The sequence below is a fragment of the Acanthopagrus latus genome, chromosome 4 (genome assembly GCF_904848185.1).
Source record: "Acanthopagrus latus isolate v.2019 chromosome 4, fAcaLat1.1, whole genome shotgun sequence".
Lineage (NCBI taxonomy): Eukaryota > Metazoa > Chordata > Actinopteri > Spariformes > Sparidae > Acanthopagrus > Acanthopagrus latus.
In genome coordinates, this window is record NC_051042.1 from 7831812 (window position 1) to 7903900 (window position 72089).

The 72089-nt window shown below is 41.8% G+C and overlaps 2 protein-coding genes and 2 long non-coding RNA genes across 6 annotated transcripts in view; all 4 read right to left on the reverse strand.

Moving 5' to 3' along the window:
- Positions 1-10235: 10235 nt before the first annotated feature.
- Positions 10236-22893, reverse strand: LOC119018766. 2 transcript variants are annotated; one of them, XM_037096721.1, is made up of 9 exons: positions 22588-22893; positions 22351-22444; positions 22107-22174; positions 21784-22002; positions 21613-21672; positions 21376-21516; positions 21124-21225; positions 11419-11579; positions 10236-11335 (listed from the first exon to the last, which is right to left on the reverse strand). In XM_037096721.1, the coding sequence occupies exons 1-8, from the start codon at positions 22801-22803 to the stop codon at positions 11502-11504; spliced, it is 978 nt and encodes a 325-aa protein (XP_036952616.1). In that variant the 5' UTR covers positions 22804-22893; the 3' UTR covers positions 10236-11335; positions 11419-11501. The 2 variants fall into 2 exon arrangements, with proteins under 2 accessions (XP_036952616.1, XP_036952617.1); XM_037096722.1 differs by lacking the exon at positions 10236-11335 and having other exon boundaries at positions 11444-11815.
- A 38-nt stretch (positions 22894-22931) lies between these two features.
- On the reverse strand, positions 22932-26180 carry LOC119018776. 2 transcript variants are annotated; one of them, XR_005074862.1, is made up of 3 exons: positions 26019-26180; positions 23216-23324; positions 22932-23069 (listed from the first exon to the last, which is right to left on the reverse strand). It is a non-coding gene; the product is annotated as an uncharacterized LOC119018776 (long non-coding RNA). The 2 variants fall into 2 exon arrangements; XR_005074863.1 differs by lacking the exon at positions 26019-26180 and adding an exon at positions 23664-23760.
- Positions 26181-28173: 1993 nt separating this feature from the next.
- On the reverse strand, positions 28174-31729 carry LOC119018775. Its single transcript, XR_005074861.1, has 3 exons — positions 31665-31729; positions 31257-31349; positions 28174-30769 (listed from the first exon to the last, which is right to left on the reverse strand). It is a non-coding gene; the product is annotated as an uncharacterized LOC119018775 (long non-coding RNA).
- A 35815-nt stretch (positions 31730-67544) lies between these two features.
- dok4 (docking protein 4) overlaps positions 67545-72089 on the reverse strand; it is a 117191-nt gene continuing 112646 nt past the window's right edge. Inside the window, exons 12-13 of the mRNA XM_037096724.1 lie at positions 71969-72086; positions 67545-71365 (exon numbers count right to left, since the gene is read on the reverse strand). Coding sequence (XP_036952619.1) covers positions 71184-71365; positions 71969-72086 — 300 coding nt within the window. The 3' untranslated portion in view covers positions 67545-71183. The remainder of the gene's footprint in view (positions 71366-71968; positions 72087-72089) is intronic.

Consider the following 72089-nt stretch of genomic DNA (forward strand, 5'->3'; position numbering starts at 1 on the left):
CTTCGTTGTGACTGAATTGTCATGAACTGTAGTAATGTGTGCGCGCGTGCATACGGCATTGCCGCATTGGTAAGTGTTAGATTAATATATTCATTCACATTCATTCATCATTCATCATTCATCATCATATATTTTAATTGTAATCCAACTAATAATCCCATTTTTTTCCCAGATGTATCTGTAATCTGATTACGTCTTTTTTTTTCTGTAACTGTAAAGGAATACAGTTACTGTTTTTTTTGTATCCTAATTATGTAACGCCGTTACATGTAGTCCGTTAATCCCCAAGCCTGATTACCAATTAATCTGTCCATGATTGTTTTAAATCAATTCATTGTAAAATTTATAAACTATCAGATAATTGTGATCAGTGGCCAGCACACATTTCCACACTTCTTCAGTGTTGATTTTATCTAACAGTCCAAAGCCCCTAAAATATTCCATTCTCCATTTCATTCAGTGTTATATAAAACAATGAGAGGCAACAAATCTTCACATTTAAGTTCTTAAACCAAGGCTGTGTTTAAACATTTAGTAATGAATTAACAATTTATCTCTTGAAAAATAATTACACATTTTCTTATTTATCACCCACACTGTAAAAAAAACAAACAAAACAAAACTGTAAAAAAAAAATGGTAAAAAGTCTGGCGGCAAAAGTTGCCAAACACTTACCGTTACTTACAAAAAAACTTTATTTTTTCTACAGAGATTTTTTGTTTTAAATGCAGACATTTACTGTAGACATTTTCTGTGATTTTACAGTGCAACTGTTGTAAAATAAAAATAATAATTCTTATACAAACATTTCTAGAATGTAAAATAACATTCAAATTAAAGCTGCGAGCAGCGTTGGTCGGGCCCTCGCAGTCCACGCACCTCGGTGCATGCTGCCGTCAGGGCTTCCGCACGCAATGCCGTGAAGAAGGTGTTTCTGTATAATTTGGTGGCCTGCTCCCGCTGGTATGAAGTAATGTACGCTGAAGTCAAAAATAGTGTGTGTACTGCTGCATGATTCCCCAGACAAAGACTGAGTTGATGGTCCGCTTCTGGAGCTGGCTGACGAAAATGTCCACATGAGGCATAATGCAAAGAAATAGTTTCGGGAAGAAGCTGAAAGTATCAGCGTCCAGTAGCTGAAGAGAATTTTTTCTCCAGTTCTTCCAGCTGCTCTACACTGTAGCGATGATGTCAGGCACTTTAGCTCACGCAACACACACCCATTATAAAATCACAAGATAGCCTAAAAAATCCTTGTAACTAAAACTGTGATGATTTGAAAACCGTTAAAGATTGTTAGAAACTGAATACATGCCCAATAGTTCAAGGTCTTCTGACTCTTTAAAATGTGGAATAGTATCTGTAGCTCAAAGCAAGAAGCACAACAAGACGTTGAAAGGCGATGAGTTTTGAAGAGGATTTTAAGATTTTCCCATTTACTTTCCATTCAAACTAATTAGACTGCGACCAAATCGCCACCTATTGGCCGATCTGCACCAAATTTTACACAAAGCCTCATCAGTCCATTGCACACAATTTTCAATATTTACATGATAATCAGAAAGTATTTTGTTAAGATGTACATGATTGTCTGCTTTCTAGACAATTTGCAGGAATTTGTTGTGTTATATTTTGGCTGTTTTATGGACTGTCAAAATTCTTTTAATAACTTTTTGCCGGGAGGGTCCATAGATGCTTCACGCAAAATTTTGTGCAAATTGGTCAAATTGCCTAGGAGGAGTTCGAAAAAGTAGGTTTTGCATTAGTCCCAATTTTGCGAACAAAAAGTTAGCTCAAAAGTGGGCGTGGCCTACAACAAATAATTCAGCTGAATGCAGGGAATAAGTAGATATAAGGTTTAACAATGTGTGACACATTATGTGTGAGTTATGGGCCAAAAACGCTTTCACATAAAAAATAGCGCCACCTGCTGGTCATTTTTGGTGTGTAAGTTGCAGGGGCCAGTCTATACCACCTCTATGAATTTCATTCCCATAAGTGTTATGGTGTGGTCACAAGGCCAAAAATAAAATTAAACTGGCACCAGAGCGCCACCTAGTGGCCGATTGATAAGTCCTTTCTCAGATATACTCAAGAGGGCAGTGGGAATGACTATACCAAGTTTGGTGTCAATCCGCCAAACCGATGTGGAGATATAAACTATTAGAATTTAAAGAGCGCCACCTTGTGGTCATCGCCTAAACTTTTGGACACATCCTCAGGGACTCGTGTCAAAGTACTATCTTAAGTTTCATGTCATTTGGACACACCATTGTGGAGATATCCAACACTTCCTGTTTGGCAGGAAATCTGCAGGAAGTTGTTATTTAATAACGTGAGTATTGTTTGGCCTATCAAAATTCTTTTAACAACTTTTTGTCAGGAGGGTCCACAGATGCTGTGTGCCAAGTTTCGTGCAAATCGGTGAAATCGCCTGGGAGGAGTTCGAAAAAGTAGGTTTTCGACATTTTGCGACGTAGCGAAAAAAAACGGTAGGCGGAAATGGGCGTGGCCTATACCACGAGACTCAGCCCACTTCACTGAACGCGTGGATATAAGGTTTTTGAATGTGCGACAAAGTATATGGGAGTTATTAGCCAAAACGCGCTGTGCTTAATAACAGCGCCACCTAGTGGTGGAAATTCAGGACGACAATAGATTATAAAATTTTTCGCCGGGTGGGACTTATATTCCAAGTTTGGTGAGTTTTGGGGTATGTTCAGGTAGTCAAAAATGCAATCATTTCGTCCGAAGAAAAAAAAAATAAATAAAAAATAAAGAATCCCTTGAAATACAATAGGGTCCTCGCAGGGGTTCCCTGCTCGGGCCCTAATTAAAGCTGCGAGCAGCGTTGGTCGGGCCCTCGCAGTCCACGCACCTCGGGGCATGCTGCCGTCAGGGCTTCTGCACGCAACGCCTCGAAGAAGCCGTTTCTGAATAATTTGGTGGCCTGCTCCCGCTGGCATTAACCCTCATGTTGTGTTCCGGTCAAATCTGACTGATTTAAAAGTTTTATCTCTGAAAAATGTACTTAATTTGATCAGACTGACCTAAGAGTCCATGACTTTGTCCACAAAGAGGATTTCAACACACAAAATAAATAGTATTTATTTACATACAATTTTGTGTATTTTATTCAACTTTTGTACACTCTTGGTGTTCCCGGTCAAAAATGACCAGTCATTAGAAATGAATCGGGGAGACTACATTTAGTGTAAAAAACTGATCTCAGGTACATCCTCATTTGTCATATGGACACACACACACATGCCAACACACACACACACACACACACACACACACACACACACACACACACACACACACACACACACACACACGCACGCACACACACACACACACCTTGGGTCCCAGGCAACCACCATGGGAACCTTAGCCCAGCAGAGTCTCTCTCCCGCGGGAACATCACCTGTTCTCATAAAGTTGCAGCATTGTTTCAAGAATATTGGACTTTTCTCGCAGCTTTGGCAGCCTATATGAATGCTTTTTTGAGGCCTTGCTCACAGTTCATTGTGTGGCAGCACCATGGCATGTCGATATACCATAAGTGAGGATATTGATTACATATGTGATCACCACACTGGTGAGGAGGAGAGACGCCAGGAAACTGACAGTGAGGACACTCTTGTGTCCTACTGTCCAAAGAAAAGGAAAAATATGCTCCTGATGACGACTTTGCACATGCCGCTGTGATCACCAGGGAGGACAAGAAACCCAATGCCATCCCGGATTACAACAGGAACAAAGGCAGAGTTGACAACCTTGATAAGGTATGTTGATTTTTATTTTTCATGTACATCTTTCTATCATCAGATTGTTTGAACTGCACTATAAAAGTAAGACTTGGTTTTGGTGGAGTACACATTACATTCATGAACAACACTGAGTTAGTTATTTCCATTTCAATATGATAAATGAGGTATCATTTGTATGTATTTATGATTTTATCTACTTTGTGTACTTTTGCAGGTGACTGGCACATACTCTTGTCAGAGGAAGACAGCTCGTTGGCCCATGGTGGTGTTTTTCAACATGTTAGATGTGTCTATATATTCCATGCATTTGTGCTGTGGATGGAGGTGAATCCAAGATGGAAGCAGGGGAAAAACATCTGATAGAGTGATGAATATTGTAATGTTATTGTTCTTGTTAGTTGTTCTTTAATGTATTAAGACACTGATCTTGTAATATTGTGAAACTGTTTTGGGATAATTTCCTCTGTACACAAATAAAATATTCCGGTCACTTTTGACCAGGAACACGACTAGTGTTACTTTATGTGACTATATAAAAAAATGAAATGGTTTCAAAACAAATGTCCTTGGTAAATTTGACCCAAAGTAGTCTGTGATAAACAATATACTATATTTCATCTGATTATATTTTATAGTCAAAATAATCCAGAAATTATGCTTTTTAGAACTCAAATTCAAGATGTATACGGTCAGATCAGTGAGGTATACAGGCCATAAATAACAAATAGAAGTTAAAAACTTGTAATGTTCACAAGAACTGAAGTTGATAAAAAAGATGTAACACAACAAATAGTGATAATTATGTATTTTTACAGTTTTTATGATGAGTTTAAATGGAGCGGTCATTTTCGACCGGGAACACAAAATTGTTTAACATGAAACGAACACAACATGAGGGTTAAGTAATGCACGCTGAAGACAGAAAAAAGAGCGTGTACTGCTGCACAATTCCCCAGACAAAGACTGAGATGATGGTCCGCTTCTGGAGCTGGCTGACGAAAATGTCCACACGAGGTATAATGCAATGAAATAGTTTCAGGAAGAGGCTGAAAGTATCATCGTCCAGTAGCTGAAGAGAATTTTTTCTCCAGTTCTTCCAGCTGCTCTACACTGTAGCAATGATGTCACACACTCTAACTCACGCAATACACACCCGTGATAAAATCAGAAGAAGGCCTAAAAATCCTTAAAACTAAAACTGTGATGGTTTGAAAACCGTAAGAGATTTTTAAAAACTGAATACATGCCCAACAGTTCAAGGTCTTCTGACTCTTTAAAAGGTGGAATGGTATCTGTAACTCAAAGCATGAAGCACAAGAAGAGGTTGAAAGTCGATGAGTTTCGAAGAGGATTTTAAGATTTTCCCATTTACTTTCCATTCAAACTAATCAGACTGCGACCAGATCGCCATCTATTGGCCGATTTGCACCAAATTTTACACAGAGCCTCGACAGTCCATGTAACACACTTATGAACATTTACGTGATAATCAGACAGTATTTTGTCAAGATGTACACGATTGTCTGCGTTCAACACAATATGCAGGAATTTGTTGTTTTATAGTTCGGCCATTTTATGTACTATAACTTATGAGTTTGAAAAAGTAGGTTTTGCATTTGTCGCAATTTTGCAAATGGAAACTTTGCTCGAAAGTGGGCGTGGCCTACACCAAATAATTCAGCTGAATTGACGGAACATGGAGATATAGGTTTAACAATGTGTGACACAATATGTGTGACTTATGGGCCAAAAACTCTTTCACGTGGAAAATAGCGCCACCTGCTGGTCAGTTTTGGTATGTAAGTTGCAGGGGCTAGTCTATACCACCCCTATGAATTTCATTTCCATAAGTGTCATGGTGTGGGCACAGGGCCAAATATAAAATTAAACTGGCACCACAGCGCCACCTAGTGGCCGATTGATAAGTCCTTTGCCACTGCCCTCTTGAGGATATCAGACAATGATTATACCAAGTTTGGTGTCAATCCGCCCAACCGATGTGGAGATATAAACTATTTGAATTTAAAGAGCGCCACCTTGTGGTCATCGCCTGAAATTTTGGACACATCCTCAGGAACTCGTGTCAAAGTATTATCTTAAGTTTCATGTCATTTGGACACACCATTGTAGAGATACCCAACACTTCCTGTTCGGAAGGAAATCTGCAGGAAGTTGTTATTTAATAACGTGAGTATTGTTTGGCCTATCAAAATTCTTTTAAAAACTTTTTGTCAGGAGGGTCCACAGATGCTGTATGCCAAGTTTCGTGCAAATCGGTTAAATTGCCTGGGACGAGTTCGAAAAAGTAGGTTTTGCATTTGTCGCAATTTTGCGAATGGAAAGTTAACTCGAAAGTGGGCGTGGCCTACAACAAATAATTCAGCTGAATTGAGCAAACATGTTGATATAAGGTTTTACAATGTGTGACACAATATGTGTGACTTATGGGTCAAAAATTCTTTCACGTGGAAAATAGCGCCACCTAGTGGTGAAAATTCAGGACGACAATAGATTATACAATTTTTCAAAAACAATAGGGTCCTTGCAGGTTCCCTGCTCGGGCCCTAATTAAAGCTGCGAGCAGCGTTGGACGGGCCCTCGCAGTCCACGCACCTCGGGGCATGCTGCTGTCAGGGCTTCCGCACGCAACGCCTGGAAGAAGCTGTTTCTGTCAAATTTGGTGGCCTGCTCCCGCTGGTATTAAGTAATGTACATGCATGATTCCCCAGACAAAGACTGAGTTGATGGTCCACTTCTGGAGCTGGCTGACGAAAATGTCCACATGAGGCATAATGCAATGAAATTGTTTCAGGAAGAAGCTGAAAGTATCATTGTCCAGTAAGTGTTAAAGGCCACTTTAATTTTATATTTGGCCCTGTGCCCACACCTTAACACTTATGGAAATGAAATTCATAGGGGTGGTATTGACTAGTCCCTGCAACTTACACACCAAAAATGACCAGCAGGTGGTGCTATTTTCCACATGAAAGCGTTTTTGGCCCATAAGTCACACATAATGTGTCACACATTGTTAAACCCTATATCTACATGTTCCCCCAATTCAGCTGAAGTATTTGGTGTAGGCCACGCCCACTTTTGAGTTAACTTTCCATTCACTAAATCGCGCCAAACGCAAAACCTACTTTTTCGAACTCCTCCTAGGCAATTCGACCAATTTGCACTAAATTTTGCGTGAAGCATCTGTGTACCCCCCTGACAAAAAGTTATCAAAAGAATTTTGACAGTCCATTAAACGCCTGAAATTTAAAAAAACAAATTCCTGTATATTGTGTTGAAAGCAGACAATCTTAACAGAATACTGTCTGATTATCACGTAAATGTTCATCATTGTGTTCCATGGACTGATGAGGCTTTGTGTAAAATTTGGTGCAAATCGGCCAAAAAGTGACGATTTGGTCGCAGTCTGATTGGTTTGAATGGAAAGTAAATGGGAACATCTTAAAATCCTCTTCAAAACTCATCAACTTTCAACCTCTTGTTGTGCTTCATGCTTTGAGCTACAGACACAATTCCACCTTTTAAAGAGTCAGAAGACCTTGAATTGTTGGGCATGTATTCAGTTTCTAAAAATCTTTTACGGTTTCCAAATCATCACCGTTATAGTTTTAAGGATTTTTAGGCCTTCTTCTGATTTTGTAATGGGTGTGTATTGCGTGAGCTAGAAGGCGGGACATTATCGCTAGAGTGTAGAGCAGCTGGAAGAACTGGAGAGAAAATACTCTTCAGCTACTGGACGATGATACTTTCAGCTTCTTCCTGAAACTATTTCATTGCATTATGCCTCATGTGGACATTTTCGTCGGCCAGCTCCAGAAGCGGACCATCAACTCAGTCTTTGTCTGGGGAATCGTGCAGCAGTACACGCACTTTTTTCTGACTTCAGCGTACATTACTTAATTCCAGCGGGAGCAGGCCACCAAATTATTAAGAAACAGCTTCTTCAAGGCGTTGCATGCGGAAGCCCTGACGGCAGCATGCCCCGAGGTGCGTGGACTGCGAGGGCCCGTCCAACGCTACTCGCAGCTTTAATTAGGGCCCGAGCAGGGAACCTGCGAGGACCCTATTGTATTTGAAGTAATTCTTTATTAGGGCCCGAGCAGGGAATCCCTGCGAGGGATTCTTTATTTTTTTTCTTCGGACGAAATGATTGCATTTTTCACTGCCTGGACATATCCCAAAACTCAACCCAAAAGTCACACCTTGCGAAAAATTTTATAATCTATTGTCATCCTGAATTTCCGCCAGTAGGTGGCGGTGTTATTAAGGAAAGCGCGTTTTGGCTAATAACTCCCATATACTTTGTCGCACATTCAAAAACCTTATATCCACACGTTCAGTGAATTGGGCTGAGTCTTGTGATATAGGCCACGCCCATTTCCGCCTACCGCTTTTTTTCGCTACGTCGCAAAATGTTGAAAACATACTTTTTCGAACTCGTCCCAGGCAACTTAACTGATTTGACCGAAACTTGGCACACAGCATCTGTCGACCCTCCTGACAAAAAGTTATTACAAGAATTTTGATAGGCCAAACAATACTCAAGTTATTAAATAACAACTTCCTGCAGATTTCCTTCCAAACAGGAAGTGTTGGATATCTCCACAATGGTGTGTCCAAATGACATGAAACTTCAGACAATACTTTGACATGCGCTCCTGAGGATGTCTCCAAAAATGTAGGCGATCACCACAAGGTGGCGCTATTTAAATTCAAATAGTTCATATCTCCACATCGGTAGGGCGGATTGACACGAAACTTGGTAAAATCATTGCCACTGCCCTCTTGAGGACATCTGACCAAGTACCTATCAATCGGCCACTAGGTGGCGCTCTGGTGCCAGTTTAAAATTATATTTGGCCCTGTGCCGACACCATAACACTTATGGAAATGAAATTCATAGGGGTGGTATAGACTAGCCCCTGCAACTTAGAAACCTAAAATGACCAGCAGGTGGCGCTATTTTCCATGTGAAAGCGTTTTTGGCCCATAAGTCACACATAATGTGTCACACATTGTTAAATCCTATATCTACATGTTCCCTCCATTCAGCTGAATTATTTGGTGTAAGCCACGCCCACTTTCGAGTTAACTTTCTGTTCGCTAAATCGCGCCAAACGCAAAACCTACTTTTTCGAAGTCCTCCTAGGCAATTTGACCGATTTGCATGAAACTTGGCAAACAGCATCTGTGGACCCTCCTGACCAAAAGTTATTAAAAGAATTTTGATAGGCCAAACAATCCTCAAGTTATTACATTACAAATTCCAGAAGATTTCCTTCCAAACAAGAAGTGTTGGATATCTCCACAATGGTGTGTTCAAATGACATGAAACTTAAGATAATACTTTGACATGAGTTCCTGAGCATCTGTCCAAAAGTTTAGGCGATGACCACAAGGTGGCGCTCTTTAAATTCAAATAGTTTATATCTCCACATCGGTTGGGCAGATTGACACGAAACTTGGTATAATCATTGCCACTGCCCTCTTGAGGATATCTGACAAAGGACTTATCAATAGGCCACTAGGTGGCGCTCTGGTGCCAGTTTAATTTTAGATTTGGCCCTGTGCCCACACCATAATACTTATGGAAATGAAAATCATAGGCGTGGTATAGATTAGCCCCTGCAACTTACATACCAAAAATGACCAGCGGGTGGCGCTATTTTCTACTTGAAAGTGTTTTTGGCCCATAACTCACACATATTGTGTCACACATTGGTAAACCTTATATCTACATGTTCCTTGCATTCAGCTGAATTATTTGGTGTAGGCCACGCCCACTTTCGAGCTAGGTTTCCATTCGCAAAATTGCGACAAATGCAAAACCTACTTTTACGAACTCCTCCTAGGCAATTTGACCAATTTGCACTAAATTTTGCGTGAAGCATCTATGGACCCTCCCGACAAAAAGTTATTAAAAGAACTTTGATAGTCCATGAAACTGCCGAAATTTAAAACAACAAATTCCTGCATGTTGTGTTGAAAGCGGACAATCTTGCACATCTAAACAAAATACGGTCTGATTATCACGTAAATGTTCATAATTGTGTTCCATGGACTGTCGAGGCTCTGTATAAAATTTGGTGCAAATCGGCCAATAGGTGGCGATCTGGTCGCAGTCTAATTAGTTTGAACGGAAAGTAAATGGGAAAATCTTAAAATCCTCTTCAAAACTCATCGGCTTTCAACCTCTTCTTGTGCTTCATGCTTTGAGCTACGGATACCATTCCACCTTTTAAAGAGTCAAAAGACCTTGAGCTGTTGGGGTGTGTATTGCATGAGCTAGAGGGTGTGACATCATCGCTTGAGTGTAGAGCAGCTGGACGAATTGGATCTTGATTTGGAAATGTAGGACATTTTGTTGGCTTTCAGCTGATGGTCCTATTTCAGATGTAGGACTTACACTTTTGGCTGTAGAAGAAAAAATGAAAACACCCGAACAATTTCCTTACAGGTTTAATATGTTACTACTAATTGTCAACATTGTTCTGCTCCTAAGGCAGCGGAGCAAAACAGCCCACCTTTTCTCCTACATGTTTGGTGCATTCAACAGTAGCATACACATTTCTCACATCCATATATCACATTCACGACTGATGCAGTTACTTTTCACACCGCATGCTTTTTGTAAATAGTTATTGTTTCAAATTAAACATTCTGGTTACACTTTAACCTGACTTGTCTCATCTTTATGGCATGAATTGAACCAGTTTGTGACTATAACGTTATATAATGTGGGGTGAAAGCTGTCCATAGTGCTGTCTCTATTTTCTTAGTTTATCAGGTGTTGCTGTTCATCAGCTGAACTGACAGTGAGTCAATATGCACCATCATGGCTGATCAAAGGCCCTATATATAAAGATTTACACAGTTCAAACCACTAAATTGTCATTCTTCCTCCAGGACAGAGGAGGCACAGCAAGAGTGGAAAACATTGTAAGGGTGATGCCAGTTCTAACACTACAACCAATATCTTGTGTGGATGACATGAAGTCCAGCTTCCAACTCTTTTTACCAGAGTTTATGGATGTGACAAACCTGGAGGGGAAGCATGTGTTTAGGGAAATACGGTGAGCATTCGACCAGGTCCGTAGCCAAGCTGACATGTGTCTGTTGATTCTGGTTGGAGCTCATCACCCCCTGCTAGTCTGGTTAGGAGTTTGCAAGCCCCAGCTGTTGCCCCAGGCTAAGCCCCCCAATGACGGCAATAACACTGACATGCTACTAATGTGATGCCTTTGTTTGCAAGGCACACTCCAACCTGATTGTGTAATGCCACTCCTGTGTGTCGAAAACACACGCGCGCACACACACATACATAGATGTGTTACACTTGGTAGAATCTGGTTGTTAAAAGTCAAAAGCAGACACAAGGCTGCAGCAGTATCACACAACTGAATTCACAGCTGATGATGGTTTGAGGTTGAGGCTGCTGGAGAGCTATGTGGTGTCTAGATGCTTGGAGCAGCCCATGGCAGGTGGAGTGTTGCAGCCAGGCTGAGGACATGTGTGGTGTTTGGCCACTTGGAGAAACACAGCTGTAGACAAAGCATGTTGAAATTAGTTGTTATACTGTTTCCAGTATAACACACAGGTGAACTAGAGTAAGTCTAGATCATACCATTGACAGAGCCATATATCGCATGTGGTTGGCAAAATCATCTGGCAGCAGGTAGTGTGTTGATCAAGACTTTTAAGCAGGCATTAATTGTCAACCTGCAGCAGGTGCATGAGTGTGATCCCTCCTGAGACAACAAATCCGCCCAGCCTTCCAGCGCAACTCTGCAAGTAAACAGAACACACAAGCACAAAAAACACAACACAGACACCGCAGCCATAGATCATGACAAGAGGACTATTATCATTTTTAGTGTCTATTCTATGTTCATTGCCATTATGCATGTTCACCACTAGTTAGAAACACTTACTACAATGTATTAAAAGTGTTCAATAAAATGTCCTTTTCATTATGTTTGAATGATGTTTTTTGTGGTAATGTAAGAGCACTTAAACCAGACCTGTCAAATTTGACGAGGAACATGAAAGTAGAAAACAAACATAATACAAGTGTTAATTTGATTTGGATTTTCTTTTATGGAGTTTAGTCACACTTGTTACACATATAATTGAGTAAAATATGGCCTTTCATGTAAATGCAAAAGAATCAGCAGGACACCACAGGGAATCGAACCCCATCCCGGTAAACCAGGAGTACCATTACCAGTGCCTTTTGCTTTTTGAGGCAACACGAAAGGTAAAGCAAAACCTGCATTAGCAACAGCATATGACTGGCAGCAATTCATATTGTGCAATTACTGCAGTATAGTAAGTGCGATATATCAGCCAAATCTTTTCAAGAAAATGTTTTACATATAAAATTACAAATATGTATCAATGAAATTTCTGATAAGAATTGTTAGTACTGTTTATCATACTGTTTGTTTCACTTTAGAATGCTGCTGTAATGCAGGAAACGAAACCCATAAATAAAACACATTTTTTGGGTGGTATTTTTTTTGTTTTTATATATTGAACACACAATATAGAAGTACACCAAACTCCTGAAAAGTAAACATGCATATATAAATGTATCAAATACCTCTACTGTCAGGGAAGGGTTAAAAAGGGAAAACTATGGAAGGGGAGGTGGACCCAAATGCAGTTACCGGAGGCCAGATCAAGAAAACAAATGGCGAGCTTTATTGAAAAGCTGATTGCAAAAACATGAGAAGGCAAAACAGGGCAAAGTAGCAACACAAAATCAACAAGGCAAAGTAACAACAAAACATCCAAACAAAGTAGCAAAATAAAGCAGTTCGACAAAGTGTAAAAGAAAAAGGCAAAGTATAAATCAAACATGAAAATCTTGAAACCAAAAAAATACCAAACGGGACAGGAGCCTGGACAGGAGCACGAACAAGAACATGAACAAGAACATGGACAAGAGACAGAAAACAGCAAACAATGACCAGACAAAGAGTGAGGGGAAACACAGAGACTAAATACACAGACACTAATGACATGACGAGGAACAGGTGAGGAGAGAGGAGGAAGGAAGCCAGGTGTGATAATGAGGGGAGGAGCGCAGAGGAACAGACCAGGAGGGAACAAGACAACAGACAGAGGGAGCCAGAGGGGAGAACACAGGAGAACTTGAAGGACACATGAGGGCATGGAAAAATCTGAACATGAGACACAAGACAAGGAAAAAACAAAACACATAATACAACAAGACATAGAAAAAAAAGACATGAAATCAAAACCCAAAACCAAAAACCAGATACAAGAACAAACAGAAACAAGAGTCATGACATCTACTAAAAATTACTACTACTATCCTCTTCTCCCTAACTACTCTGTGCTGGATGTAAAAGAACACATGATCCCCTCATGGTCACTGAAATAAGTTGGCAACACTAACGATTCAGCAATATAATGTGTTGTTTTCACATATACATGATCAAATCAGTGTGCCGTTTATTGTTGTGGGTTGTTTCACAAATTGAATAAACCCTTTGTTTCTCATAAATTTGGCCATTGACGATGATTTCAAAATATCGTCATTGAAATCTCCTATGACAGCAATTGTGTTACTTAGTGGATTCAGCCAATTGAGTAATTTGCCTAAATGTCCTTTAAACAACGGCATGGGATAAGATGGTGGTCTATAAATTACTGCTATCAAAATGCTGTATGTAGTGCAGTGGTAAACCAAACATTCTAAATTGACATTTGGTACCTGGAGAACATTACATGCCAAATTGTCTGCACCATACTGGCCAACTCCACCATGCTGCTGGCCTTGAATTTATGTCAATATTGGGTCACTGCTATTGTAGGATAAAGTCCTTGGCTGATTATGATAAGCATAACCATCCATCTTTACAGTTTCAAATGAGGTAACTGCAGGCAGCCATGTTTCTGTAACAGCAATGCAGTTGGGCTGCAAATGCTGTATGCAAAGTGCCAAATCAAATACATGTGAGGTCAAATTCTGCACATTCATCAAAAACACAGTAAAGGTCTGTGTATTGAATTTGTGCTTTGAAATATTCTCGACCATGAAGGGAGGCATGTTTTCAACTGCATCTTTGATTGAGTCCTTACAATAGATGGCTTACTCCTTAAAGTCCCTGACCACCAACCCTGACAAATTTCCAACCCGACTTTAAGCTACATACGCCTGTCCAGCTGCAAAAATCCTTTCAAGCGACACGACCGCTTTATCAACTGTAATGCCTTGTACTTTATGTACTGTACAGGCCCAGGCGAGCTTCAGTGGAAATTGCCGACGCATTCCACCCTTTTTAGTCACCCTCTCCTCTTCAGGTTCAATGCCCGTGGAACCCATTTCTACTGCAGAGGCAAATGCACAGCGTTTCCTCTTCTGTATGCCAACCCTATCGTCATCAAATTTAACATACACCGTCTGAGGAAACCGTGTTCCATCATTCTCCGGATAAACTATGTGTGTCACAGTGCCACACGCCCCATTAACTAGACCATCTCCTACATCTAAGTTTTTAAACAGCATTACATGGGCATCTTTCCCCAAAAGCAGTGTCTCATCCAGACATGTGTCAAATGTTCTGGAATGATGTCCGCTTATCAACTCGAGCTTGCCTGTTTTTTTACTATTGACATCATCCTGTGCCTCTATCTCCACATGATCCGGACAACTCGTAAACAACTGCTTTACATTATGCTCATTTACTTGTCGATTTGTCGGAAATATGTGCAAAGCTGAGCTGACTTCGCCGGTTTCACAATGTTTCAATATTTCAATGTCGCCATCCAACATCGGGGTACCTTTTGAACGAGTTCGAACTCTGTTCAACAACTCTGCAAATACAGGATCTTTCTGACGAACAACGGTTTTCAATTCTGCAACCTTAAACAACCGAGACCACAAATCACCACCTTCCAGGTCATCTATATACAGAGGTCTCCCTTTCACTGGAGGCAGTTGATAAAAATCTCCAACTGCAATTACACTAACGTTTCCAAACGGGGAATAGTCAGATTGCTTAATTTGTCTTAATCTTCCATGGATATAAGCCAATACTTTGTGATCAACCATGGAGATTTCATCTATGATCAAAAGTTGCAAGCTACTATATTTAGCACGTAAAGAATTCAGCTTCTCCTCACCCAATGGAGTGTAAGGTAAACGTACATCTTTACCTATGCTAAAAGCATTATGAATGGTAGCTGCATTTAAATTGTGTGCAGCTATCCCCGTGGGAGCTGTTAGTACAACGCAAATGTCGTCCGGATCACGACACCCTCTCGACAACAACCTCATTGCCTCGTACTGTATAGCCCTGATCAAATGGCTCTTACCTGTCCCTGCCCCACCTGTAATAAATACATGTATCGGATCTGGCTTTGCTCCATTTACCCTACCTAAGCACCACTGCCTAATCTGATAAAAAAAAAATACACATCTGTGTCTCATTCAGAGACCTAATTAAAGCCAAACCGTCCTCTCTGTCGAGGACATTCTTCCTCTTTTCCAATTGTGCGATATCTTTACTGTTCACAGCCAAATCTGGAATGCTATCTACATGTTCATCCACTATCTGCTCCATCTCTCTACGTTCCTCTATACTCTCTAAATGCTCCAACTCCTGCTCTGGGCACAGCTTGCACCAGGCATCTTCTACAACACCCTCACTATCAATTGAATTTTGGATATCATCCAACTCGTCTGCATCTCTTTCAAATTTGCATCTATTCAGATCAACAACTTCTTTAATGTAGCAATTTATCATCTAATCTCACATGACCGTGTCTATAAAACTGCTCAAACATCTCAAACCCTGCCGGTTTGAGCTGCCCATCTTTGCGATACGGCAGGAACAACTGCAAAATGCTCTGATAGAACAACTCCGGATTCTTAGTCTCCGAAAAGCGCACATAACGAACAACGGCAGGTTGCGTACATGTTCTTTTCACAACAAAACCACAATCATTATCTAATTTAACCCTATGGCCAGCTGTTTCGTTTTTACTCAAAACACAATACTCTGACGCAAATGTTGCCAAACACGTCATTAAATGTACTATCTTTCGGCCTATTCTTGTACCTGTCCACAGAACTCCTCATCCACATATCTTCATCTGTAAGATCATGTGATGATGCTTTTTGTTTCAACACACTTAAAGGCAAACTCATTCTAACTGTATTCTCCCCTACTGGCACAAACACAACTTTCCTAGAGCACTCCTTAAGATGCATGTTTGTCAATCTATACACCGCCTCTTGAGCACATACATCCCTATTGTGTAAATACACACTTCCTAAATTTTTCAATGCATCTTTAGCACAACTATTACCCTCTTTAGCCGCTTCCCTCTGAGCATTTCTTAACAACAAGCCCATCTCCTTTTCTGCCTTGGAGATGTAAGAAATAATGTAAACTACACAAGCATAGGCATCAACAACATATTGGATGTCAATATTAGCATTCCAGCATTTCAAAAGCGGTTTGCTATATTGATTTATCCAAACTTCGTTTGCCTGTCTCTTAAAAACAACATGCGTCTTCTTAGCTACTCGATTGTAAGCAGCCTCAAAACGACTTTGGTTTAATCCTAAATGTCTAAATAACTCTTCCACACCATCAAAACTGGCATTCTCATCTGAAAGAGCCTCCTTAATTTTAGTCATGATGGCGACTGCAATCTCTTTTCTCATCATCTCATCTTTTTTCTGCCCCTCATTTTTGCACGCACAATGGTCCAATTTATGTGCTTCATCTACTTTACATTTACAAGATTTTTTGTCATCCTCTTCACTGACTTGACGTGAAATAAAAGTTTTTGCGGATGGTGGTTTAGGAAAATTGAAACGACAAATAGTTTTATTCTTTTTGCAAGATTTTGAATGTCGTTTTGAATGTTGTTGCACAGATGTAACAATCTCCAATAATGTTTCATCCTGTGCTGGTAATTCACATGTCACATAGTGATCAATAAACTCAACTACCTCTTCATCTGTGTTCTTATCAATTATTGGGGCATTCTCTATCCAAAAGAGGCAGTGAACATGTGGTGATCCACGCTGCTGGAATTCCACCCTATAAAAATAATCCTTTATTTTGCCAATAGGATTAGATGGAGACATAAGCACCTCTCTCAAGAAACAATGCCAGCGAAAATCAAACATTCTGGCCGCACTGACCGGACTGCCACGCAAAAGTTGACACCTCTCTGCATAATCTAACTGTTCAGCTGTCTCTGTTCTACCTGCCTGCTTCAAAATACTATTGAGGAGACTTTTCCACCGCATATCAGCTGAAGAAAATGAACAAAACCATGTTGGGACACCCAGCTGACGAACACAAGCCAACAAATCACGCTGGGCTCCCTGCCAAAAATATGGGGTACCTCTAATAGGTTTTAGAAAACGAAACCCATCATCAAACTGCAACAATTTTTTCAAAGATTCTTCATCATTCAATACATTTCTTCTAACCTTTTGAGATATAGCACCCCCTTTACCCTTTCGCAATGCTATTGATACATTTGACACAACCTGCTCTACCTCAGATAAGTACTGAGCAAAAAAGATGTATTCAACATTTTGTGCGAATCTACCATCAGCATGTAGAATCCTGTTATTAAAATAACGCGACAAAGTCAAACGATGCGGTCTACTATCATGGTATGTACCATGTCCAGTAGGAAACAACACTGGGAAGCATTTAGCTTCATTTGTATGATCAGACAACAACCTCACAGGAGAGTTCCCTTCTGCTGGAGCCAAATTCAATATATCATCGAAATATTGATCCAGTGTTTCCTGACCAATATCTACAGGCATAAGACAAGTGTCCTGAAACATGCAATGGTTTTGTCTGTCATGCAGAAGCTCATCTTCCCCAACATCTGCACATACTTCACCACCCTCATCACAATCACTATCCGATTTGCTACAAAATGTATTTATCCAAGCTTCATTAAACTCGACATCTTTATAATGGACATTTGTCTGTTTTAAATACTGCAAAGCCTGCCTTACGCGCATACTGTCAAACTCATAGTCGTAATGTCCTTTATAAGTAAGCTTCCGCTTCAACTTTACTGGCAACAAAGATCCTTCCATGCCTGTATGTGGCAGCAAATTGCTCGTCTGCACAATATTTGCAGGAACACGTTACAGGTCCATGCACTCTATTTTGCCCACCTTTAGGCAATGCCAACATCTTCATAAACGGAATATGCAATGCTATCAAATGTTCCTCTAATCTTTTCAAACACGCCAATTCTGGTGGAATGGGACAAAGCGCCAAATTGTTCAATGCACATTCAGGTGGCATTACACCATTACTAATGTGAGAATGACATTTGTTACAAATCCACAGCTGACCTCTAGCTGTATCCAACCATTTACACGGCAATATGCAGTCTTCATTACAATTATGTAAATATGTTTCACTAATACATTTATCAGCAATTACCATTGTTTCTTTGGTTTTAGTATAATTTCTCTTTTACATTTCAAAACCTGATTTTTAAACAACCCTCTGTAGCATATGCAGCACACAAAATCTGGCTCATCTTTAACTTTGTCCCAAAACTGCTCTCTAACATAATCAAACTCCTCTGTCTTTTCTTTATGTTTTTCCCTCTTCAGTTTGTTCCTTGCTATAACACGCTTCTTATGTTCAATACTTCCATGATACTCTCTTCTACTCCTGGATTTTACATGCTGCCTGTGCACTTCACTGTCCCTATATTGCCTTTGACTAAACTTTTTGACTTTAAGCTTATAGCCTACATTTTCCCTATACTTTTTTTTCCCAGTGTTTCAATAAGTTTATGCTCATATCCTACATTTTCCCTATACTTCAGTTTATTCTTTTCAATAAGTATATGCTTATATTCTACATTTTCCATATATTTCTGTTTATTCTTTTCAATAAGTATATGCTTATATTCTAAATTTTCCATATATTTCTGTTCATTCTTTTCAATAAGTTTATGCTTATATTCTACATTTTCCTTATATTTCTGTTTATTCTTTTCAATAAGTTTATGCTTATATTCTACATTTTCCTTATATTTCTGTTTATTCTTTTCAATAAGTTTATGCTTATATCCTACATTTTCCTTATATTTCTGTTTATTCTTTTCAGTGACTTTCTTCCTAAGCAATACATTTGTCTTATATTTCACTTTACCAATGTCCTTGACTTCCTACTTATACAAATCATTTTCCTGGTATTTTCTTTTGCTTTTTAAGTTCTTTTTACTTTTCAAATAAATAGTTAGAAGAATTAACATTACTTGACTTAAATGTAAATGAAGTGTGCTCATGCGTAGACACAGTACTATGCTTCTGTTCTACGACATTATCTTCAATATCGATAACCCCTTCAGCTACATAATCTGAAGCAACAACTGGACTTGAACTCTCAGTACAAACACTATGCTCTCTACTTTGCCATCTAAAATTGTAACCTCCGGAACAAGACGCACTCACTTTGCAGTACCGATAACAAATCTGCATCTGAGGCTGCATAACACAAACAATGTTCTCATAATGGTTACCGTTACAATTCTGTAAATACACTGCCTGATTGGACAACTGCCTATTCTTGCAACTGTATTCAAGCCAGCGATTACCACAATACGTAAAAATATTCACTCCTAAACAATCTGCTGCTGCTTGAATCTCTACCTCAGTGGCCCAAGTACCAATGTATTGCATTCGCGATCTACTCAGATAATCTGCCATTGACAAATACTCACAACACAAAGTATATGCAAGAGGATTGGCCCGTAACTGCTTAAACACAGCTAATCTAATTCTTCTATGATTCTTCGGTGTGCCACACACAGCTTGACTAACCGCTCTAAAGAAACAATTACCATCGCCAACTATTTGCTCGTTCCTACAAGGAGCCCCTAACGCACCAACCTCTGTCGAGACCAGATCAGCTTTCTCCGACTCTACATTCAACTGTTTGCACAAAGCTTGTGCAACATTACTACGCAGCGGATTAAACTCAAGTTTTTTTACTTGTCACATCACTGACAAATAAAACATCTGAATTAACTGCATTAACATCCCTGTTTTTCAACTTTTTGGATGTACGATCACCCACTGAAATCTTGCATTTCACACCTGTCTGACTGTTGCTGCTGTAAAGTGTTACCTGTTCAGCCAACACTTTAAGTGCTGGCTGAAAAGGTAAGCTAGAACCAAACTCAACCTCTCTACTTTCCTCATTTGCACTTTGATGTTTGTGAGTGACACAAACACCAGCAATCTCGAACAGCTTTGGAATGTTCATTGCAGTGGCAAATTTGCAAATGTGATCAAACACACCATACTCAAACTCAAATTCCTGTTCATCAATGATGAACCTTTTGGGCAAATCTGGAACACACAGCGGTTCAGACCTCCCACTGATAGACTTACTTTCCCGCAATGATGTGTAGAGCTTGTCCCCCAACTCTACAACCTTATCCAGATTGCCGGACTGCCACGAAAACACACTATCAATTCTGTGTTTGGCTAAAGCAACCAAACTTACAGCCATAAACTGAAGCTCTCTGTATATGAACCGAGCATCCCCTTGGTGAAAAGTTCCCCGGATGGAACTGACATCGGTCTCTGGCCTGACTGAAATGCTTTCCCCAAACTTTGCTGCAGCACCAACGTCAACAGTCTCACCTGTAGCAGCCTCCCTGTCATAATCTTCTGGATATGCCATGACAGAAACGCCATGGACGGCATACCACTTCGCACCTACAGACTCCCACAACTGACTGATGTGAAGCATCAAGTCAGCAAGGCATGTGGTGAACACAACCACAGATGAACCAATACCAGTTGCCATCCCAGATGCATCACGCATGCCACAATCCACAAGATAGTCACCATGATGAATAATGGTACTAACTGCACCGCCGAGGTCCAACACATGCTCTTGCAGCTTCTCATGCATCACGGTGTCCCCCTCCAGCAACTTAAAGTCACTAGGTGCTGGAGGAGGAATAGCCACCTGCCACTGTCTGCCAAACACAGCCTGCTCTTCACTGGACTCGCACAACCGTTTAGTGTCACCGTTCTGCCTAGCTTCAACTATGTCCCTGGCCAGTTTGCCACCTTCTATGCCTATGCTGTCAATATCTGTCCCTTTCCACGTGCACACTGGAGAAATGACATGTCTCATAACTGCTGCAACACCACATGCTATGGATGTAAGTGTGTCAGAAATGCCCGGTGCAGTTCTGACACACTTACCAGTAACACACCCCTTCGGCAGGGACTCTGCACACCTGCAAGGAATGGGGTTAGCGTCACACTTACCAATGTTGGATCTTGGTGTCGGCCGGACACCAAAATCGACGACAGGCTGAAGCCCCCCCCCGGCGGGGTGGTGGCGGCAGCAGCGATGGCGGTGGTGGCAACCTAGATGAAAAAAAAAAAAATGGGGCAAAAGTGTGGACAATATTGTGCAGTTTTGCATGTTGTTGTGAGTGTATCAGGAAAAAGACTGACGATTTAGAGATACTAAAAACTCTTCAACCAATCAACACATACAACTTGCATGCAGTTTACCTTTGAGCTTCTTGGAACAGCAGTAGAATCAGGGCTAGGAAGATGGGACGGAACAGCAGCATCCATCGCAGCCAACACTGAACTGCTGAACCAAACAGGGTTGGGCTGGATGGAACACTCCAGGAGTGGAGTTGCGTCAACCTGTCAAACACATATACACAACAGCTATTGTGTCAAAATGCCATCATCAAAACAGTCATATCCAAATCAGTCTATGTTTAATCAATCATAACATACCTGCTGCTGAACCACCATCTCTGCACCAGAAGACTGCTCAGGTTCCTCAGGTGCTGTCCTCTATAATGACAAAATAAGATACTTGGTATTAAACAACCCATCAAGCATTACAGATGTCAGCTACTCAAAAAAAAATCATCAACCACACAGTGACAGTATGTGAACAATTACCTTCCTGCCCTTGCCAACGACGGTCCACTCAAAGGGGTTGGATGGACGAGGTACACTGACCTGTCCCCTGACAACCACCTTTGGAATAACCTGCCTACGAGGCGGCAACATTCTGGGAGCAGGTTGTGGCTTTGGCGTTGGAGGATGCAGGTATTGGTATGCAGCACTCCACAGCTGCCCGGCGAAAATGGGCATGCCGTCACTATCGCTGAGGTGAACCTGCAAAAATAATAAAAATAAAACAGATTAAACAATATGTATCTGATATAAACTTGTCATTCAACTACAGACAAAGTGTGGATCAAATTATATACTCTGCTTACACCATCTCTGCTCCAGAGCTCACGACGGTTCATGGGGAAATGATCAGCAAAGGGGAAGAACCTGACACCTAAAAAAAAGACAAATATCACCAATTATAGTAACATCTGTATGCATTAAATTAAAGTTTTAGATAACAACCATGAAGATTATGGAAATTATAACTTTTATTCAAACAGTCTGCCTAATAACACATCATCCATTATACTGTAACTGCAGTTAAACTCTACTCTTTTTAAAACTTACCCATACGTGCTGCCACACGGCGGAACTCTTCACGCAACAATTGTTGCTGATCGACGTCTACAGTCAAACGGGGTGCAAAGTCTGTGACACACACCTGTAGAGTAAATATTGTTACTAACAAAATAAAAATGTTCTGATAATGCCATAGCTAATAAATATACGTTATTCTGCAAACACTTGATACAAATTAATTAACTATGATAATATATCAATAAATACAATGGAAAATAAACCTACGTTAGCCCATCTCGAGCAGGCACTGAGTAGGAGCTTAGCAAAGTCTGCCCCTGCCTCGTCGATGGTCCTGCTGGATGTCAGGTTGTTGCTTGGTGCAATGACCAGGACTGCGTGAGGAGTCCGAGAAACAGCAGCATGTAGCAACTCCGTCCTCAGCTCCATCGCACAGGCCCCGGGCGTACACATGAGGCCAAAGGAGAGTGAGCCCTTTGGCATCGGAACAAAGCCATCTACGATAGCACGTAGATGGGAATCACCAATAACAAGAACAAACTGGAAAAGAAGATTGGATTATTATAAAATGAAAATCACTAATAATAGCTATTATTATTATTATTATTATCATTATTATCATTATTATCATTATCATTATCATCCCTTCTTGCCAGGGGATTCACACAGCAAAACCAGCTTGTGCTGACGGCCTGTCAGCAAAGATTTTGGCCATTGTCTCACAGCATGGCGCTGACCAGTGCCGGACTCTATTGATAAACAGAAAAAAAAACAACAACAAGATACACATACTTAATGAGGACTTTCAAATCATCATCACAAATCATGTTAACAACACACCTTGCCACTAGGAATATATGTATAGTATACACAGTTAATGAACAGATTTACATACGCGAGACAGAGGCATTAGCAGGCTGCTGTGGTTCCACGTCAACCGTTCGCCGTCCTGCCATACGCCGTTTGGCTGCCTCCGAACGGCGAAAAGACTTGCCTCGTGGCATCTAATAACATGTAGGCAATTGATTAATATTGACATTACAACTCATTTTTAGCCTACAATAATTAGACAAATACATCTTATGTCAGGTTGGGATAAAAGGGAAAACTATGGAAGGGAAAAGGTGGACCCAAACGCAGTAAACTCGGGAGGCAAAAATAGGGAGAACAAAAGGCGAGCTTTAATAAGGCCGTTACAAAAAAAACCAATTGCAGACAAGATCAGGGCAAAAAGGCAAAGTAACAACTTAAAGGGCAAGACAAAGTAGCAACAGAAAACAGCCAGACAAAGTACAAACCAAAAATTCAAAGTTCAACTTAAACATGGGAAAATCAAAACATACCAAAACGGGACAGAAGCATGAACAGGATCAGGAGCAAGGATCAGGAGCATGGAACAAGGGTAATCCGAAGACAAGATAAAGCAGACAGAAACATAAGACAGAATACAATGACCAGACAAAGAGTGAGGGGAAACACAGAGACTAAATACACAGACACTAATGACATGACGAGGCACAGGTGAGGAGAGAGGAGGAAGGAAACCAGGTGAGATAACGAGGGGGAGGAGCACAGAGGAACAGACCAGGAGGGAACAAGACAACAGACAGAGGGAGCCAGAGGGGAGAACACAGGAGAACTTAAAGGACACATGAGGGCATGAAAAAATCAGAACATGAGACACGAGACAAGGAAAAACCAAAACACAGAACACAACAAGACATAGAAAAAAGGACATGAATCAAAACCAAAAACCAGATACAAGAACAAACAGAAACAAGAGTCATGACATCTTAAACCCACGTTTAACAAGCAACCAGTGATGGAAGAAGAAGAATTACAATTGTCACTTAAGTCAAAGTATTCATACAACACTGAAAAATACTACACTAAAATGGTGACAATTTACTTTAAAAACACAACTTATTTCCATGTAGCCATGTTACAATAACAGTCTCCCCAATACATAGCCATATTAATGAACACAAATATTACTGAGGAAAGCTTTACAGCTGCTGAATTGTGGTTCTACAGTTTCATTATATTGCTAAATTAAGACCCTAGTACAGGGTGAACTCAACAACTTGTTTTTTTTTTCCTTTATAGCAGTGGTTGTCAACTGGTGTGGCTTCAAGACACGCCATCACCCATTAATGACAAGGCGTGACCCAAATTAAGGAAAATGTTCAACTTCTCAAGCACTTCAATAACTGTAATATTAAAACTATTCAGTCACTTATTCAAGCAATAAAAAATGATAAAAAAAAATACATAAAGAAGTGCAACCATGACAACAAACAATGCACTATGGAAACAATTCAGTTTCCTCAGTAGTAGTTTTTCTCCACAAACTCAACATCAATTAAACAAAAACAAAATTTCAAAAAGATTCAAGCATACAAAATGAATTGTCCTGATTACCTGATAACAGCAATTCAGCTAAATTTACCACTGAGCAGACAGGAAGTCAGCTGAAACAACAACAATAGGTTTTCCGCATACTTTTCAAAATAAAACACTCCATGTTGACACCAGCATGCCCATCTAAAAAAAGAGACTAACACGGGATCAGGAACACCTACCACAGTTGTTGTAGTTTTTTTTTTTTTAATGACACAACCATAACTGTGGTTGTGGGTGATCATGTGATTATTGCGGGAACTCCTCGGCCTCGCAACACCAGCTGTCTACCATACTGCCTTTGGCGGACTCAAAACGTAACGGTGAGGGTTGCTGATGGCGAGGAATAAACCGGATTGGAGCCATGCCTCCATAAATTTCATTTTCAGCGTGCAGTCACATGCCAGCTACACCAGCTGATTGGGTTTGTTGCTCAAAAACTTGATGATTTCCATGACTTTTGGCACATATCCATATTTAATATATTTAGTGTCATATTTACCTTTTGCCATGCTCAATTAGCACTTAAAAACAAACTTTGCACGTCTTTTATGTTGTGAAATGGTGGGTGCCAATTGCCATTACAGGGCATTAAGGTAACCTACTGTTATGGAGTGTGGATAGATGGCATTCCTCTACATGAATATCCTCTTAAAAAAAAAAAAGCACCTATTTTTTTCTTAACTTTTTTTTTGTTGTTGTTTCCCGGGCAAAGGCAGGCCAGTCACTGAAAACAGGTCAGCAACCCACCTTTGGGTAGCGACACACCAGTTGAGAACCACTGCTATACACATTCCTCTTTTTCTGCCCGTCTGCAGTACAGTGCAACACCACCCGCGAAGTTCAAACATTTACTCTAACCAATCACAGCGTAAAACGACATGAAGTTGAAAGAAACCACAGCGCAACCACGAAATTCAAATTATGCTTGCGCCAATCACAGCGCAGTGACGAAGTTAAAATGAAAATTTATATTAACTTAAAACAGTGTCTAAAGACTGGCGTTGCTAGTAGCTTATAGCTGCTTTAGCTAGCAAACCAAAGTAATGTCCTACAAAATGTGCACTTGCAACAATCACAGCAGGAGAAGTCTCAGAAACTTAAGCTTCCTTAGAAAAAAAAACTTTAAGGTTTCTGCTGACAAGCACTGCTTATAATGTTTGCTAACTAGCTCTCTCCTGACACAGTAACCTTGACCAACAGTGTTAAAAAAAACAGCACATGCACACATAACTTACCTTACTGAAGTAAGCAGTTAGGTCTTATGCTAACGCTTTATAAATTCAAAATTAACTCACTGTGTTGAGCAAGTCCGAACTCCGTATGATGAAAAGAATGCTGCTGTTTTAGTCTGAAATGTGTGCAAATGTCAGTATGTGTTTGTATGTGTGCGTCTATGTATATGTATTCTCTGTCTCTTAGTCTGTCTCAGTGAGAACCCTAGCAAACTCCAGATTGGACTTTCGTCTCCAAAGGTTTTTGCTAAAGGGACCCTTAACGGGGCGTAAAGGTATTTTATAGACTAGTAGGTCAAATCCAACCAACCAATCACAGCGCAGCAAGGTCAGCAGACCAGCTAAGTTGTACGTTATCGGTTGACACTGTGATAAAAAGAAACATTGGTCATTAATTATTAACTAGTAATTATTTATATTTCTATAAATGTGTAAAATAAACACATGCTGTGTGCATGTTTAGTGGATGCTGAAATGCTCCTTGTAGCCTATCCCCACTACATTAAATTAATTGTAGAGTCTGACACTACCAAAAGACAACACGCACACACTCAAAATACAGAAATAATATATTTGCAAGTAAATTATTTGCTTGCTTTTATCTCTTACATAAAGAGTATTCATGCCGGCAATAATGTGGATTTACGCTACTTTAAAAATAACTATTAAATCAACACCACTTACTACAGACAGGGACCGAGACTGGAGTAACTCCAGCTAATACAGCGATAAGGTGTCATTGACAGGCAGCCGATGTTATAATACGTGCAAACACCAGTACTTCCCACACGTATATCAGCCGGCACAGGGAGACATCTAGGTTATTTACACTGTCCCTTTGGTCAGGTTGTTTTTTGTTATGTTTGGGTCGTCGGTCAAGTTAAACGCGATGAATACGGATAGGTTTGACAGTGGACTTGTGACGTCACGCCTTTTTTGACAAAGTCACTTAGTGATGCACTCACATCGGATTAGAAAGCTGGGAAAATCACACTCCATTGCTTTTGCCCAGCGTTTTGTGCGAACGTAGTTGCCATAATGAAGAGGTATGACATATCGTTAGGAGAGTGTGGCTACCAAGTGGTCACATAAGCGTGAGAAAGTCACAGATTACCACAAATAACACCTAATTATTCAGCCTGAAATGTATGTTTAACGTGGAGAAATCTGTGTGTGGGGATATTTTCTATGTAATGAATGAACGTAATCTAGTATTACCCATTAATTTCTTATGCCATTCAATTTTCATCAGGAATACCACAGCTGTTACAAAGATCATTAGCCAATTAAAAATTCAGTGACAGTGGTAATCAGCTATTTCATATGTTAAGATGGCTAGTGTGGAGGATATCATAAGGTCTTGACAAAATCAGAGGAAAAATTACAGCTGCAAGCAGGGATGAATAGGCTTTGGCACCATTAGAGAGCAAACACTTAGATGTCTCCTGTCACTCTTGGCTGAATCATTGACACCTACGAATCCTGCAAATGTCATGAAAATGGAATAAAAGTTTTGGGACTGACTAACTCTGCCTGTGTCCACTATGTATTGCTATAAATCACCCTTCGATTATATGTGATGTTGTAGTGTATGATGTGAAAAAAAACAACCTCCAAATGTCATGTACTGACATTATGTAAAGCAGTCGTCACCAATCGCCATGCCGCCAAACAGTATTGGTGAGGGGATGCACTGCACAGGTGAGTAGCACTACCTGACATACACTGCACAAAGGAGGGGGCTACCAACAGTGTACACACAGCCATGATTGACACTTCTCAGACACTCACCTTATGACTGGTTCTGTTGATTCAAGTGTCAAATTCTTGCAAACCAAGACACGCTGGCTGCACTCACAGACAGTGGAATTCTTTCACAATTGATGTGTATCTTACTCTACTCTCAAATCATGATGACTATTTTAACAAATATAACAAAATAGTTGTACATACTACTAATTTAACTTTGTCATTATAAAACAAACCACCTCTCACATGCAACATTACACTATCAGAAAAATTAAGTTCCTTCTTTCCGAAACACACAAATAACTAATGGCTAACACTAACACATCTGGAATACTAATGGTAATATGACCACTGTTTTGTGTGTGAACACTTATGACAATTCCTAACACCCTAATCACCATAGATGTTGTATACAAAAGAAAACAAACAACAACAACATTTAAAAAAAACATTTATTAAATGAACAAAGATTGAAACACAAACAGAAACTCCTTAGACTCCTCCCACCACATATTCTCCTACAGCAAATGACATAAACAATACAGGCAAATAAATTATTACTTCAGTGACACTGACATATAAAGGCACAACTTTAATGTAACAGAAAGTCTCATCAGAGTCTTTTGACTCTCTTCCTGTCCCTCTCTGAGCAATGGAAGCTCAAATATAGACAGGATGAGACTCAATAAGCTGGTGAAAAGGCCTGGCTCAGTCTTTGATTGTCCTCTGGACTCGATTTAGGAGGTGGGTGAGAGGAGGATGTTAGCCAAGCTAACATCAATTATGGACAACCCCTCTCACCCCTAAATGTAACTGTAAGGGCCTTAAGCACCTCCTTCAGCAACAGACTGCTAAAGCCACGGTGTAAGAAGGAACACTACCGCAGGTAATGAATTCCAACAACTATCAGACTGTTCAACACATATAACCCTAAACATAACACCACAAGCATCTACTCATCTGCACTACTTAAACTTCTACCTCCGCTATCTTGTGCAATTATTCTGTGCAATAATACTATTCTCTTTTTTGTACATCTTCATATTCATACACTGAGTCTGTTTATTTTAAAATACTGTATTTAAACACTATTATGCATCTAATCTCAACAAAACAATACTCCGACACTTTACTTAAATGTATATATCTGTATATGTATCTACCTGCTACTGTGACAAGTGAATTTGCCTGATGTGAGATAAATAAAAGTCTCAAGTCTAAACTACCATATTTAGAATTTACCCTCCTCCAACACCTCTGCCACTCCTACAACAAATGACATAAACATCACAGGCAAATACATTATTACAATTCAATTACACTCACACATAAAGGCACAGCTTAAATGTCTCTTCCTGTGACTCTCTGAGCATCCACAGTTCAGAAAGGGAAAGCAAAAGACTCAATAAGCTGGTCAAAAGGCCTGGCTGATTCTGGGAATGTCCTCTGGATTCCATTGAGGAGGTGGATGACAGGAGGATGATAGCCAAGCTGCCATCAATTCTGGACAACCCCTCTCACCTCTAAATGCAACTGTGGAGGCCTTAAGCAACTCCTTCAGCAACTGACTGCTAAACCCACGGTGTAAGAAGGAACACTACAGCAGGTCATTCATTCCAACCACTATCAGACTGTTCAACACATATAACCCTTAAAGTAACACCATGAGCACCTACTTATCTGCACTACTTAAACTTCTATCTCCGCTATCTTGTGCAATTATTCTGTGCAATAATACTATTCTCTTTTTTGTACATCTTCATATTCATACAGAGTCTGTTTATTTTAAAATACTGTATTTAAACACTATTATGCATCTAATCTCAACAAAACAATACTCTGACACGTTACTTAAATGTATAAATCTGTATGTGTATCTACCTGCTACTGTGACAAGTGAATTTGCCTGATGTGAGATAAATAAAAGTCTCAAGTCACTCAACTCAAGAAATGTTTGAGTTTTCCCCACACTTTGCATATACTGCTGACTCAAACAGTGGCCTCATTCACACTGTTGTTTGCATGCCGAGATCCTGCACCAATTCTTCGCACCGTCCTTCGTGTGAAAGTGTCAGATGCGACGGGGGTGAAATTTCGCTCCGGCTCTGATCCGCCTCTGCAGGTAGTATCAGGGCCGCATTATTAGTGAACCGAACCACTATGAATGGATAAGTCAGAAGCGCAGAGCAGGGGCATGTCGGTCTGACTAGTCTGATAACTGCACTCAACTAAATAAAGAGAGATGTCCCACAAAGCAATGTTAGAAGACCAAACAAAAGTAACACAGTAACTGTAACTGTCTTTGGCAACTTATATGAGGAAAAAAATACCACAGCTGTACATGGGGAAGCGTCCATCCTCATGCCTGTCCTCCAAACACTTCATCACATTTCTGTCTGTCATCGGCACAAAACTTTAAGTCCCCGAGTGTTTATGATGAAAATAAATCAACACAACTGTCAGCCATCCCGACAGAGACTTCAGGGAAGTTTCACCCAGAAAACAGCCTCTATCCCCACAAATGAGGGAATCCGACAATGTCCACTTTACTAATGGTGATTATGTATTATGTAATTTAGCTTGAAAAAAGTAACTTCATCACTTTCCACAATGTTTGGTCAATCAGGATCTCAATCACAACACATTATAACAGCATCCATATGACTGCAAACTGTCCTCAGGTTTAGAATGACAGGGGGACACCTGCGAAACACCAACATCAACAAGATGTGTACCATCACGTCTCTTTAGGAGCTGAAGCACCGGCTTTCTGTGTGAATTGGCAAACCACCACTCCAGAGATAATGAATTGTGTAAAAGAGCTACTAACTGAACTTATCAGATGCAGGAGGCTTCAAACTCTGTTGGAGTTGAGCCAACTGTCTTTGTAGCTTCTCAATTGTTGCCTTGTCAGAGAGGTGTTGCTTCCTCTGCCACTCCACCTTTGCTGAAGAAGCCTTCAACTTACGGGCAAAGCTGCCAGTAACTCTGAGGAATTTCTCCCCTATTTTAAGGGAACTTTTGTAGAGATGCTGTCGTGGCACTGCCTCATCCAAGCAAGAGTACTGCAACATACACAACATACAAACATTTCCCAAACATAAATAAATGTTATAGATTTATTTATATATTTATAATAGTAGCCTACTATAACTTTTAACATAAAGTGTTACTGAAAACAATATCATATCACATTTAGATATCAGAATATGGTTGTTGTAAACACAGCTTCAATATTTAAGTCCTTTATCATCACAGCAAGAGCACTACATTCACTGATAGCTAAGTTACAATATTTTGCATAAGTCTACTTTATAAAGTTCACTGCACTGAGTTGTGTTACCTCACGGGGCTCATCTGTCACATCCAGAATTGTGGACATGCAGAGGTATAGCAGCAACGGGAGAACCAGCTATATGAGGCATCAGGTCTACATCTATACAGACACTGCGTACGCGCTTGCCACAAAGCTTCACAGTTCATGGTTGGAGCGGTAAATGTTGGTAATAACATCGTTGGCTATTGATATAAATCGCAGGGTTAAATACTTACAGACATGACCTGCCACTCCTGGCGGAGTGCCATCACCTCAGGGTCATTGACGATGGTGAACTTCACCGGAGAGTCCGGGTAAGACATATTTATCTTTACAATAAAGAAATACACAACCCATTCAGATTTCAGTCAGTCACAACATTAACAACACACATTTTGACATGGCTTGTAACATGCATCCATCCAACGCTAGCATTAGCACGTTATAGCTAACGCTAGCTAACCAGCAATACCTTGCGACATCCGTACAATTTCAAAACAATGTCTGATTACTTAATCAACTACCATGACATGTATCGGTGCTACCAATGGCATTTCTTGTTTACTACGTTTAATATGATTATATTAGGTGTTTTATTACAGGTGAATGACACATAACCAACGTACCACTCCTGAAGAACTTACAATAATGAACGTTATCGGTGGTGTCCGATGACAGAGAAGGAATCAAGCTAACAAGGTGACGTCACCGCTACAGGCGCTGTTCAGTCTCTACGTGAAGCGTACGGAGCTAACACACGCCATATCCGATTTGTCTCATTTCAAAACAAAAGCACGTATTTCTTAATTAATTAATTTTTTAAACGATGCAATTACACAACTTTATAAAGGCGAGTTCTATAAAGTGCTTTAAATTAGCTACTAATAATGTAACGCTGTTGCTGTGATGATAAATGACAGTTAGATATTAAAGCTGTGTTAACAACATCCACATTCTGACATGTTAATGTGACATTTGTAGGAATAAAACAGCAATTGACATGTACCTAACCTTTTTATAAATACACTGATGTTTTTATATTCCAGTGAATTCACTGCATATTTTTCACTTGACTATGAGCAGCTGTAACACAAGCAATTTACACTCACAGATGAATAAAGCATTTCTCATTCTACTTTCATCATGCAGCAGGTGACATCTCACATACCATCAGCTCTTCTCTGACCTGGCTGGATTCTCTGGATTTTTTTTCAAGATCCAGTGAACCAGTGTGCATGACAGAGTGGTGGCACACAGACTCCCAAGAGCAAACCAAGTAAGATGGAACTTCCATATCCATGCCATGAACACTGTGTTTTAGCACAAAGGTGACATCATCCAGTATTTTGAAATCATCAGGGGACTTTGAGCCTACCACTGAGCGAGAAGCTAGAGAGTTTGTGAGCCTACTGGAGGATGATACTTTCAGCTTCTTCCTGAAACTATTTCTTTGCATCATGCCTCGTGTGCATATTCTCTTCAGCCATCTCCAGAGGCAGACCATCGACTCAGTCTTTGTCCAGGGAATCATGCAGCAGTTAACACAGTTTTTCTGACTGGAGAAACAACTTCCTCAGCAAGCCCTGAACAAGCCCTGAAGGCAGCATGCCCCGACGGCAGCATGCCCCGAGGTGCGTGGACTGCGAGGGCACGTCCAACGCTGCTCGCAGCTTTAATTAGGGCCCGAGCAGGGAACCTGCAAGGACCCTATTGTTTTTGAAGTGGTTCTTTATTAGGGCCCGAGCAGGGAACCTGCGAGGACCCTATTGTTTTTGAAGTGATTCTTTATTAGGGCCCGAGCAGGGAACCTGCGAGGACCCTATTGTTTTTGAAGTGATTCTTTATGTTTTTAGGGCCCGAGCAGGGACCCTGCGAGGACCCTATTGTTTTTGAAGCGATTCTTTATTAGGGCCCGAGCAGGGAACCTGCAAGGACCCTATTGTTTTTGAAGCGATTCTTTATTCATTAGGGCCCGAGCAGGGAACCTGCGAGGACCCTATTGTTTTTGAAGCAATTCTTTATTAGGGCCCGAGCAGGGAACCTGCCAGGACCCTATTGTTTTTGAAGCGATTCTTTATTCATTAGGGCCCGAGCAGGGAACCTGCGAGGACCCTATTGTTTTTGAAGCGATTCTTTATTAGGCCCGAGCAGGGAACCTGCGAGGACCCTATTGTTAGGGCCCGAGCAGGGAACCCCTGCGAGGACCCTATTGTTTTTCATGTGATTATTTATTTATTTATTTATTTATTTATTTATTTATTTATTTTTTCCTTCGGACGAAATGATTGCATTTTTGACTGCCTGAACATACCCCAAAACTCACCAAACTTGGAATATAAATCCCACCTGGCGAAAAATTTTATAATCTATTGTCGTCCTGAATTTCCACCACTAGGTGGCGCTGTTATTAAGCACAGCGCGTTTTGGCTAATAAGTCCCATATACTTTGTTGCACATTCAAAAACCTTATATCCACGCGTTCAGTAAAGTGGGCTGAGTCTCGTGGTATAGGCCACGCCCATTTCCGCCTACCGTTTTTTTTCGCTACGTCGCAAAATGTTGAAAACCTACTTTTTCGAACTCGTCCCAGGCGATTTCACCGATTTGCACGAAACTTGGCACACAGCATCTGTGGACCCTCCTGACAAAAAGTTATTAAAAGAATTTTGATAGGCCAAACAATACTCAAGTTATTAAATAACAACTTCCTGCGGATTTCCTGCCAAACAGGAAGTGTTGGATATCTCTACAATGGTGTGTCCAAATGACATGAAACTTGAGATAGTACTTTGACACGAGTCTCTGAGCATGTGTCCAAAGGTTTAGGCGATGACCACAAGGTGGCGCTCTTTAAATTGTAATAGTTTATATCTCCACATTGGTTGGGCGGATTGACACCAAACTTGGTATAGTCATTGCCACTGCCCTCTTGAGTATATCTCAGAAAGGACTTATCAATCGGCCTCTAGGTGGTGCTCTGGTGCCAGTTTAATTTTATTTTTGGCCTTGTGACCACACCATAACACTTATGGGAATGAAATTCATAGAGGTGGTATAGACTGGCCCCTGCAACTTACACACCAAAAATGACCAGCAGGTGGCGCTATTTTCCACTTGAAGAGTTTTTGGCCCATAACTCACACATAATGTGTCACACATTGATAAACCTTATATCTCCATGTTCCCTGCATCCAGCTGAATTATTTGGTATAGGCCACGCCCACTTTCGAGCTAACTTTCAGTTTGCAAAATTGCAACAAATGCAAAACCTACTTTTTCGAACTCGTCCCAGGCAATTTAACCGATTTGCACGAAACTTGGCATAGAGCATCTGTGGAGCCTCCTGACAAAAAGTTAGTAAAAGAATTTTGATAGGCCATTAAATAACAACTTCCTGCAGATTTCCTCCCAAACAGGAAGTGTTGGATATCTCCACAATGGTGTGTCCAAATGACATGAGACCTAAGATAATACTTTGACATGAGTTCCTGAGGATGTTTGCAAAAGTGTAGGTGATGACCACAAGGTGGCGCTCTTTAAATTCAAATAGTTTATATCTCCACATCGGTTGGGCGGATTGACACCAAACTTGGTATACTTATTGCCACTGGCCTCTTGAGCATATCTCACAAAATGCTTATCAATCAGCCACTAGGTGGCGCTCTGGTGCCAGTTTAGTTTTATATTTGGCACTGTGCCCACACCATAACACTTGTGGAAATGAAATTCATAGGCTTGGTATAGACTAGCCCCTGCAACTTACACACCAAAAATGACCAGCAGGTAGCGCTATTTTTTATGTGAAAGCGATTTTGGCCCATAACTCACACATAATGTGTCACACATTGTTAAACCTTATATCTACTTATTCCCTGCATTCAGCTGAATTATTTGGTTTAGGCCATGCCCACTTTCGAGCTAACTTTCAGTTCGCGAAATTGCGACAAATGCAAAACCTACTTTTTCGAACTCCTCCTAGGCAATTTTATCAATTTGCATTAAATTTTGCATGAAGCTGTCATGTCTCCTGTTTGTTTTGTTCTTGTTTCTGGTTTTTGGTTTCTTGTATTTGATTTTCATCCTTGTATCTTGTCTTGTGTTATGTTTTGCTTTCTCCATGTCTTGTGTCTCGTTTTGCCTTCTCCATGTCTTGTGTCTCTTGTTTTGATCTTCCATGCCCTCATGTGTCCTTTAAGTTCTCCCCTCTGGCTCCCTCTGTCTGTTGTCTTGTTCCCTCCTGGTCTGTTCCTCTGTGCTCCTCCCCCTCATTATCACACCTGGTTTCCTTCCTCCTCTCTCCTCACCTGTGCCTCGTCATGTCGTTAGTGTGTGTGTATTTAGTCTCTGTGTTTCCTTCACTCCTCGCCCAGTCATTGTATTCTGTTTGTTGGATTCTGTCTTGTGGATTTTGTCTTGTGCTTTTTTGGATTCTGTCTTGTGCTTCCTGTATTCTGTCTTGTGTGTTTTGCTCCATGCTCCATGCTCCATGCTCCAGTCTTCAGTCCCGTTTTGGTATGTTTTGATTTTGAATTTGCCATGTTTAAGTTGAACTTTGAATCTTTGGTTTGTACTTTGTCTCGCTGTTTTCTTTTGCTACTTTGTCTGATTCTTGTTTGTTACTTGGTCTGATTTTTGTTTGCTACTTTGCCTTTGCTCTTTTTTGTCTGCCATTTGTTTTTGTATTCAGCTTTTTAATAAAGCTCGCCCTTTGTTTGTTCCCTTATCTTTGCCTCCTGAGTTCACTGCGTTGGGTCCACCATTCCCTTCCATAGTTTTCCCTTTTACCCCAACGTGACAGAATGACTGGGCCAGAAATGGACCCACCAGACAGTGTACTTATTTGTAGGCTAGGGAACAAGATGATGGAGATATTGAGCGGCAAGGCTAACACAGGGGAGAAGCTAAAGGCCATAGCAGACTATAAGCATGAACTGGATATCAGGCCTTGGTTAAAAGAACTCCCTTGGGTCGCACAGGTTATAGCGGACCTAGATAACCTCAGAAAGGCCTTGGTGGCTACAGCCACTGCCAAGCTATCAGCCCATGCCACAGCTCCAGTCCAGGCCACAGCCACAGCCACAGCCAAGCTTCCAGCCCAGGCCTCAGCCACAGCCGAGCTTCCAGCCCAGGCCTCAGCCACAGCCGAGCTTCCAGCCCAGGCCACAGCCGCAGCCACAGCCGAGCTTCCAGCCCAGGCCACAGCCGTAGCCACAGCCGAGCTTCCAGCCCAGGCCGCAGCCACAGCCGAGCTTCCAGCCCAGGCCGCAGCCACAGCCGAGCTTCCAGCCCAGGCCGCAGCCACAGCCGAGCTCCCAGCCCAGGCCGCAGCCACAGCCGAGCTTCCTGCCCAGGCCGCAGCTTCAGCCACAGCCGAGCTTCCTGCCCAGGCCGCAGCCTCAGCCACAGCCGAGCTCTCAGCCCAGGCCTCAGCCACAGCCGAGCTCTCAGCCCAGGCCTCAGCCACAGCCGAGCTCTCAGCCCAGGCCTCAGCCAAAGCCGAGCTCTCAGCCCAGGCCTCAGCCACAGCCGAGCTCTCAGCCCAGGCCTCAGCCACAGCCAAGCTCCCAGCCCAGGCCGCAGCTTCAGCCACAGCCGAGCTCTCAGCACAGGCCGCCGCTTCAGCCACAGCCACAGCCGAGCTCCAAGCCCAGGCCACAGCTGCAGCCACAGTCGAGCTTCCAGCCCAGGCCACAGCCGCAGCCACGGAGGACCGGCCGAGGCCCACGCCAGGTCCAGCGCCTGTTCCTGCACCTCGGTCGGAGGACCGGCCGAGGCCCACGCCAGGTCCAGCGCCTGTTCCTGCTCCTCGGTCGGAGGACCGGCCGAGGCCCACGCCAGGTCCAGCGCCTGTTCCTGCTCCTCGGTCGGAGGACCGGCCGAGGCCCACGCCAGGTCCAGAGCCTGTTCCTGCTCCTCGGTCGGAGGACCGGCCGAGGCCCACGCCAGGTCCAGAGCCTGTTCCTGCTCCTCGGTCGGAGGACCGGCCGAGTCCCACGCCAGGTCCTGCGCCTGCTCCTGCTCCTCGGTCGGAGGACCGGCCGAGGCCCACGCCAGGTCCAGCGCCTGCTCCTGCTCCTCGGTCGGAGGACCGGCCGAGGCCCACGCCAGGTCCAGCGCCAGCTCCTGCACCTCGGTCGGAGGCCCGGCCGAGTCCCACGCCAGGTCCTGCGCCTGCTCCTGCACCTCGGTCGGAGGCCCGGCCGAGTCCCACGCCAGGTCCTGCGCCTGCTCCTGCACCTCGGTCGGAGGCCCGGCCGAGTCCCACGCCAAGCCCTGTGCCTGCACCTCGGTCGGAGGCCCGGCCGAGTCCCACGCCAAGTCCAGTGCCTGCTCCTCGGTCGGAGGCCCGGCCGAGTCCCACGCCAAGCCCTGTGCCTGCTCCTCGGTCGGAGGTCCGAACGAGTCTCACGCCAAATCCAGTGTCAGGTCCTCGGTCGGAGACCCAGCCGAGTCCAGTGCCTGCTCCTCGGTTAGGGGTCCGGCCAAGGTCGTTTGTTGCCAGAGACCCTTCATCGGTTCTCAGACCACCAGCTCCCGGCAAAACTCCGTTGGTGGTCCGGCCAAGAACCTTGAGGGTTTCCCAGCCAGTGGTCTGGTCGCCAGTGGGTCTCCGTCCACGCCTTCGCCTTCGCCTTCGTCGTCAGCCTCCAGGGGAACCCAGCCCGCACCTACGCCTTCGCCTTCGTCTAGGTCGCCAGCCTCCAGCGGGTTCCAGCCCGCATCTTCGCCTTCGTTACCAGCCTCCAGGGGGTTCCAGCCCGCACCTACGCCTTCGCCTTCGTCTACGTCGCCAGCCTCCAGCGGGTTCCAGCCCGCACCTTCGCCTTCGCCGTCGTCGCCGGATTCCAGTGAGTTCCAGGCCGCTCCTATGTCTTCGTCGCCGCCCTCCGACGAGTTCCAGGCCGCGCCTACGCCTTCGTCGCCGCCCTCCGGCGAGTTCCAGGCCGCGCCTACGCCTTCGTCGCCGCCCTCCGGCGAGTTCCAGGGCGCGCCTACGCCTTCGTCGCCGCCCTCCGGCGAGTTCCAGGCCGCGCCTACGCCTTCGTCGCCGCCCTCCGGCGAGTTCCAGGCCGCGCCTACGCCTTCGTCGTCGCCCTCTGGCGAGTTCAAGACCGCGCCTACGTCTTCGTCGTCGCCCTCCAGCAGGTTCAAGCCTGCGCCTTTGCCTTGGTCCCTGGACTCCAGTGGGCTCCAGTCCTCGCCTCCACCCTCATGTTTGTTTGGACCTTGGCCCTCCCCTTGACCCCCTCCACCCTCCCGGTTTTGACTCTGGCCCTCCTCCTGAGCCCCTCCACCCTCCCGGCTTTGACTCTGGCCCTCCTCCTGACCCCCTCCACCCTCCTGGCTTCATTTGGACTTTGAACCCTAGTATTGAGGGACATCTGGGAGCTGTCCCTTAAGGGGGGGGTTCTGTCATGTCTCCTGTTTGTTTTGTTCTTGTTTCTGGTTTTTGGTTTCTTGTATTTGATTTTCATCCTTGTATCTTGTCTTGTGTTATGTTTTGCTTTCTCCATGTCTTGTGTCTCGTTTTGCCTTCTCCATGTCTTGTGTCTCTTGTTTTGATCTTCCATGCCCTCATGTGTCCTTTAAGTTCTCCCCTCTGGCTCCCTCTGTCTGTTGTCTTGTTCCCTCCTGGTCTGTTCCTCTGTGCTCCTCCCCCTCATTATCACACCTGGTTTCCTTCCTCCTCTCTCCTCACCTGTGCCTCGTCATGTCGTTAGTGTGTGTGTATTTAGTCTCTGTGTTTCCTTCACTCCTCGCCCAGTCATTGTATTCTGTTTGTTGGATTCTGTCTTGTGGATTTTGTCTTGTGCTTTTTTGGATTCTGTCTTGTGTGTTTTGCTCCATGCTCCATGCTCCATGCTCCATGCTCCAGTCTTCAGTCCCGTTTTGGTATGTTTTGATTTTGAATTTGCCATGTTTAAGTTGAACTTTGAATCTTTGGTTTGTACTTTGTCTCGCTGTTTTCTTTTGCTACTTTGTCTGATTCTTGTTTGTTACTTGGTCTGATTTTTGTTTGCTACTTTGCCTTTGCTCTTTTTTGTCTGCCATTTGTTTTTGTATTCAGCTTTTTAATAAAGCTCGCCCTTTGTTTGTTCCCTTATCTTTGCCTCCTGAGTTCACTGCGTTGGGTCCACCATTCCCTTCCATAGTTTTCCCTTTTACCCCAACGTGACAGAAGCATCTATCGACCCCCCTGACAAAAAGTTATCAAAAGACTTGTGATAGTCTTTAAAATGGCCAAAATTTAAAACAACAAATTCCTGCATATTGTGTTGAAAGCAGACAATCTTGCACATCTAAACAAAATACTGTCTGATTATCACGTAAATGTTCATAATTGTATTCCATTGACTGATGAGGCTCTGTGTCAACTTTGGTGCAAATCGTCCAATAGATGGCGATCTGGTCGCAGTCTGATTAGTTTGAATGGAAAGTAAATGGGAAAATCTTAAAATCCTCTTCAAAACTCATCGACATTCAACCTCTTGTTGTGATTCATGCTTTGAGCTACAGACACCATTCAACCTTTCTAAAGAGTCAGAAGACCTTCAACTGTTGGGCATGTATTCAGTTTTTAAAAATCTCTTACGGTTTCCAAACCATCACAGTTTTAGTTTTAAGGATTTTTAGGCCTTCTTCTGATTTTATAATGGGTGTGTATTGCGTGAGCTAGAGTGCATGACACCATCACCAGAGTGTAGAGCAGCTGGAAGAACTGGAGAAAAAATTCTCTTCAGCTACTGGACGATGATACTTTCAGCTTCTTCCTGAAACTATTTCATTGCATTATGCCTCACGTGGACATTTTCGTCAGCCGGCTCCAGAAGCGGACCATCAACTCAGTCTTTGTCTGGGGAATCGTGCAGCAGTACACGCTCTTTTTTCTGTCTTCAGCGTGCATTACTTAATGCCAGCGGGAGCAGGCCACCAAATTATAGAGAAACAGCTTCTTCAAGGCGTTGCGTGCGGAAGCCCTGACGGCAGCATGCCCTGAGGTGCGTGGACTGCGAGGGCCCGACCAACGCTGCTCGCAGCTTTAATTTTTGAAGTGATTCTTTATTTTTTTTTTTCTTCGGACGAAATGATTGCATTTTTCACTGCCTGGACATACCCCAAAACTCACCAAACTTGGAATATAAGTCACACCTCGCGAAAAATTTTATAATCTATTGACGTCCTGAATTTCCACCACTAGGTGGCGCTGTTATTAAGGAAAGCGCGTTTTGGCTAATAACTCCCATATACTTAGCACATTAAAAAACCTTATATCCACGCGTTCAATGCAGTGTGCTGAGTCTCGTGGTATAGGCCACGCCCATTTCCGCCTACCGTTTTTTTTCGCTACGTCGCAAAATGTCGAAAACCTACTTTTTCGAACTCCTCCCAGGCGATTTCACAGATTTGCACTAAACTTGGCACACAACATCTGTGGACCCTCGTGACAAAAAGTTATTAAAAGAATGTTGATAGGCCAAACAATACTCAAGTTATTAAATAACAACTTCCTGCAGATTTCCTGCCAAACAGGAAGTGTTGGATATCTCCACAATGGTGTGTCCAAATGACATGAAACGTACGATCATACTTTGACATGACTAAATGAGCATGTGTCCAAAAGTTTAGGCGATGACCACAAGGTGGCGCTCTTTAAATTCAAATAGTTGATATCTCCACATTGGTTGGGCGGATTGACACGAAACTTGTTATAGTTATTGCCACTGCCCTCTTGAGGATATCTTACAAAGGACTCATCAATCGGCCACTAGGTGGCGCTCTGGTGCCAGTTTAATTTTGTTTTTGGCCTTGTGACCACACCATAACACTTATGGGAATGAAATTCATAGGGGTGGTATAGACTAGCCCCTGAAACTTACACATCAAAAATCACCAGCAGGTGGCGCTATTTTCCACGTGAAAGCATTTTTGACCCATAAGTCACACATATTGTGTCACACATTGTAAAACCTTATATCTACATGTTAGCTCAATTCAGCTGAATTATTTGGTGTAGGCCACGCCCACTTTCGAGTTAAATTTCACTTCGCAAAATTGCGACAAATGCAAAACCTACTTTTTCGATCTCGTCCCAGGCAATTTAACCGATTTGCACCAAACTTGGCATAGAGCATCTGTGGACCCTCCTGACCAAAAGTTATTAAAAGAATTTTGATAGGCCAAACAATACTCCCGTTATTAAATAACAACTTCCTGCAGATTTCCTTCCGAACAGGAAGTGTTGGATATCTCTACAATGGTGTGTCCAAATGACATGATACTTACGATAATACTTTGACATGAGTTCCTGAGGATGTGTCCAAAATTTCAGGCGATGACCACAAGGTGGCGCTCTTTAATTTCAAATAGTTTATATCTCCACATCGGTTGGGCGGATTGACACCAAACTTGGTATAATCATTGCCACTGCCCTCTTGAGGATATCAGACAAAGGACTTATCAATCGGCCACTAGGTGGCGCTGTGGTGCCAGTTTAATTTTATATTTGGCCCTGTGCCCACACCATAACACTTATGGAAATGAAATTCATAGGGGTGGTATAGACTAGCCCCTGCAACTTACATACCAAAAATGACCAGCAGGTGGCGCTATTTTCCACGTGAAAGAGTTTTTGGTCCATAAGTCACACATATTGTGTCACACATTGTTAAACCTTATATCTACATGTTCCGTCAATTCAGCTGAATTATTTGGTGTAGGCCACGCCCACTTTCGAGCTAAGTTTCCATTTGCAAAGTTGCGACAAATGCAAAACCTACTTTTTCGAACTCCTCCCAGGCAATTTCATTGATTTGCACGAAACTTGGCACACAGCATCTGTGTACCATCCTGACCAAAAGTTATTAAAAGAATTTTGATAGGCCAAACAATACTCCAGTTATTAAATAACAACTTCCTGCAGATTTCCTGCCAAACAGGAAGTGTTGGATATCTCCACAATGGTGTGTCCAAATGACATGAAACTTGAGATAGTACTTTGACATGAGTTCCTGAGAATGTGTCCAAAAGTTTAGGCGATGACCACAAGGTGGCGGTCTCTAAATACCAATAGTTTATATCTCCACATAGGTGGAGCGGATTGACACCAAACTTGGTATAATCATTGCCACTGCCCTCTTGAGGATATCAGACAAAGGACTTATCAACCGGCCACTAGGTGGCGCTGTGGTGCCTGTTTAATTTTATATTTGGCCCTGTGCCCACACCATAACACTTATGGAAATGAAATTCATAGGGGTGGTATAGACTAGCCCCTGCAACATACACACAAAAAATGACCAGCAGGTGGTGCTATTTTCCACTTGAAAGAGTTTTTGGCCCGTAACTCACACATATTGTGTCAGACATTGTTAAACCTTATAGCTACATGTTCCCTCCATTCAGCTGAATTATTTGCTGTAGGCCACGCCCACTTTCGAGCTAGGTTTCCATTCGCAAAATCGCGACAAATGCAAAACCTACTTTTTCAAACTCCTCCTAGGCAATTTGACCAATTTGCATTAAATTTTGCGTGAACCATCTATGGACCCCCTTGAGAAAAATTTATCAAAAGAATTTTGATAGTCCATAAAACGGCCGAAATTTAAAACAACAAATTACTGCATATTGTGTTTTAAGCAGACAATCTTGCACATCTAAACAAAATACTGTCTGATTATCACGTAAATGTTCATAATTGTGTTCCATGGACTGATGAGGCTTTGTGTAAAATTTGGTGCAAATCGGCCGATAGATGGCGATCTGGTCGCAGTCTGATTAGTTTGAATGGAAAGTAAATGGGAAAATCTTAAAATCCTCTTCAAAACTCATTGATTTTCAACCTCTTCTTGTGCTTCATGCTTCGAGCTACAGATACCATTCCACCTTTTAAAGAGTCAGAAGACCTTGAATCGTTGGACATGTAGTCAGTTTTTAAAAATCTTTTACGGTTTCCAAATCATCACAGTTTTAGTTTTAAGGATTTTTAGGCCTTCTTCTGATTTTGTAATGGGTGTGTATTGCGTGAGCTAGAGGGTGTGACATCATCACTAGAGTGTAGAGCAGCTGGAAGAACTGGAGAAAAAATTGTCTTCAGCTTGATTTGGATCCCACATCTTTTACTTCACATAGACAGTATATACATAGAAATGTAGGACATTTTGTTGGCTTTCAGCTGATGGTCCTACCTTAGATGTAAGACTTACACTTTTGGCTGTAGAAGTCCTAGAGCGATAAGCACTCCAGCAGCTCCCCCATAAGGCACAATGTTAATTTTGAGCATAGGTTTCTGGAGGAGAGGAGATAGTACTTGTTTTATCTCTCGCTCTCCTGCCGTCATTTTTCACTCTCCAGAAATAAAACATGACATCACAGATTTCAGCAGTGTCTCCTGTTACTCAATATATAAATGTTTTGGTGAGAACAATTACATTTCTTTCGAAACTGTTCACCTTTTTAAGCTATTTCCGCCCTTACTTTTTAGTTTTCACCATTCAGCACACCCCATTAGTTAATCAGTTTTTATCTGATCTGGCTGGATTCTCTGGATTTTTTTCAAGATCTCCCACACAGACCCCCGAGAACAAGCACAGTAAGATCTTTGAGACACTCCCCTCTGGCAGGAGGCTGCGGTCCATCAGGACCAAAACCTCACACCACAAGAACAGTTTCTTCCCGTCTGCTGTCAGCCTTATCAACAAGGCATGAATCCCCCCTGACACTCCTTACACTCCACCTCTACCACTGACTCTACTGTCACACTGACAGCACCATAACTCTATGCGTTACATTAACGCTCAGCTTGAACTTCCTATTCATTTGCGCATTTTCATTTGCACATCATTTCTTGTAATTGTTCACTGCCAGCTGGTCTGCTCCCTTTATCCTTTTACCCAAAAAACAGATTGTGTATATTAATTATATTGTATAGTTATATTTGCTACTCTTTGAAATAGTTTATATTGTTAATTTGTTATATTTTCTATTCTTTAAATAGTTTATATTGTTAATTTGTTATATTTTCACTTAATAGTTATTTGATGCATGCACCAACATCACCACAACAAATTCATCGTATGTGTAAAATTGTACTCGGCAATAAAGCTTTTCTGAACCTCCACATCTGTGCTGTAAACACTGTGTATGAGCACGAATGTGACATCATCCACTGTTTTGAAACCAGCAGGGGAGTTTAAGCCTGCCACTCTGCGGCAAGCTTGAGGGTTTGTGCGGCTACTGGACGATGATACCTTCAGCTTCTTCCTGAAACTCTTTCATTGCATTATGCCTCATGTGGACATTTTCGTCAGCCAGCTCCAGAAGCGGACCATCAGCTCAGTCTTTGTCTGGGGAATCGTGAGGCAGTACACGCACTTTTTTTCTGACTTCAGCGTACATTATTTAATACCAGCGGGAGCAGGTCACCAAATTATAAAGAAACAGCTTCTTCAAGGCGTTGCATGCGGAAGCCCTGACGGCAGCATGCCCCGAGGTGCTTGGACTGCGAGGGCCCGTCCAATGCTGCTCGCAGCTTTAATTATTATTATTATTATTATTATTATTATTATTATTATTATTATTATTATTATTATTACTATTATTATTATTAGACAACAAAACTACAGAACCACAAATAAAATAGTCCTCTTTTGACATTTCATTTCATTCTTACCATCTCCTTAAACAAAAGCCCTTCAACTTGAATCTTGCCTACTTGCTGATCAGACTTGCCAAGCCATTTAGCAGGTGGTGAAGATGTGACCACATTGCTCCCTTGAGTCCTGAGGATGGTAGGAGTCATCCCTTACCACTCTACGGACAACAACCAATACCTGACTGTCTGAGGGATAGAGAGAGACAAAGACAGACAGAAGGCAGGAAAAGGGCAGGGGGGAGAGGATACATTTTTTGAACGTTTTGTTTGAGTGAAGAGAGACTGGAAAGCTAGGAAAGTGAGAAGGATTGCATTTAACCATGATCCAAGGCTGGCTTCTTAAGTAGGAAGTTGGCCTTGAATAAGAGGGCCACTGTAGTTTCTAGCAAATGTTACTCAAAAAACAGGAAAATCTCTAGTAAGTATTTGGGTTATGAGGATAGAACAATGTTGCTGTTTTGGATTTGGGGTGGAAAAATACATATATGAGGCTATATGATCGTTGCAATTGAATCTTCTGATTTCCAGAAAATATAAACATTGCTCTGATTGTACTGAGAGTTGTATTGTCACACAGCCTGCATGCAGCAGGAATGTTCTCCTCTGTTCCGACTGCACAGCAGGAAGGTAGGAGTTCCAAAATACTACATTCTATTGTAGTGATAGCTGAATTTTAACTATATTATATATACACATACACATGCACTTTTTATTTCATAACTGTTTTTAATACATGAAAATCATTCCAAAATTAAAGCTGCAAGCACCGTTGAATGGGCCCTCGCAGTCCATGCACCTTGGGGCATGCTGCCGTCAAGGCTTCTACACAGAACGCCTTGCGATGAAGAGGCTGTCCCTTTATAATTTGGTGGCCTGCTCCCGCTAATATCAAATAATGTATGCTGAAGTCAGAAAAAGTGCATGTACTGCTGCATGATTGCCCGGACAAAGACTGAGGTGATGATCCACTTCTCGAGCTGGCTGAAGAAAATGTCCACACGAGACATGATACAATTAAATAGTTTAAGGAAGAAGCTCCAGTAGCCGCACAAACCATCAAGCTTCCAAAAGAGTGGTAGGCTAAAACTCCCCTGATGAATTCAAGACACTGGATGACACAGTTTTTATGGCACAGATATGGACGTTCCATCTTACTGTGCTTGCTCTTGGGAGTCTGTGTGCCACCACTCTATCAATCACACTGGTTCTCTTGGGAGAGAATCCAGCCAGATCAGAGAATAACTGATTAACTAAAGGGGTGTGTTGCATGATGAAAAAAAAAGTAAGAGGGCTGAAAGAGCTTTCAAAGGTGAACAGTTTCGACAAAAATGTCATGGTTATCACGATTATACCAAGTTTCGTGTCAATCCGCCCAACGGTTGTGGAGTTATAAACTATTTGAATTTAAAGAGCGCCATCTTGTGGTCATCGCCTAAAGTTTTGCAGAGACCCTCAGGGGCTCATGTTAAAGCAGTATCTTAAGTTTCATGTCATTTGGACACACCATTGTGGAGACATGCAACACTTCCTGTTTGGAAGGAAATCTGCAGGAAATTGTTATTTAACTTGAGTATTGTTTGGCCTATCGAAATTCTTTTAATAACTTTTTGTCAGGAGGGTCCACAGATGCTGTGTGCCAAGTTTCATGCAAATCAGTGAAATGGCCTGGGAGGAGTTCGAAAAAATAGGTTTTCGACATTTTGCGAAGTAGCGAGAAAATTAAAAAAATTCGGCAGGTGTGACTTATATTCCATTTTTGGTGAGTTTTGGGGTATGGTCAGGTAGTGAAAAATGCAATCATTTCGTCCGAAGAAAAAAAATAAATAAAAAAGAATCCTTTGAAAAACAGTAGGGTCCTTGCAGGTTCCCTGCTCGGGCCCTAAAAATAAAGAATCCTTTGAAAAACTACAGGGTCCTGGAGGTCAGAAGTCAAATCTGAAGGGTCGTGAGATGTTTAATGCATGACTAAAGAAGAGAAGACAAAGGTCTGTTACACACGTATATGTTTATTATTTGGAATTTTCTCACATCTTTGCTTTGTTGCAAAATGTTGAATAATTTAAACATTTTGAACTTAAATTGTTTCTAAAACAACACCTCAAAAAATAACCTCATCATATCTTTTTTCATTTGAAATGCAAAGTAGTGACTACAACTGTGATACTTCTTTGCTTCAACTTTTATTTTCATCAAATAATAACATTACACCAAATATATATAAATTAGATATAAATGAATACATAAATAACATCATACATACCTACATACATACATAAGTAAACTGCACATACATACATACATGTCAGCCCATACAATTGTGCTCAAGTGGTCTGAGAGCAAAAGGTTGGGGAAGGTCCAGGACAAAGACCAGAGAGCTTAGGTCCAGACAGATCTGGGTACAGAAAAGTATAATACAACATATTTGAATACAGTTGAATACAGTTAGTTCCCAGGAGAGCAAGACTCCCGCTTTATATGTTCAGTAAAGTGTCCCCAGATTTTAACAAACTAATAGTGTCCATTGGAAAGTCTATACTGAGTTTCTTGAAGGTATGAACAAGAAACCCTATCAATTTACACATTTTAAAGTATGTAAGATAAACAGATTTGGGATCTCTCAAAATAACCCCTTTTGCAATAACAGCACAATGAGGGCTTGTTACAATGCAAGAAGACGAGTAACAGAGAAGTTGGAGCAACCTTCTACCACAAAGCGACTGTCAGGGATGAGTTGCCTGTTTTAATATGTTTCTGTATAAATGAAGGTTGCTTGAGGCAAGCCTATAAATATCATGTAAAAATCTTTTCAGTGTAGTCTGAGAAAAGTGCAGCCAAAGAATGACTTCATGTAATGAGTTGAGCATTAATAAAACATTTGATCCCTCCCCTCTGAACCCTTTCATCAATAACATACAGATATCTTGTGAAAAATATCTTTAATGTCGCTTAATGTGTAAAGGAGGGGTTGCCAGAGAAAAAAGAACAACAAACTGTAAGATTAAACGGTTGGAAGTAGGGGTTCTGTTCAAAAGGTTGTAGAAGTTGTGTTGTCAGAACATCATAGCCATTTAGGAATCCCCTATAAGTGATGCTGCATTACTCCACTTACCAGCAGCTGCTACAGCATGACTCCAGAAGACCCATGTTCTGGAACTTGGCCAAATAATAATGCCTGAAAAACGGAAAGGCCCAAATATCAGCAATATATTTGAATCTAATTTTAGTAACTTATAGTAGATTAAAGGATGATAGGCTGTAAAACTAGTCCTATATTTTTTTTTAGTAGAACACAGATATAAGCACACAGAAAGAATGTGGTATGAAAAAGCCACTGTTGTAGTTCTGCAGGAATGGTAGTACACAGTTTTCATTATAGCTAGAATCTACTATTTGGATAATAAACAGTTTTAGAGTTAAAGTATTAAGTGGAGTGCAACACTGTTGAGGAAGTAATGGACTTTATTTTTCTACAAAACATGCACTTGGTATAGACACTGTAAACGGATGGAAACAACATTTTGTCACTTTTTACAAAGCTAAGGGGGAGGACATAGCCTTTGGGGAGAGCACTGCTATTGTGATTAACAATACAATCACATGTACACACAGTATCTGTCTGGTGTTTTCAAACAATGCTTGAGGTCACCGCAGTAATTTTCCATTCTTTCCAAGCAACTTCTATAATCATCACATTAAATGCTTTGTTGTGTGACTTAATGGATATGCCCAGAGGGGAGTTTCATAAAACAACATAACCAATAAAGCCAGACTTGCTCAGTTAATCAGGCTTGTTTCCATGAAATTCTGTCTCATATGAAGAGGTTTGATCAGTCCACTGCTTTGATCCAGATTCTAATATCTCAACAAGTATTAGATTGATTCCTATGAGATTTTGTTCTGACATTAATGGTCCCCCAAAGAATCCTCTGATGACTCTGATGACTCCTAAGGTGCCACCAAAGGTAGTGACAATCATGTTCATGCACAATCTTCAGGTCATAATTTCAATTTGTCTGATGCTATACTTTCATTTTAATGCTGATTAGCAAATGTTAGCATACTAACATGCTAAATATCGTAAAAATGAAAATCAATACATGCTTAATATCAACAGGTTAACATTGTCATTGTTCATGGGGTTTTTGAGCAACTAAGTCGATGATAGGTTTGGCCTGTGGCTGTAGCCTTAGTGAAATCAGTATTTTCATAATTTTTCTTTTGTGTAAATTAATGACAGATACCCAGAAAGACTTCTATTCTCTATCCTCTCCTCAACAGGAAAATTACAATGAAAGCAAGTTATTATAACCAAGATACATACTTACTAATGTAGATATGTCATATACATGATGTAGTGGAAGTTAATGAAGTCACGAAAAAGCATTAGAGTAAAGTAGTAAAAGGTATGGAGTGGAGTGATTTAAGCCAAACCACAAAGTTTGCCTTAATCTAACCAAATCATTTTCACTCCTAAACCTGACCAAACAGCGAGTGTACTGTGTGCTGTATTGGTCAGGTTGTTTTGGGAATGGCAATGTACGTCATATCGTGAGTCACTGGCAGTCGACACCTTCAGTCGTTAAGCAATGACAACGTTTTGATCAAAAATATTCGAGATACACACAACTAGTCTGGGTGTATTTTAACAGCACTTTCATCATACTAATACTAATATATCCCTTGTACAAAGTATCATAATTCAACTCAACCTTTTTCTTAGAAACTTCAAATGATCATCTTTTGGGCCCTAATTGATAAGTCATGCTTCATCTTGTGCATTAATTTTCAACACTAATTATACCAAGAAAAGTCAACTCATATGAATATGAGTGTTAACAATTTATCGTTTCAATGTTGTACTTTCTGAAATAATTAATAAGATACTGGAACAGAACAGCTCCATGTAGAAGATCAGACAGGTTGCTAGCAAGCCAGGACTTAAACCAGATTTTCTAAACCACTTGCTTGAGGTAAAAGTGGATGCAAGGCTTGGTGAATTGTTGCCAAAATGACCTAAATTGAAATCTGTCTGGTCACCACTGTAATAGAGTTCTGCTTGGGCCTAAACCCTGCCCCTTGCCATGTCCTTCACACATAATATAGTTGAACCCTGCTACATCTGAACCACTACATTTGAGACCTCACCCTGACCCATGACACAGTGCAAATTAGACACATGGCTGTTTCTACAGTATGCTTTGCCATAAACAGTTTTAGCTAATAATCTCTGAATCTCCGTTTTCTCTTCTAAATAAGTTGGGCTAACCTGGGGGTTTCTTTAAGGGCCTTGACACGCCAGGCCTAAATGATGTATACAGAATACTGCCACCTTGTGGTATGAAAGTTTTTTTCTCCCATGCAGGTGAGGAACATATAAGCTCATAGGCTTTCAGCTGTAGTCTGTGCGGTGCATTCAGGAGCAGCTTGTTTGCCGAGACACAGATGTAGTAAGCTGATGAGTCAGCCTTTGTCCCTGCAAGTTCACTGATGTGGGTTTTGTGTTTCTGCACCCTGAGGCCTATGTGATTGCAAGACTTCTTGTCTTTCATCAGCCCTTTTTTAGATGTTACTGCTGTGTTCTTAGATATCATTATTCAACTTGGGAACGTACAATAGTATTATTACTGATAAAAATGATGGCCAAACTCTGTAAATTTGATCCAGGTTGTAATAAAGTAGAATTTCTCTTAAGACCTTTTGTGTACAAGACCACTGAATGGAGGTGACTTCTGGAAGTGATGTATCCAAGTGGTATCATGACCCGCTAGACTAGTTTGACTGAGTTAAAGCAAAAAACAAGTTTGAAATAGATCAGTTCTGTTCTAAAGACACCCTTATGGAACATACTGTGACACTATCTGTCCTCTGATTTGTCTACTCTGGTACCGTTTTTCCCTGTTATCACATCACTGGCTACATAAGTAGCCAGTCAGATGCTCAACTGCTGCTTTGCTGTGACCTTTGAACACCTTAACTCTAACCCTGCCAGAGGAGGAGATGCACCTGTTTAATTTCTACATCAGCCCTTGACAGAGTCTGTGCAAACCAATGTTTTACAATGTTTTACTGTTTTACGCCGGTGTTTTGGCAGGTTCAAATACATCCTCAGTATAGGCTTTCAAAATCCATACATGCTGACCTCTACATTGTAAGCCCTTCTTCTACATCCAACCCTTGAATAACAAGTAAAATAACAGGGTTGTGCAAATATAGCTCAATAAAAACATGTTATTACTAGGACATGTACTAGATACATCCCAGAGGAAGTCTGAAGGTCTGAGCTTGAATATCCAGTTTAGTTCAGGCCAATCCATAAAAATTAATATATCCACAGTTACATTTCACAGTTCAGAAACTCATTGCAGTGGACAGATCCGATAACTGCAAAGTCCCATCAGTTATCAGGAAGATCAAAGGCATTGATCAAGATATACTCCTTGTGCAAGTACTTCAGCTAGCATTAGTACACACAACTATCCACAGGGAAATCCTCAGTGTCAGCGTATTTCAAATGATAGCACAGTGCTATTAAGGCACCATGCAGTCCTGGTCCATGCAGTATTCGAAAGTCATTAAACCAATGGTAGTCATTTGTGTCACTCTGAGCTTCAGATGTACGAACAGCTTATAAAAGCAAAAGAATTTTAACCAAAGTTTGGTGTTTCACAGATTCCTCAATAAAAAAAACAAACTACCATTTGTAGTCAGGTGTCTCGGTAACAAGATAGGTTTGTCTGTAAAGGCCTCATGAAACTAAAGTGTTTATATCTGTTCCAAATGGCCATATTGAAGGTGGGCTGAAAAGCCTGCTTAAAGTCTAGAGATCATATGTGAATATTAATTTGGATTTTTATGAAGCATTTCTTTTGGGAAATTCCTATTTTCTCTATAAAAGGACCATGAATGTTCTCCATGAAACTTATTTGTAAAACTATTAGTTGATTAATAGGTATAATTTGTGGTAAAAATAAAGTGTCAATTGAAAACTGCCTCTTTTGATATTGATAATGAATATAATACATGTGTATATGGTGGACCACAGCCAGTAGTGTAGAGAGTTGTGGTGTGAGGGCAACTGGGCCTGTGTCTTGAGTAAGTAGCATGATCTAATGAATGATTTTAATTGATGATTCACTATTTAAAGGTCCAATATACAACATTCAGCCACACTAGATGTCAGAAAACAACTATTTGCCAAAGATCAAAGATCATCAAAGATATATTGTCATAAGACATCCTGAGCAGGGAGTGACGTCCTACTCCCTCTCTATGTGTTGTTATCAAACTTGCACGTGAGGGGGGCGCTAGTGAGCTGGCGATGGAGTAAGACCTGTTGTGTGGAGCTCCTGCCAAACTTTTCAGAAAATGACATTTTACAGGGCATTTTTGACAGAGTTGTTGTTTTTTTCATTTATTTTTGTATCCGGGACATCCTGGAGCAAGTTTGAACTGTGCACGTAACTTCAATGGCGACCAAGCTCTAAAAATACAAATATAGCAGCCCTACGAGCGCTAGGCCCGAAGCCACTGCAGCTCAAGGTGACAAGGACAGCGGTGCAGAGACAAATGTGTTACAGCCAGAGTCAGAAATGGATCCCGAGGGTCTGAAAGCGGACATCATCTCTGCAGACATCTCTGTTATTATTAGGGCCAAGCTAAAGAATGCTCTCACTGACAACTTTAATTTCGTTAAAAAACGAGCTGAAAGAAGTCAAGTCTGAAATTGCTAACAGCACTGCAGCCATCCGCTCTGACATGGACAACATGAAGGCCACCATCAGCGACATGGAGGGAGGTTTGTCAACTTGGTCGGGTGAGGTCACCGCGCTACAGGTGATGGTTACTGAACTTAAAACGGAGCTGGCTAATCTGAGGGAGAAGACGGAAGACATGGAGGGGCGAATGAAGCGGTGCAATGTTCTCATCGTGGGAGTAGCTGAGTAGTCTGGATGCTGCTCCACTGATTCAGTTACTAAACTAATTAAGGAAGTTCTGCATTTGGACAAGGATATTCTGTTTGATCGTTCCCACAGAGGACTTGCACCGAGAAAGCTTGTCTCCGCATCTCCTACAACGGAGATAACAAAGACTTCCTGGACCCGGAGAGGGCAATGGCCTATGTTTAGACCATTATCCCAGTGGCTGAAGCTGGAAAGTGAAGGCAGGGAGGTTTTGTTCTCACCTCCGTTCTTTTTGATGGATACTAGAATGTGGACAGTTTGATAATTCCACTCAAAGTCCATTTACCTTTTTTATTTCTTTTTTTTCTACTTGTATGTTTTTATATGAAATGATATTACATCATCGTTCTCTTATACTACGGGGTGAGTACATATTTCTGTCAATATTGCTAATTTTCATATATGTGTTTACACAGGTAATTCCGCACCATTATGAGGTGGCAAGATCATTTGACAATACAATTCATGCTGTGGCACTCACACCCGAACTTGGTTTGCTATCTGATTATTTAGTTTTTTAGTGATTTGATTTTTTTCAATTAAAGATCAATATTCAGATGATCTCTCAGGTAAGTGGTACCTAATGGATATTTTTGTTCAAATATAGGTATATAGGTACATCCCTACAGAGGTTACTTACAATTTACATTCTCTCTTTTTTTACTTGTTTACTTATTTTTCTCTTACCCACTTTTATCTAATTTCTCTTTTTATTTTATTAAATGTGATATTGCTCCATTGGCACTAATAGTCACTTAAAGACTTGTTGCACTTTTTCTTGCTTTAGTGAGTACAAGTTTGGGGGGAGCCAGCCTCTTTGACACTAAGTCTTTCCCCATTACCATCACTGTGTGGTTGTGTTTACGTAAGGTATTGTAGCCGCCATGTTCAGTTAAGTGGCAGGGGCAGGCGTTGGGAACCTACCAGACCTATTTCATTTGGTTGTACTTTTGATCTTCCATGTTTTAAACTCTGTCTTGTTGAGGTTTTGAGCTGTACTCATAGAGTATTGACCATCATGCCTCCTAATGGATAATACAAGTAATTAAGGAACAACTTCAGGGTGCATAGTTGCAAGTCTCTGAACCATCCTGTTAAATGCAGGAGGATATTAACACATCTTAGTCAACTTAAAGCTGATATTGCATTCCTCCAGGAGACTCATCTCTGCACTACTCACCAACACAGATTGAGAGGTGGATGTATAGGACAATCCTACCATTCCAAATTTGGTTCTAAAGCAAGGAGGGCAGCAATCCTAATTAGTAAGAATATTCCTTTTGTAATGTCTGACACTACGTCAGACCCTATGGGGCAATATATTATTGTAATGGGTTGATTGTACGGATTCCCAGTTATTTTAGCTAACATCTATGCCCCTAATTGGGATGATCATAACGATCCAGCTCTTTCTCCAGGCTTATGGTGTGGCTGATATCTGGCGTTTCCTCAACCCTACATCTAGAAGCTATTCCTTTTTTTCGCCAGTCCACAAAACATTCTACCGGATAGATTATTTCTTTATTGATAAGAAACTCCTTCCAATGGTAACTGCATGTGAATGTCAGTATATAGTTATTTCTGTTCATGCTCTCTTGAATATGAAGTTACGCATTCCCAGTGCAGATTCCAACTATCATCCATGGAGACTTAACCCTCTACTTCTCTCAGAAGATACTTTTGTAAATTTCATTGATGCAGAAATTAAATTCTTTCTCGCCCACAATCAGACACTGGAAGCCATGGCTGACAGGAGACGTCCACAGGCTGCTGAGGGCTAGAGCCAACGCCTTCAGAGCCGGGGATGTATCTGGTCTGAGAACAGCAAGAACCAACCTGTCCTGCAGCATCAGGAAAGTAAAACAGGATTACACACACAGGATAACCTCACACTTCAGAGACAGCAGAGATGCACAGAGCCTATGGCAGGGCATCCAGCCTATCACGGACTACAAGCCCACGCCACAGAGCTGTGAGAGCAACATCTCTCTGCTCAACAACCTGAACAGCTTCTTTGCATGCTTTGAAGCACAAAACAACACATGCCCACAGAAGACTCCACCCCCTCCCCATGATCAGACTCTGTGCCTGTCTGCTGCCAGTGTAAAGAGGACACTCTCTGCTATCAACATCCGCAAGGCCACAGGTTCAGACGACATCCCTGGTCATGTGCTGAAGGACTGCACAGAAGAGCTTAAGGATGTCTTCACAAATATCTTTAACACTTTTCTGAGGCAAGTTGTTGTTCCATCATGTTTCAAGGCCGCCACCATCATACCTGTGTCAAAGAAATCTGCTCCATCCTGCTTCAACGATTACCGTCCTGCGGCACTGACACCCATCATCACGAAGTGCTTCGAACAGCTAGTCATGTCCCACATCAAATCCATCCTACCCCCCACCCTGGACCCCTTCCAGTTCGCATACCGAGCCAAACGATCCACAGAGGATGCAATCTGCTCTGCCCTCCACCCAGCCCGGGCAAAAAAAGACTCATGTGAGAATGCTGTTCATTGACTTCAGTTCAGCTTTCAATACCATAATCCCACAACAACTCATCTGCAAACTTGACAAATTGGGGCTCAGCACCTCCCTCTGCAACTGGTAGTGCGTGTCAGCAAAAACACCTCGAGCAGCATCACACTGAGCACAGGGGCCCCCCAAGGCTGTGTGCTCAGTCCCCTGCTCTTTACCATGCTGACACACGACTGTACAACAACCCACAGCACCAGCCACATAGTGAAGTTTGTGGATGACACTACTCTGGTGGGTCTCATCACCAAGGGCAGCGAGAGTCAATACAGGAAGGAGGTCAACCTTCTTACCATGTGGTGCAGAAACAACAATCTCCTACTGAATGTCAGCAAGACCACCAACACTGCATCGCTGGTGAAGAAAGCCCAGGGGCACCTCTATTTTCTGTGCAAACTCAGGCGAGCCAGTGCACCACCATCCATCATGAGCACATTCTACCGAGGCACCACTGAGAGCATCCTTTTCATCGAGAGCATCCCCAAGTGCCAAGCGCATTAACCAGCTGACAGATGACATTCTTAAACTAAATATGAGGTATAGCCACTCGCCCTCGGATGATGTACTTAAACAGTGTCTGTGTCTTAAAACAGAGTTTGACCTCCTCTCAACGCGCCAAGTGGAGAACATCATTTCTAAAATCAAGACATAGTTCATACAAGCATGGAGAAAAGGCAGTGAAAATTTTAGCACATCAGCTACGTCAGAAGACTGCCAGTCAGTATATATCTGAGATATGTGATGAAAAAGATCTAAAACATACAGAACAGAAATTCCTGTTTTTTTCGTTATTACTCCTGCCTTTACATATCTGAATCACCAAAGAAATCTGCATTGGATGAGTTCTCTTGCAATTTCAGCGTTCCCAGAATAGATCCTGAGCAAGCCAAGGTGCTAGAGGATGATATCTCTGTTAAAAAGATCACAGAGGTGATTGGGAAGATGCAAAGTGGCAATTCTCCAGGGCCTGATGGCTATCCATCAGAGATTTTTTAAGACATTTTCAGTAACGCTTGCCCCTCTCCTTTTATCAGTCTTCAAGGAATCACTCTCTTCACTCGCCCCAACAATGCGAGAGGCAACCATTTCCCTTATTTTAAAGAAAGATAAGAATCCCCTTCATTGTAGTTCTGATCGTCCAATTTCCCTCTTAATTACAGATGTTAAGCTTCTTGCAAAGCTCTTGGCCCAACGTCTTGATGTAGCTCTTCCTTTGATTATTACAGCTGATCAGACAGGCTTCATGAAAGACCGATATTCATTTTCTAATATTAGATGCCTTCTTAATATCTTTTATAGTCCCTCTCCATCCAACACTCCAGAGATTCTACTATCTCTCAACACGGAAAAAGCTTTTGATCAAGTGGCATGGGATCTTTTTTACACTCAAAATTCGTGTCCTGGATTAAGGCTCTTTACTCTTCTCCAATGGCTGCAGTACATACCAACAATAACCTCTCTCCCTACTTTAAACTTACTTTAGGCAAGGCTGCCCATTGTCCCTGCTCTTATTGCAATTGTCATAGAACCACTAGCATTAGCTATTCAACAGGATATTGATATCAAGAAAATTGACAGAGGGGGATTAGAGTGTAAAGTATCATTTTATGCAGATAATTTACTGCTGTATATTTCAGATCCTTTGTTTAGTCTCCCTAAATTACTGGGCACATTGGAACATTTGGGCAAAATATCAGGTTATAAAATAAATCTTCAAAAAAGTGAATTGATGCCGATCAACGCATCTGCAGAAAACTTTCCTCTCAATTTAACCCCTTTTAAAATAAACACAAAAAAGTTTAAATATCTGGGAATTTGGGTTACGCATAACTACAAAGACTTATATAAGGCTACTTTTCTGCCCCTGTTAGATGGTTTGAAACAGGACATCAAACGTTGGGATCTGTTGCCCCTCTCCCTGAATGGAAGGATCAATACCATCAAAATGATTGTATTACCTTAATTCCTTCAGTGACTTCCCTTATCTCTGACCAAATTCTTCTTCAGCTCCATAGACAAACTCATATCAGCCTTCATCTGGAACAAAAAAACCTCACGTGTAAAGAAATGAATATTGCACAGACCACGTCTTCAGGGTGGTATGGCACTTCCCAATATCTTGTTTTATTATTGGGCCCCAAATGGTTGATCTTGGAACGTACTTCCTGCGGAACCTCCTCCTTACCAGCCTTATTGTGCACTGGACTCCCACTAGCAAAGCCCATCTCTTATTATACCCCTAACCCTGTCGTGGCACATTCGGTTAAAAAGTAGAAACAGTTCAGGAGATCATTTACTCTTAACAACCTTTCGCTTTTTGGTCTGATACCAAAAAATCATATGTTTCCCTCGGTGGTGGTGGTGTGCTGGCACTCCTCCCGTTCTCCCCACCAGGCGAGGGATCATGCCTGGGGCCCTGGTGTGGGTGGCGGGGTGACTGAGCCAGCTTGCTCCCCTGAGGACCGAGCGGACGCTCCCACAACCCTGGTCATCGGGGACTCAATTGTGAGGCATGTCCACATGAGGCATGTCCGCGCTCACCGTGTCGATTCCCGGAGCCACCGTTACGGACATAACAGGGAAAATACCCGACATCCTGAGCTTGCATCCACAGACAAAAAGGATTGTCATCCGTGCAGGTGCAAATGACATAGCCAGGAAACAGTCCAAACTTTTAAAACAAGACTTCTTCCACCTTTTTAACGCTGTCTCACAGTCCCAGGTGGCTGTTTTTATCTCCGGCCCCACCTGCAGCAGAGGGATAGGCAGCTTCAGCAGGCTGCTCAGCCTCAACACCTGGCTCTCCTCTGCCTGCAACTCACACCATGCTGGCTTTGTAAGTAACCTTGATGTGTTCTGGGAGAGGCGACATCTTTTTGGGCCAGACGGGCTTCACCTGAACAGAGCTGGTGCCCGCATGCTGTCAGCCAACCTGGCACATGGCGTACAGCATGCTAATCTTCCCAAACCCGCACCAGGTGCTCTGTACACCACTGATTGATGTCCCCTAGGTCCTTGCTCCTATTCATTCAGTTCCACCTCTGACCACCATATCCACAACACTGGACTTGGACCTCATAGTCTCACCAACACTTCACCCATCCCTGTAATGATTTCACTCCATCAGCACATCAGACACTGCCATACCCACTTTGTGAACTTTAATAACCTCAGACTGCTCACAGAACAATTGACCTCTCCAGTCAACAAGCCACTTGTCACCATCAACATGGCACTTTTTAATGTTTGCTCTCTTTTAAACAGAACTATTTTAATGAATGATGTGATTTTAGACAATAAGTTAGATTGTCTTCTTCTAACTGACATGGCTGATGCACCTGCTGTTCTCACCGAGGCTTCCCCACGGCATCCATACACATAAATCCCTAACCTCAAATGGAGTGTTTTTAAACAGTTACATGTCATTTGAGCACCATGCCTTCACCTTTAGCAGCTCTCTGATTCTCTGCATTAATATAAATAGCCCATCCCATCACTCTACTTCCTTTATCAATGAATTTTCTGAACTGTTATCAATTATCCACACCTCTTACAGCAGGATTTTAATAAACTGGTGATTTTATTCTACATGTTGATGTTACCTCGGATCCGATATCCAGAGAGTTTTTTTAAATCTTTTGAATTGTCTTGATTTTGAGCAGCACGTCATGCAGCCGACTCACAACAGAGGGCACACCCTTGACCTGGCCATAACCCATGGCCTGTCCATTGGTGTGTCCTCTGTTGCCAACCTGGCTGTGTCTAACCGCTACTGTGTATTTTTTCACATCACCAGTTTTAACCAAGATGAGGCCCCGGTAAGAACAGTGAGGTGGCGCTATCTAACTTCTGAAGTGGCTGCAAATTTCATGGGGATTTTACAGAGCACTGCTGAATTTACCTAATTTTACCATTGATAATTTTAACAGTAGACTGAAGTCAACTCTGGACTCAGTAGCTCCACTTTAACCAAAAACACTAAAAAGAAAACCTACACCCCCATAGAGAAAAAACGATGAAATCAATGAACTGAAAAGAAAATGCAGGAGTGCTGAGAGAAGATGGAGAAGTAAATTGACAGTTCACTACGAGATTTTACATCAACAACTCAAAACCTACAATAATGCAGTCAAAAAGGCACGAATTTCCCATTTCTCACAACTCATCACCAACCATAAAAACAACCCCCAGTTCCTCCTCTCTACCTTTTATGTTTTAACAGCTTCTAACTCTAATAAAGTTTGTAAGACACCCACAGATGATCTTTGCAAGAACTTTGCAGACCACTTCTGAACCAAAATCAAGGACATCAGATCCTGCCTCTTATCCCATCTGGTTTTATCTGTTAACACACCTGAACTGTTGTCCTTGCATGAGGAAACACTGGAGAGTTTTGCCCTGGTTGATGCAAGGACACTTGGTCGGTTATTCTCCCAAGTAAACCCAACAACCTGCCTTTTAGATCCAATTCCCACATCACTCTTAAAATCGTTTTATGGATTCTTTGAGGAACAGTTTTTAGACATCGTGAACTGCTCTCGTCAGACAGGTGTCTTTCCCACCACCTTCAAAATGAGACAGGACAGGAAACAGGGTAAGAGAGGGGGAGTGACACGCAGCAAAGGGACGCGGGCCAGGAGTCGAACTCGGGTCCGCTGCAGAGCCTCGGCACATGGGTCGCACGCGCTATCAACCAAACTAAGTGGTGCCCCTTTACTGGTTTTTAAATGTCTTGACGGCCTTGCGCCCTCCTACTTATCTGACCTGCTTTTACCATATCAACCCTCATGGACCCTGAGGTCCTCCGGCATTTAGCCACTATGGCCCCCACTTGTGGAACAGCCTGCTGGAGAGGCTGAGGTCTGCAGAGACTGTTGATATTTTTAAAGGTCCCATATCATAAAAAACACGTTTTCTCTGGTATCTACATATATAAGCTGGTCCTCTCTGAGCCTGCCAACTCCCAAAATGAGGAATACAAGCGATTCCTGCATGGTCTCTGCAGTCCACCCACTGGTTAAATGGCACTCCTACAGGCTGTTCAGAATCTGCTCCTTTCGTTGCGTAACGGAACAAGTCATTATCATAGGCCTCCTCTGCGCGGTGATAGGAGATATCTGAGAGGGGGGAGTGTTCATCCCCGAAGTGAAGTTCGGTGTGTCCAGCAGTGAGACAGCAGTGTTTCACAATGTCGTCGCTCAAAGCTAGACACACAAATAGCTCTGTTGTTGGTTGTAAAAATCAACATAAGTGCCTATATTCTGTCCCAGCTACAGAACAACAGAAGAGACAGTGGTTGCGTTTCATATTTTAAGACAATATTTTAAGACAACGTGCCAGCTACGGTTCGTGTTAGCTTAAGTATGTGTGCTAATTGCTTCACATCGGACTGCTTGAGTAACGAGGGTCAGTAAAATTATCAGTCCCACCCATACCAGACCCAGCAACTGCACCTGAGCCAACGAAAAGTGTCGCTGCGGTTTAATAGTATTTATAGTTGCCTATGAGTATGGTGAAGTCAGTTGGAAATCGGCTAACTAGTTAGCGCCGCTTCAGTCCGCTATACAAAGGAGTTTGAAGCAAGTTTAATTTTAATGATACTACTATGGAGATTGGTTGTCACAGTAAAAAGTCTGGAAACATGAGCAGACTGGAGACAGAGATGATGCGAACAGTGTCCAAGAGTTTGGAGACTGAGTTGGAGACAAACACAGCTTTCACTAGCTGTTAGCCATTAGCTACATGGTAGTAAATGTAACAACACATACGAACAAACTAACATCATTCAGGCACACTAACCATTCTGAAACATCCTCCTGCAGCCACAGAGTCTGTACTTCTTCAGGAGCTTCTCCTTCTGGCACCGATTCTGGGTCAAACTGGTATGGTTGAACGAAAAAATCTCTGCGAGCCATAGCAAAGCATATATACATCCACCGTAAACATCAGCGCATGCTACTGCTAACGCAAGGGGCATCTAGTGTTGTGTCAGTTGTGAACGTGCTGTTCGAACGAGCAAATCTTTTCAGTGAACAAAATGAACGGGATCACTTCATGGACTGATTCGTTCCTTTCTCAGTTCAGTTGAGCTCAGCTGCGAGCATGCCGGCCGGGAGTGGAACTGCCGCGACTCACACAACTATGAGGACGTGATTCTCATTCATGCTGTGATTCATTCATGATTCGCGAACCCACTGCACACAGAGAATTAACGCTGAGGACGTGATTCTCATTCACATACTGTACTGAAACTGGCATTGTGTCATTCACCCAGGGCAGAAGAAATGATTCACATTCAGTAAGTGTACTGCTAAAACTAGCGCTGTGTTGCTAACATCCATGTAGCATCATCTTAAGTGATTTTACTGCACAGTAAAATCACTCACGTTTAGAACGGGATTCTCAGCAGCTAATGAACGGATTCTAGAGATTCAGTACAGTAAAAAGGACTGCCGTTCCCATCACTAGGGGCATCCTCTCCCTGAGAGTGAGGTAGGGCTCTCCAAGTAGGCGCTGACAGACGGAGCTCATTAGCATTTGAATGTGCATGCACAGAAACAGACTGCTCTGAATAGAGCTCTGTAGAGCGACTTTTAGACAGCAGAAATTCAGGACCACAGAGGGATTTGGGGCAATGCATATCAAATACAGAGCTGTTGGACCTCTGACAGCAGTGTGAAATTGATGAAAAACAATATATTATGGGACCTTTAAGGGAAGGTTAAAGACACACCTTTTTAATCAGGCTTTTAACTAATATTTTAAATTCTTATTCCGTTCTTATGTGGTATTTTATGTTGTTGCTTCTATCATGTTTTTTAAGATGATTTTAATCTTAAATAATTTTCTGTTTTATTAATCTTCTGTACTATTTTATTTCATTCATTATCTTTGATATTTTTATCCTTTTAAACTGTTCATTCCATTTCCTTATCTTTTGTCAAGGTTTTTATCCTATCTTATGTTTTTAGTTTTTAAGGTTTAACTTGAGATTTTCCCCAGGTGTTCCTCCACACTGAGAGCTGTGTCTGGGGCCCAGCCAGCTGTTATCTGTCAGGGTCGGGGGGCCTGGGCACTGGTGCCCCCTGTGGCACAGCCTGTGACTCCTCCCAGTGTGGGTGGCCCCAAAGGTGGCGCTTTCTCAATCCTCAGACCCCGCCATGTCTCCCTATTGCCAGTAGTAAGAGTGTGCAGGTGTGTGTGTATGTGTGTGTATGTGCTTGTATGTAGTATGGAGGGTGGGAGGGAGGGGCTTTCTGTATTCTTTATTATTGTTCTGTCTTTCTTGTGTAAAGCACTTTGTGCTGCAAGCGCGTGTATGAAAGTGCTCTATAAATAAAGTGGATTTGATTCTTGATTTGATCTATTTGTCAAAGGCACGAAGTTAGGTAAGGCTGTCCAAAATTAGACCGGAGATAAACCCTACTGGCGATAGATGCAAGCAAGCTCATGCAACTCTATTACACACATTTTGGACATGTCCAAAACTACACCACTTCTGGCAGTCAATTTTGAATACTCTCTCTAAAATATTAATGGAGCCGATAGATTCATCCCCTCTTACTGCTCTATTTGGTGTAAGTAAGTAATTCTAAGTCTAATATAGTCCACTCTACTGGCCAGACGTCTGATTCTGATCAGATAGAAAGACCCTCTTCCTCCTTCATATTCCCACTGGATTAGAGAGACTATGCAACAGCTGAAGCTGGAAAAAATAAGATACTCTCTCCAATAGTCTGTTTTGAAATTCTATGCAACCTGGCAGCCTTTCTTGGCCTTTGTGGATCAAATGGAAGCAGAGAATGTGACCCTGTAATACACATGAGCCCTTTACTGCTATTGTCATATATTTTTCTGTCTCTGCTATACCTGTGTATGTGACTCACCTCATTAACAAGTACAGTATATATATATATATATATATATATATATATATATATATATATATATATATATATATATATATATATATATATATATACTATATATATATAGTAAAACAGGTCTTGTGGGTGGGTGGGTGGGGGGTGGTGACTAGGGATTAGTTAATGTCTGTATCATGTTTGTATTTTTATATTGTGAAAATCTTGAATAAAAAGACCTTGTTCAAAAAACATGCATGTGAACCCCTCCTTTTGTAACCATCCTGTTTATAGACTCAGCAAGAAGGGTTGTGTGTTTTCTGTTCTTATGTCACTTGGGTTAGAGTCAGTGGCGGTTCTACACGGGGGCCTACAAGGGCCAGTGCCCCTGTAAAATTGTCCCTGGCCCCTGCTGTGGCCCCCCCGAGCTGACCGAATTATAAAATTAAAACAAAATAAATTGATCAAGTTATTGGGATTTTACGCACTAGCAGCAAAAGCGGAACTACACGCAATAATTAGAGTGACGCACCCAAACACTGCATTGCCAGGTGCGAGATAAAAATGAGAATGGCAGTAACAAATTTAAAAGAGAAGGAGCCACTAATGCAGGGGTGCTCAATTGGCGGACTCTGGTCCGGATCTGGACCCAAATACAATGAAATTCGGACCAAGACAAAAATTAATATTCCATTTTTAGGGCCCGAGCAGGGAACCCCTGCGAGGACCCTATTGTATTTGAAGGGATTCTTTATTAGGGCCCGAGCAGGGAACCCCTGCGAGGACCCTATTGTTTTTCATGTGATTATTTATTTATTTATTTATTTATTTTTTATTTATTTATTTTTTTTCTTCGGACGAAATGATTGCATTTTTGACTGCCTGAACATACCCCAAAACTCACCAAACTTGGAATATAAGTCCCACCTGGCGAAAAATTTTATAATCTATTGTCGTCCTGAATTTCCACCACTAGGTGGCGCTGTTATTAAGCACAGCGCGTTTTGGCTAATAAGTCCCATATACTTTGTCGCACATTCAAAAACCTTATATCCACGCGTTCAGTGAAGTGGGCTGAGTCTCGTGGTATAGGCCACGCCCATTTCCGCCAACCGTTTTTTTTCGCTACGTCGCAAAATGTTGAAAACCTACTTTTTCGAACTCGTCCCAGGCGATTTCACCGATTTGCACGAAACTTGGCACACAGCATCTGTGGACCCTCATGACAAAAAGTCATTAAAAGAATTTTGATAGGCCAAACAATACTCAAGATATTAAATAACAACTTCCTGCAGATTTCCTCCCAAACAGGAAATGTTAAATATCTCCACAATGGTGTGTCCAAATGACATGAGACCTAAGATAATACTTTGACATGAGTTCCTGAGGATGTTTGCAAAAGTGTAGGCGATGACCACAAGGTGGCACTCTTTAAATTCAAATAGTTTATATCTCCACATCGGTTTGGCGGATTGACACCAAACTTGGTATACTTATTGCCACTGGCCTCTTGAGCATATCTCACAAAATGCTTATCAATCGGCCACTAGGTGGCGCTCTGGTGCCAGTTTAATTTTATATTTGGCCCTGTGCCCACACCATAACACTTGTGGAAATGAAATTCATAGGTTTGGTATAGACTAGCCCCTGCAACTTACACACCAAAAATGACCAGCAGGTGGTGCTATTTTTTATGTGAAAGCGTTTTTGGCCCATAACTCACACATAATGTGTCACACATTGTTAAACCTTATATCTACTTATTCCCTGCATTCAGCTGAATTATTTGTTGTAGGCCACGCCCACTTTTGCGCTAACTTTTTGTTTGCAAATTGGGACAAATGCAAAACCTACTTTTTCGAACTCCTCCTAGGCAATTTGACCAATTTGCACAAAATTTTGCGTGAAGCATCTATGGACCCTCCCGACAAAAAGTTATTAAAAGAATTTTGACAGTCCATAAAACAGCCAAAATATAAAACAACAAATTCCTGCAAATTGTCTAGAAAGCAGACAATCATGTACATCTTAACAAAATACTTTCTGATTATCATGTAAATGTTGAAAATTGTGTGCAATGGACTGATGAGGCTTTGTGTAAAATTTGGTGCAGATCGGCCAATAGGTGGCGATTTGGTCGCAGTCTAATTAGTTTGAATGGAAAGTAAATGGGAAAATCTTAAAATCCTCTTCAAAACTCATTGCCTTTCAACCTCTTGTTGTGCTTCTTGCTTTGAGCTACAGATACTATTCCACATTTTAAAGAGTCAGAAGACCTTGAACTATTGGGCATGTATTCAGTTTCTAACAATCTTTAACGGTTTTCAAATCAGCACAGTTTTAGTTTCAAGGATTTTTTAGGCTATCTTGTGATTTTATAATGGGTGTGTATTGCGTGAGCTAGAGTGCCTGACATCATCGCTACAGTGTAGAGCAGCTGGAAGAACTGGAGAAAAATTTCTCTTCAGCTGCTGGACGATGATACTTTCAGCTTCTTCCCGAAACTATTTCTTTGCATTATGCCTCGTGGACATTTTCGTCAGCCAGCTCCAGAAGCGGACCATCAACTCAGTCTTTGTCTGGGGAATCATGCAGCAGTACACGCACTATTTTTGACTTCAGCGTACATTACTTCATACCAGCAAGAGCAGGCCACCAAATTATACAGAAACACCTTCTTCAAGGCGTTGCGTGCGGAAGCCCTGACGGCAGCATGCACCGAGGTGCGTGGACTGCGAGGGCCCGACCAACGCTGCTCACAGCTTTAATTATTTTTTTATTTTTATTTTTCTTTTTTTTTCTTTTTTTTTTTCTTCGGACGAAATGATTGCATTTTTGACTACCTGAACATACCCCAAAACTCACCAAACTTGGAATATAAGTCCCACCCGGCGAAAAATTTTATAATCTATTGTCGTCCTGAATTTCCACCACTAGGGGGCGCTGTTATTAAGCACAGCGCGTTTTGGCTAATAACTCCCATATACTTTGTCGCACATTCAAAAACCTTATATCCACGCGTTCAGTACAGTGGGCTGAGTCTCCTGGTATAGGCCACGCCCATTTCTGCCTCCGTTTTTTTTCGCTACGTCGCAAAATGTCGAAAACCTACTTTTTCGAACTCCTCCCAGGCGATTTCACCGATTTGCACGAAACGTGGCACACAGCATCTGTGGACCCTCCTGACAAAAAGTTAGTAAAAGAATTTTGATAAGCCAAACAATGCTCACGTTATTAAATAACAACTTCCTGCAGATTTCCTGCCAAACAGGAAGTGTTGGATATCTCCACAACGGTGTGTCCAAATGACATGGAACTTAAGATTATACTTTGACATGACTTAATGAGCATGTGTCCAAAAGACTAGGCGATGACCACAAGGTGGCGCTCTTTAAATTCATATAGTTTATATCTCCACATCGCTTGGGCAGATTGACACCAAACTTGGTATAGTCATTGCCACTGCCCCCTTGAAGATATCTGACAAAGGACTTATCAATCAGCCACTAGGTGGCGCTCTGGTGCCAGTTTAATTTTAGATTTGGCCGTGTTCCCACACCATAACACTTATGGAAATGAAATTCATAGACGTGGTATAGAATAGCCCCTGCAACTTACCTACCAAAAATGACCAGCAGGTGGCGCTATTTTCCAAGTAAAAGCATTTTTGACCCATAAGTCACACATATTGTGTCACACATTATTAAACCTTACATCTACATGTTCGCTCAATTCAGCTGAATTGTTTGATGTAGGCCACGCCCACTTTCGAGCTAACTTTCAGTTCGCAAAATTGAGATAAATGCAAAACATCCTTTTTCGAACTCGTCCCAGGTAATTTAACCGATTTGCACAAAACTTGGCATACAGCATCTGTGGACCCTCCTGACAAAAAGTTATTAAAAGAATTTTGATAGGCCAAACAATACTCAAGTTATTAAATTACAAATTCCTGCAGATTTCCTTCCGAACAGGAAGTGTTGGATATCTCCACAATGGTGTGTCCAAATGACATGAAACTTAAGATAATACTTTGACCCGAGTTCCTGAGGATCTCTCCAAGAGTTTAGGCGATGACCACAAGGTGGCGCTCTTTAAATTCAAATAGTTTATATCTCCACATCAGTTGGGCGGATTGACACGAAACTTGGTATAATCATTGCCACTCCTGTCTTGACGATATCTGACAAAGGACTTATCAATAGGCCACTAGGTGGCGCTCTGGTGCCAGTTTAATTTTAGATTTGGCCCTGTGCCCACACCATAACACTTATGGAAATGAAAATCATAGGCGTGGTATAGACTAGACCCTGCAACTTAAATACCAAAAATGACCAGCAAGTGACGCTATTTTCTACTTGAAAGTGTTTTTGGCCCATAACTCACACATATTGTGTCACACATTGGTAAACCTTATATCTACATGTTCCTTGCATTCAGCTGAATTATTTGGTGTGGCTCAGCCTGAAGCAAAACCATTTCTGGAAAATTGCTGCATTTCTTTCAGACATTACTTACCACCTCGATGATCTGAATTTGAAACTTCAGGGCAAAAATAACACAGTGTGTAACCTCATGTCAGCTTTTCGTGCTTTTCGAAAGAAACTGGAAATAGGTGACATACAGGAGGAGGGCCTGCTTCACTACCCAAAACTGAAAAGTCTAGCTTCAGGAACACAGCATCACAGTTACGTGGAATTCCTGGACAAATTGATTGAAATTTTTTGAAACCCGGTTCGGAGATTTCCCTCTGGCAAAACAGGTCTTATTGTGCATTGAAAATCCATTCCTGGAAAAGAAGAATTCTCGATTGAAGCCTTGAAGGTCTGCCCATGGGCTAGTGTTGCTTCTATTCAATCAGAGCTGATTAAGCTTCAGAAAAACCTTGCACTGCAGGAATCTCTGTGTGACCCTGCAACTTTTTGGACAAAGATAGTCTCTGCAGCAGGTGTCCCCGCCTTGCAGAAAATGACCCTGAACATTCTCACCATCTTCCCTTCAGCATACTGTTGTGAGTTAGCCTTTTCAACGATGATTATGGGGAAGAACAAATGCAGGAGTACACTCATTAATGAAGACTTACACCAGTGTCTACGCATGGCCCTCAAACCTTTTGTGCCCAAGTTTAAAGAACCGGTGGCACAAAAAAAATGGTCACTTTTCACACTGATGTGGACAGAACACATCATCCTTAGAACTTTGGAATTACACCATCACTGTTTCGGACCCTGGACAGATTCAAATTTGGTGAGTGGACCTTTTGAGTTTCTAATTGAGTACCCCTGCACTAATGTCTTGTTGCAAGAGGTGAAGGTAAGCAAAACAATATCATCTCTTAAAGTGATTTCTTGCATGTAACCGTGTTACTGTTGTTCCTCACTCCGATAAGAAAATCAAGTTTGTAAATTTCTGGTCTTGCAATGTTTAAATATCGAGGCAAACTCACCAAATCCGAATGTCAGTATCCTAGCTAGTTCTACACAATGTTGTGACGTTAACCTCGTAACTTTATCAGTCTTGGCTGTTGCATTACGATAAATAATAAGTTTACTGAGGAAAGTAATGAATGGTATCTACACATGTTAAATCGGGAGGGATGGTTACTTATGAAATGAGACGGATGCCTCTGCGTTGTGTTTCTTCTTCTATTAGTTATCATGAAATGAGGAAGGGACATTGCAGCTTGTTTTGCCCCAGTAAATAAAAAAGTGAGAGAAACATATCAAGGTATTGGAAGAGCTGAGGAGTTGATGGGGGTTGGAGAGAGGGCAGGTGATCAGACTGAGGGCACTGACACAGAGAGGGACACTCCAGAGGGTGAGGAGGAAGAAAACATACAGGGACAGAGAGGGGAACAGCCAGAAGAACAGCAAGTGGATCCATGTGGATCAAGTACTGCACCATCAGGTTTGTGATGTAGAAAAGGTGTTCTTGTTCAGGCCATTTGCAGAGCAGTGTCATTACAATTCTTAGTACAGTGTGTCCATAAAATGGTGCATTTTGAAACAAATTCTTTTTTGCGTCATTGATGTGATTCTTATGTGAAAAAAATAAACAAATATGTGGCCTACATTTTAAAATAAATGCATACAACAGTAAATAAATGTTGTTTATAGTTGTGCCCTATGTTTACTGTGCATCTTTCTACAGATATCAGCAAGTCCAAAAATGATGTAGCAGTGCAGCCCAAGCTGAACATATTTCCAAACACTCTGATGGTGGAGAGGAGACGGAGCTTTAGGCCAAACTATTGTATGAGGGGGTCAGGGGTCCATGCCCACCTTTTGCAGCACTGTCCTACTGTATTTAATTTCTCATTTTTGATGGCCCTACCTCATTGTTTCAATCGATGCACTCTTTAAAATGAAATTTGTAAAATTTGTCTAGAATCGCCACTGGTTAGAGTATACCACATTTGCATGAAACTAGGTCTACCTGACCTTCATCATCAAAAGTAGCCCAGTCCCATGGGAAAAACATGGTCTTTGTTTGTCCCCACAAGTCACAGCCAGTGATGCCAGTAGGTTAGTAAGGCGTTACTCTAATCTGACCACTTTTTTCAGTAACAGTTTCGAGTAATCTAATGTGTTAATATTTACAAATTTAATCAGATTAAAGTTACTTAATCAGGTAACTGTGTATTACTATTATTTTTGTCATTTTTCTTGGTAAGAATATTTATTTTTGCTTTCATCTTTCGTCTCGGGGAATGATGACAAGTGACGAGTCATGTTTTTCAGCATGAGGACATCTCGTGTGTAACACCACACAAACACAAACAACAATGGAATGGAACTGAATTTGTGTCAGCTTAATATGAGAATATTAGTAAATATTAATAAGGTTCATTGTACACTCTGTGCTGGCAACAAATCAAGCTCCAAAAACACAACGTCAGATTTGAAGAAACATTTAGAGTCGCAGCACAGCTAAGTTTACAGAGCAAGTCCCACCAGGCTGTGTTAAGCAGAGAGCTGCCAGCAAAGCCACAGCCTCAACTTCTGCAGGAGGTCCCCGACCACCCAAACAACAAAAGCTGGACTTTGGTGCAAAACAAACAAGTTGGGAACAGTTGAAGAAGTTTGTCGGGCGGTATGTTGTAGAGGAAATGCTGCACTTAAACACGGTTGACTTGCCCTCATTTGGTGCTACTACTATCAATGCCGTGCTTGATGTTACTGTTAAAAATGCACTTCCCCAATAAAGTGAGTACTGGCAAAACCGGTTGTCATTTTATGTTGAGGTGGCAGGGGTGTTGTCTGCAGCTAAATGTAACTAATAAAGTAACTTGTAATCTAACTTACTTTTAAAAACAAGTAATCAGTATAGGAACAAAGTTACTTTTTAAGAGAGTAATCAGTAATCACATTACTTTTTCAGGGTAACTGTGACAACACATTGAGAACACACATTTGATGTGCATTTACTCTTTGCTTGCTGGCACCACCTCCAAAGCACATAATAGCCAAGGTGTACATCCTCTCACTTGCCCAATATACTAACATTGTTACTTTACATGTCCCTCAAAAGGGTAACTTTATTCTGTTATTCCCTGTATAGAAAGGATGCTTTCTCTGTGCTGTGCAACACCTGCTGATGCTGAGAATGGTGGGGTTGAGAGAGCGGGGTGCATGGGGCCAAAGGGAGAGGGGTGTGGCTGACATGCGGGCTTGTTTTGGTCTAATACTAGTGCTGAACTGCAACCACTAGTGTTGCTCATTTTGGCATTTGGGACCTTTAAATCATAATTTCACTGAAAACCTCTGAGAGTGGCACAAGTGGAAATGGGTGGACACACCAGCGGTTTGAAATATACTGAGAGCTCACAGTCCTTAGTTTAATCAGTAGGCAATGTTTGCTACTTTGCCGGGCAGAGGTTCTCTGTGAAAAATCATAATCCCAACTACCATGGAACTGTCGTAGTTGCAGTCGTGTAAGGAAGCCCAATTTCCTTGCAGTCTTTAGAGGATTTTAGTTCTTCTTTAGTTCTAACTTCTTTATTTGAGGATGGCTGGTTTGCCAGTGTTAGTCCCACGTATAACATCTCCAGTGAGGTGTAATGTTCAGCTGTGAAAATATTAAGGAGGGAGTTTGTGCTTGTCTGTCAGTGAATTGTTTGTGCCTGCATGCATATGTGTGTTTGCGTCTGCGTCTTTTTCAATGTTCATGTCTTCCTCCTTGTGTTTGTATGTGCACGTCACTGTTCACATGTGGAGTAGTGTGTTGGGGAGTGTGTGTGTGTATGTGTGACTGGGACTGTGCATGTGTATTTTTCAGAGGCAGTGTGGCATGGTGTTCTGGAGGCAGGTGGGTGGACAGCAGGTCTTCTGCAGCATCACCTACAGTCAGAACAAAAACACAACTGTAACTGTAGAAACAGATTCATTGTGTTCAATGATGAGGTCCATTTTATCTTTGGTGTCTTTTTATCACTTCTGTTTTTCCCTCTGCTTCCAGCCTTTGTGCTAAGCTATGCTAACCACATCCTGACTCCAGCTCTGTAACAGTATATTCCAACAGCGCTCAGAATTTGTGAACGTAAGATTTGTGCCAGCATCTCTTCTGTGGGAATGATTGACTAAATGAGAAGGATCTTTCTCAAGTTGTAGATCTCATCATCTATATAAATCAATCATCGATCTAATCCCACCCAGACTGTTTTTATTGTATTGACAGTTGTATTTCTGTTTTCATTTCAATCTTGACAAGATGTAAGTAAATTTAAATTGAAAAGATCAAACTCAAAAGATTATATACTCTGATTTTGGTGTGTACAACTTCTACTCCAGCTATGCAAGAAGAATTGATTAGAAAAAGTAATTTAGGTTCAGACACAATACATAAAAAGGATGGCATGGTTGTGCACCTCACATACAGTACATTATGGTGTATAATAAGAAAATAAATTGACTAAATTGTCTAAAACATGATGTGTGGCCTACCGCTGCCATGATCCATGCCGGTCTGGTTTCCAGTAATGTGGTGCCAGTAGGCAGATCTGGGCAGGATAGAGGTAGGGGTGCAGGGGTAGGAGCCAGGATCTGAACCCACAGACATCAACTG

Bases quoted from the DNA above. Each gene is read 5' to 3' on its own strand.
- LOC119018766 (XM_037096721.1), bottom strand. From the start codon at position 22,803: ATGCCAAAGGGCTCACTCTCCTTTGGCCTCATGTGTACGCCCGGGGCC. The intron at 22,445-22,587 runs GTAGGTTTATTT...TTTACTCTACAG, and splicing joins CCTGCTCGAGATGGGCTAAC to GTGTGTGTCACAGACTTTGC. The intron at 22,003-22,106 runs GTAAGCAGAGTA...TTATTTTTGCAG, and splicing joins AGCTCTGGAGCAGAGATGGT to GTTCACCTCAGCGATAGTGA.